The sequence below is a fragment of the Lepus europaeus genome, chromosome 8 (assembly GCF_033115175.1).
Source record: "Lepus europaeus isolate LE1 chromosome 8, mLepTim1.pri, whole genome shotgun sequence".
In the NCBI taxonomy this organism is placed as follows: domain Eukaryota; kingdom Metazoa; phylum Chordata; class Mammalia; order Lagomorpha; family Leporidae; genus Lepus; species Lepus europaeus.
In genome coordinates this window covers 25,113,360-25,184,569 of record NC_084834.1, presented here as the reverse complement: position 1 = coordinate 25,184,569, position 71,210 = coordinate 25,113,360, and the positions used below count along the sequence as shown (strand labels likewise).

Sequence of the window (71,210 nt, the reverse complement as noted above, 5' to 3'; positions counted from 1 at the left end):
GTCACCGGGAAGACCGCCTATCCACTGGCCTCCAACACGAGGACCCTTTGTATGCCCTAGCGTTTGATGCTTTTCATCTAAAACTGAAGAGTAAGAGGAGAATGCTCACTGGAGCAAAAAAAGAAAGAAAGAAACAAAAGGGGGCAACCCTCAGAGGAAGAGGCATCAGCCCTTCATCCTGGAGGTCCCTGGGACACGCCCAGTCAATTGCTATCCTGTCCTCACACACACGTTCCCAGCAGGGCCCCGAAGGACCACCCCCGGCCAGTGTCGCCACCACTAAGCGTCTGCATTTTCTCAGCCCACCCCCGCCAGGCCACCGGCTTGCCAAGGCTCCTGAATTTTATCATACATTCAGCCTTTTCCCTCGGCCATTCCCTCAGCGTACTCCACCTTCCTTGCCTGGCATTTCCTCTGCACAGCGTTCCTGGGAGAGAGGTGCAAATGAGAAAAATCGGAAAAGTTACGGTTAAGCTATTTGGGGGTCACAGGTCACCCCCGAGGGAGAGTTGATACTCCTGAAAACCAACGAGAGGGGGTGGGCTTTCAGCGTGATGGTTAAGATGCCACCTGAGATACCTGCATCCACATCAGAGTGCCTGGGTTCGAGTCCCACCTCTGCTTCCAATTCCAGCTTCTTGCTAACGCACACCCTAGGAGGCAGAAGGGGTCCCTGCCACCCACATGGGAGAACTGGATCGAGTTCCTGGCTCCTGACTTCGGCCTGGCTCAGCTCGGGCTATTGCAGGCACTTGGGGAGTGAACCAGTAGTTGGGAGATCTCTCTCTCTCTCTCTCTCTCTCTGGGTCTGTCTCTGCCTTTCAAAAGCGAAGTGGCTCTGAACTTGGGCTCCAGAGGCAAATGCCTTGCCGGGAATCCTGGCCGCCTGCTCACAAGGCGAGTGACCCTCAGCAAGCTGCTGGACTTCTTCGTGCCTCGGTTTCTGGGAAACATGTTCAACAATAGTCCCTCTCCCATAGACGTGTTGTGAAGTTTAAATGAGCGAGTGCAGGAACATGCCCTAGAACACTGCCTGGTGTGCGCATGCTCCTTTGTTCCCCTCCTCCCCACCCCGAATTCAGATGCTGAAATCTAACTGCTGCAGGCCTTTGGGATTTGATTTGGGTCATAAGGACTCTGCCCTCGTGAGTGGCTTTAGTGCCCTTCGAAAAGAGGTCCAGAGAGCCAGCTCCCATCCACCGCCCACACAGGGACATCATGAGAAGGCACCATCTGTGACCAGACACGGATTCTGCCAGCCCTTTGATCTTGGACTTCCCTGTCTCCAGATCGGTGAGAATTAAATTTGTTGTTTATAAGCTACTCAGCCTATGGCATTGTGTTCTGGCCACCCCCATGGAAGACAAGATCTGGCACAAAGTATTTTTCAGATATTACTATCATTTCAACTCCCCGTGCTAAGTAGTTCTTGAATTAAACACACACAACAAGCCCAGTTGTACCCAGTTCCCTTAACTCTGCTAGCCTTCAGATCTTGTGGAGGGAAATTAGTGTCTGCACTTCCTGCTCACAGGTCCTTTGAAGGTGGTTGCACCTGGATACAGAGGAGAGAAAGGCTGAGAGCTGAATCTCGCTGAGGCAAGACTGAAAACAGCCCCTCTCCCAGAATGCAAGTTGGCCATTGCCCTGCTTGTCCTAACATCTCATCAAGGCCTGGGGCTCACTGGGACTTTGCAGGGCTGCAAAACATGCTCAGTATGGGAAAACGTCTGCTGCCAAGAGTCCCGCTTGGAAGGAGGTAAGACATTCGTTCACAGGTGATGGTTAGATGAGACTAGCAGAAGAGGCAGCCTCGGGACGGTGTCGTGGCATGGTGGGTTAAGCCTGCCATGCCAGCATCCCATAGTGTGGTGGAATGAGAAGGCCATGCCAAGATGGCCACTGGCAAGCGAGCATCAGTTACTCAGGAATGGCTTCGGAAACCACGTGGCAACAGAGCATGCCTGGCAACAGGCTGTGATTGGATGGCTTTGGAAGCTGCCTGGCAACAGGCTGTGATTGGATGGCTTTGGAAACTGCCTGGCAACAGGCTGTGATTGGTTAGGGCATAGACCGCCCCTTGTCTGGATTGGCTGCCTTGGCTAAATAAGCTGCTGTACCAACTGAAATAAACAAGTTTGCGAGCTGCTCACCTCTGGCCTGCTTTCACTGGACTCCTGGTATCTGTGTGGTGACTCCGCACCTCTTGCCCCCACCACGCTCCTCCTCTCAGAACAAATCCACCTCAACACCATTGGAGCACTGATTGCCGTCCCGCTGCTCCACTTCCAATCCAGCTCCCTGCTAAGGCACCTGGGAAAGCAGCAGAGGGCGACCCATGTGCTTGGGCCCCTGCCTGCATGTGGGAGACCCGGATGATGCTCCAGATCCTGGCTTTGGTCTGGTCCCATCCCAGCACTGCAACCATTTGGAGAGTGAACCAGGGGATGAAAGATACCTATCTTTTCCTTCCACCCCCAGCCCTGTAACTTTGCCTTTCAAATAAAAATAAGTAAAATCTTAAAAAAAAAAAAAAGATGCAATATCAGGTCCAGCTCCCCCCAAGATGTGGTTGACATGAGCTTGATCAGGAACTCCTTGGAGAGCGAGGTCAGTGTCAACAGCTCAGCCCAGCAACCAGGAACTTGCCCTTCGGACTTGGTTCTCAGGCATTGCAGCAATTTTCCTTATTTTCTCCCCTCCCCCACTCTCTCTGTCTCCTCCTGTTTTTCTAGAATTTAATTGCCACATGTTTTAGAGAAAGACCCAGAATACTGAGGCTGGACTAGAGCTCACAGTGGCTTCCCAAGGGTGCAGCCCTTCCCACCAGGCTCGAGAATTATCTGCGATGCTCGTTAAACCTGCTGGCCCCAGAGCCAGACCTAGGGCTGCTTACTGAACGAGTCTCTGGGCTGGAGACCTGGGACTTTGGAGTGGTGACCTGGGACATTTTTAAGAAATTGCTCTGATGCTTTGTATGCACATTGGCTTGGCAATGACCTAGTACAGCGTCTTTATTTTGCAGATGGGGGCAAAGATGCCCAGAGATGTGAAGCCACCCCCCAGCTGGTTAGTGGCAACAGTGGAAGCCCGTGGTGTTCTTGCTGCAGACGGGGCTCAGGCCCTCTGGCTGTGAAACCTTCACAGACTAGCAAGCGCTGAGTTCTATTTCCTCTCCAGCTGGCACGCGGTCCTGGCTATAGCAATGTGCGACTTAGCGCCATATTTTACAACAGACATAAATTCTGCATTTCCAAATACAACCAGAATCCAGCTTAGGCCCAATGAAAATAAATTAATTTTAGTGAGGCGCGCACTTAAAGTGTTCATGGATTTCTGCAGGTTTCATTTGGTAATTTAATGATATTTTACTTCGAGTGTTGATACTGAATGGATGACATTTTTTTGACAATAAGACCACAAGGGGTGGGGCATTGGTACAACAGTTAAGCTGCTGCTTGGGAGGCCCACGTCCCATACCAGAGTGCTTGAGTACAAGTCCCTGCTCCACTGCCATTGAGGCTACCTGCTAATGTGTGTCCTGGGAGGCAGCAGGTGATGGCCAAGGGACTTGAGTTCCTGCCACTCAACTGAGAGGCCTGGATGAAGCATCTGGTTCCTGGCGCCAGCGCTGTGGCTCAGCAGGTTAGAGCCCCAGCCTGCAGCACCAGTATCCCATATGAGTGCTGGTTCAAGTCCTTGCTGCTCCACTTCTGATCCAGCTCCCTGCTTGGGCCCATGAGCTTGAGCCCCTGCACCCACGTGGGAGACCTAGAAGAAACGTGGCTCCTGGTTTCGGCCTGGCTCAGTTCTGGCTGTTGCAACTATTTGGGGAGTAAACCAGCAGATGAAAGATCTCTCAGTGTCTCCTCTTTCTCTCTCTAACTCTCCCTTTCAAATAAATGTTTAAAATATGTAGCTTGTGGGTGGGAGAGAACGCTGAGGAAGAGCAGGTGGAAGGGTGAGACAAGGCTGTGTGAGGGCAGGAAAGAGAGAATGAAATCAAGGTGGTGCTTAGCTAACCCTGGTGTGTCTAGAAGAATTGAGTGGCATGGTGTGGCAGGAAGGCCGAAGTGAGGCCTAGGAAACACAGGTGCTTGTCAGGCAAACAGGTGGGAAGCTAGAGAAATGGAATTTAGAGCTAGGGCACAAAGACGCTCTCTCTCCTCTTCCGTGTCTGCTAGCAAGCAACAGAACTATCTAAGATGGATGAGTTTCTGTTCTAATTTCATTCATTCATGTTTCATTTATCCACTGATCCAATTATTCCAAAAATACAGCTGGTCTCTGTGTCTGTGGGCTCCACAGCCAAGGATTCAACTAACCTCGGGTCAAAAACAATCCAAGAAAGAAAGAATTGCATCTGAACTGAATGTGTACGGCTGCTCTTCCTGACAGCATGCCCTGAACAATGCCACAGAGCAGCCAATCGCACAACATTTACATTGTATTAGGGATTATAAGTCATCTAGAGGTGATTTTTTTTTAAATTATTTATTTGAGAGGTAGAGTTACAGACACACAGAGAAAGGTCTTCCATCTTCTGGTTCACTCCCCAAATGGCTGCAATGGCCAGGGCTGGGCCGATCTGAAGCCAGGATCCCAGCACTTCCTCCAGGTCTCTCATGTGGGGAGAAGGGGCCCAAGCACTTGGGCCATCCTCTGCTGCTTTCCCAGGCCATAAGCAGAGAGCTGGATTGGAAGAGGAGCAGCCGGGAGACAAACCCACACCCATATGGGATGCCGGTGCTGCAAGTGGATACTGAATCTACTATGCCTCAGCACCAGCCCTGAGATGATTTAAAGTCCATGTGAGGATGTGCCTTGGTTATAGGTAGATATTACATTTTACATTTTCGATATTTAGTTATTATTTGAAAGTCAGAGAGACCAACACACACATAGAGTGTTCCCATTTGCTAGTTCACTCCCCAAATGCCTGCAAGGGCTGGGGCTGAACTGGGGCCAAATCCAGGAGCCAAGAACTCAATCCAGGTTTCCCCCAGGGGTGGGAGGGGTCCAACTCCTTGAGCTGCCTCCCAGGATCTGCAGACTCAGGAAGCTGGAGTAAGGAGCCGGAGCCAGGAATGGAAATCAGAGACTCCCAGCCTGGGAGCACGGGGTCTTAACTGGAATCCAAACAGCTAGGCTAAATGCCTGCCCCCTAGAACATTGCCTACAAAGGACCCGAGACTCGTAAGATTTGGGTTTCCAGGGAAGGTGCTGGAAACAATCCACTGAGGACAGAGAGGGACGACTGTGTTGGTAGCTTTCTGAAAATAACGACTGTGATGACCACAATTTGTAGAGTGCCTACTCCATGCCATCACCCTGTCACACAGATGAGGAGCCGGGTCATGCACCCGCACCTGGGATTCAAATCCAGGCCTGCTCCACCTGACAGTGCCCTTTAAGTCCCAGTAATGCCGCTGAAAGGCACTCCCTCTGCAGGCGTGTTTGGGAGGGACTGCTACTAACTCTCCCTGCAGCCTTTTTCCATCACCAGGCTGTGCGAGGTTGTCTGAGTCTCGTCACGTCTGCTGGGCTGGATGGTTCCTGAGACTCACCACTGCTCCGTGTCTGGGCTGCTGGCGTGGTGCTTTTCAGCGGGGGGATAGCTGTGCTCATGTAGCTTCACATTTCTCTCATCTACAGGGTTACCCCTTGTGGTTGAACAAACCATTGGCCCTGGATACCCACTGTCATTCAGGAAGAGAAGACTATTCAACAAAGCCTTGTGTCTGCCCAGTAGGATGGCCACAATGGCAGGTGTTGGGCCAGCCTGGAATCAGGAGCCTGAAACTCCCTCCAAGTCTCCCATGTGGATGGCAAGGACATAAGCACTTGCACCATCTTCCATTGCTTTCTCAGGCACATTAGCAGGGAGCTGGATCAGAAGCAGAGCAGCCAGGACTTGAACCGGTGCTCATATGGGATGCTAGCGATGCAGGCAGCAGCTTAACCTGATGCCCCACAATGCTGGCCTCTACTAATCCTTCTTGATTCACCTTCAGTCTCTTCACTTGCTTTTTCTCTAACAGTAATATTTTCCTTAAATTGTGGTGTGAAATTTGCTATAACCTGCTGGTTAAATTGATAACCCGCTGGCACCTCCAAATCAATGTGCACCAGGCTGGATCCATGATCATCTCTGGACACTGTTTCTCCCGAGTCTCCATCACTGTGATCAAAAGCCTGCACAGTCTTTCATGCCTCTATTTAATCAGTTCCCAAATCCTACACACTCTCTGTTCATTGATCTAATACATGAGAGCATATTATCTCAAGAGGGATTGGTGCTGCAGGTGCGAGGGGAAGCCAAACAGATATTTATCTGTTCTCATGAAGCGTACAATCAAGGCTCCTGATTGATTGTCAAGCAATCACACAGACAAACGTAAAATTGCAACTGTCAAGTGCTACAAAGAAAAGGAACCTGGAGCATCCGATGGGGATCCAGGAGGGCTTTGGCTGGGCTGGAACTTGAGGATGAACGGGACCTGATGGGGCCAGGTGCATGGGCAGGGTGGGCATTGGAGGGGGGTGTGGGGTGGGCAGCAGTGTTGCTTTCCAGGCAGAGGAAGCCTCAGGTGAGCGGAAGAGGCAAAGAGCATTCCGCAGGCAAAAAGGCTGCTGGCTGAAGCACTAAGCAGCTTTGCAGGGTCCCAGAGGCAAAGGCAGTGTTCCAACCATGGTAATGAACTTGAGCTCCCTTTTAAATTTGTGAAAAGCCGTTTGAAGGATTTTCAGGGGGCACAGGGAGGGTGGGGAGTCACCTGATCATATTGGCAGACCCCTTCCTATTTCTCCTCTTTTTTTAAAAGATTTATTTATTTATTTGAAAGGCAGAGCTGCAGAGAGAGAGAGAAAGAGAGAGAGAAGTCTTCCACCTGCTGGTTCACGCCGCAGATGGTTGCAATGGCCAGAGTTGCCCTGATCTGAAGCCAGGAGCTTTTTCTGGGTCTCCCACGCGGGTGCAGGGGTTCAAGGACTTGGGCCATCTTCTACTGCTTTTCCAGGTCATAGCAGGGAGCTGGATCGGAACAGGAGCAGCCGGGACTAGAACTGGTGCCAGTATGGGATGCCGGCACTGCAGGCGGTGACTTTACAGTGCCGGCCCCTCTCTTCTTTTCTTGATGCCCCTGCTGCTGCACCTGCTCCCAGTCGCCTGCCTTCTCTTCCTGAAGCTCATCCTCCACCTGCTGAGAACCATTCTGCTGGATCCCAGTGCTGATGTCCGTGCCCTTTCTCGAGTCTCCAAGAGCGCCCCATTTCCTGTTAAATGAAATCTACCTTCCCAGCCAGCGAGTGCGGCTGCTCCAGCCAACTGTGCGTGCTTGCTGTCCCACACCTTCCCTGGAAAGCCCTTTTTTGTGAACCATGTGTCCCTTAAGACCCAGCTCCAGCTCAACCGCCGTCCGCAGCTCCTTCCTCCTCAGGATCTCTGCTCCTCACGGGACACCTGCTGTACTCTGCATTCAGGCCCGAGCCTCAGTTCTCCAAACAGCATCTTGACAAGGCCATCCCGGCTTCTTTCTGCATCCAGAAAGGCCCACTATGCCCCGCTTAGAGCCAAGGGCTTAGTAAGTGTCATCTCAAGGAATGGATGAATGATCCCAATTCTACCACATACCTGCCTGTGTGAGCACGAACAAGTTACCTTATCTCCCTGGGCCTCGGTTTATTCACCTGCAGAATGGGGGTAAAATGTGACTGTAACCCGGGGGGTTCAATGAGTTGAGTCACATGACGCACTCAGAAAAATGCCCATCACAGGGTAATCATTCAGCAAAGGTCCTCACCGTCACCTGGCCATCCCCACATAGAACACTTGTCACAGGGTGAGCACGCCTTCTGTGACCCAGGGGCCTGCACATTGGGGCCTGGGGCCAGAGTTCTGGGTGAGAGGTCTTCAAGAAACCATTCAACGGGAGACGCCCCAACAACTCATTATCTTACCCAAATGCACCCAGAGGTCCTTCACCTTCCTGGACTTTGGGCTGTTAGCAGTGCCTGGACCGGACGTCCTTAAGTGCAGAGACGGGAAGAGTGACAACCAGCACTACATAGCCCTCAACTCCGCCCAAGGCACTCACTGCTCAGAGCCTCCGTAAAGACTAACTCATGCCAGGTTTTCCAAAGTCTTGTAAGGAACCAGGGCACAGAGAAGTTGGGTGACCTGTGCAGAGGATGTTAGCAGCACTTAAGCCCCAGTGGTCTGGCTCCAGGGGTTGTGGGCTTTTCTACACGATCTCACATCTCCTCTGTGTCTTTACCACCTGATACGTGGTGGGCACTCAATACACTTGGGCTGAGTGGGTCCTAGAGGCATCTTTCCATTCCTTCTAGAATCTTCTCCAGGATTCTCAGAGGGCATCCTCTTCCACAGACCCTTGCCACCCTCCCACCCCACCTCATCTGTAGCAGCAGGGACCTACCTGTTCCTGATCTTTTCAGGAAAGCGGGCAAGCTGCCCATAACAGTAGCTCCCCATGGTGGTGCCCTCCCAGTCCTCTTCTCACTCCCTCTTCCTTAGGAACAGGTAGGCAGACACTCCAAGTGCTCCTAAAATAGCAATCGCTTTGCTGGGTTGGTGGAATTAGAAATGATTTTTTTAACATTTTGACTGGTGGGGACTCGTGTTGTGGTGCAGTGGGTTAAGCCACCACCTGTAATACTGGCATCCCATATCAGAGGGCAGGTTCAAGTCCTGGGGGCTCTACTTCCATTCCAGCTCCCTGCTAATGTGCCTGGGAAAGCAGTAGAGGATAGCCCAGGCACTTGAGTCCCTGCACCTCGTGTGGGAGATCCAGAAGAAGCTCTTGGTTCCTGGCTTCAGATCAGTCCAGCTCTGGTCATTGCAGCCATCTGGGGAGTGAACCAACAGATGGAAGACCTCTCTCTCTGTCTCTCCTTTTCTCTGTAACCCTGCCTTTCAAATGAACAAAATAAATCTTTGAAGAAAATTTTAACTAGGCTTTATTTTCGATAATTACTTTCCTCGATGAAAGACACATGTGTTGATTGTAGAAATTTTGGCTACTACAGAAGAACACAAGGAAGAGAATTTAAAATGAAGCATATTTTTGTTCCTGATTTAAAAGATCCATGCTAAATGAGCCTTACAGTAAGAATGTGGGGAAAAAAATCCAAATGATTGCAGATCTGCATCACGAGAGAGAGATCATCTTTCCAGTTCTGCTTTGTTCCCACTTAGCTCCTTGGCTATTGTCAGATGGTCCTCCTCCCCTGTCCTCAGTGGCGCACTGAGCCGCGAGGGCGGAGCAGAGGCTCAGAAACTTCCACCATCTCCCCGTACTGCCCAAGGGGAAATGGGCAAAGGGGGCCCAGCCCCAGTCTGGGTGACTGAGAAACGCATCTAGAAAACGCCACACTCGGCCGGCGCCGCAGCTCACTAGGCTAATCCTCCGCCTAGCGGCGCCGGCACACCGGGTTCTAGTCCCGGTCGGGGCACCGGATTCTGTCCTGGTTGCCCCTCTTCCAGGCCAGCTCTCTGCTGTGGCCCGGGAGTGCAGGGGTGCTTGGGCCCTGCACCCCATGAGAGACCAGGAGAAGCACCTGCCGCGGCGGCCATTGGAGGGTGAACCAATGGCAAAGGAAGACCTGTCTCTCTCTCTCTCTCACTGTCCACTCTGCCTGTCAAAAAATAAATAAATAAATAAATAATTTAAAAAAGAAAAAGCCACACTCCACACCAAGAGGTGTGCCTGGGAGGGCTTCCCCACTCCCTTTTCAGGATCTTTCCTCCTTGCTTCAAAACAACAAACACAACAACAACAAAGCATGGTCCTGATCACACACACCCAAATGCATTCATTTGGTTTTGCAAACAAGTTTCAAAAGATATGTATGCCCCGAGAATATTAGATTTAAATTTAGGATTTTTCTGCTTTGCTTCTTAATATTTCTGACTTGGTTAATGAAAATGTGTCCATCCTATTTATCTATTTACTTAGTTAATAAGTTTAAGAAGCAGAGAGAGAGCAAGAAAGACCATCCACTGGTTCACACCCTAAATGTCCCCAATAGACATGGCTAGGCTGGGGCCAAAGCTGGAAGCCAGAAACCAAGTCTAGGTCTCTCACATGGGTGGCAGGAACCCAATTACTTGAGCCATCACCTGCTGCTTGCTGGGGTCTTCAGTAGCAGGAAGCCAGAATGGAGAGCTGGAGCCATGACTCAAACAAGGATACTGATATGGGCTGTGGGCATCTTAACCGGTGTCTTGGCTACGAGGCCAAACTCCTGCTCTCTGTTTTTTATTTTTTAAATGTCATATAGCATAAATAATATATAATATTATAACACATGTTTACTATAGAATATTTGGACAGTATTAGCAATGCACAAAGAAGGAAATGCAAATCACAAGTAAACCCAGCTTCAGAGAGCCTGGCCCATCCTCAAATTCTAACCGCCTGATTATGGATGTGGAAGTGGAGAGGGCAGAAAGATATCTCGGAGCCTGGCTGATCCCTGGCGCCGGCTGTCTCATCACAACACCCCGACTCCCTTTAGGAACGACATCCTCCTGCTTCCTCTCTTCCACAACCGACTACCCAACTCTCTGCTCACCACCCAACTACCCAACTGTGCAGGCACCCACCCACAAGGGCAGAGAGAAGCGCCGATGTCAATACTCATTTTCCCAGGCTTAGGCATTGCCCCGGGTCCATTCTCTGTGGCTGTAGGAGGAGGACACCTGAGGCCTGGTCAGCCTGGGAAGTGCAAGAACTTGCCATGAGCACTCACTTGGTTTCCGGTGAGGGCCCTGTGCTGCCTCCAGCATGGCGGAAAAGTGGAAGGTCAAGTGGGTGCGTGTGAAAGCAGCAGAACAGGAGGGTGACTTGCACGAATCCAGTCCCACGGGAGCATTCTTCCGTTCGCAGGGGGGTTCCAGCCCCATGCCTTAAGTGCCTCCCACTGGGCCACACCTCCCAACACTGCCCCCTGCAGGAACTAAGCCTCACGTGACTTGGTGGAGACAAACCACACTCAGCAAGCATACAACCTACTTAGTCTAGTCTAAAGCCTCTGCATAGACTTTGACTCCCTTTGGCTTTGGCCGTGAACACGGAAAGCTCCCAGGAGCCACAGCGGCAGTAGTGACAGGACTGCAGATCAAGTTGGTCTCAGAGAATGAAGGAAAGACAAGTAACCTGGAGACCCTTCATTGTGCCGGAGTCCCTGGCGGTTCCTCCCAGCCGCTCCTGATTCTGGCTGTCTTGGAATCAGCAACATCCCGGCCTTCCTCAATTTGGTTACGTGAGCCACATGGACCAGTGTAAGTTGGATGCTTCCTCACTGGAACTAGGAGTATTGTTTAAGCAAACATACCAACATCGTGCTTAAGGATAGAAAATTAGGGGAAGTGTATTATTAGGAATATATATATATATATATATATAATTTTTTTCAAAGGAAAGTTTTGGGCTTACAGTCACCTGCTCTGGATATGGCCAAAGGTGTAGGGGTGTAGGTGGCACCACCCCTCTCCCAGGTGACAGCTCTGGTGAGAGAATGTGTGACCCGAAGCAGGTGCCCAAGTCCTATAGTATATGGTCTGCTAGCCTCGCTGTCTCTCTGCAGCTGGGTCTCCCAACTTAATAGGGGGGCTGGGTGACTCTGGCGGGGACAGGTGTCAGTGAGAGCGAGTTTTTTCCATCCTTCCACCCTTGGCCAGGCTGACCCATGGTCCATGTGCATTGAATGGCCAGGGGAAGCAGACTTGGGCAAGCCCAGCTCCACAGGAGAGAAGCCACCCCTCCTTACCTCGCTCCCAACCTTTGCAGTATGTTCCTGCCTAACTCCTGCCTCCATTTCTGTCTCAGATTTTGACCCCCTTCTCTTACCTTTTGGTTGAAAGCTCTTGGCTTTGCCTGTTCAGAGAACCCTGTAAGGACTCCTTCTCACACGCTTCTGCCCGCCTCTCCCTGCTTATACTGCAGTTCCACTTAGAACACACATTGTTCTGTGCGTGCATTTGGCTGCCCCCGACACTCACCCACCCCAGCAGTCTGCTGGCAGAGGATCGGACAACACAAGTGCAGAGCAAGGACTGGGCCCGTGTGCAATGGAACAGGAGTGGGTCATGGACAGAAAGGCATGGTAACACGTAGGCAACTGCCACTTGTCACAGACAGAGGCATCTCTGTGTGGGTTCCATGGAGCTAAGACTAACGAGGGTTTCTCGTCCCATTAACTGACGTGGTTGTTCTCATCAGATGCAGCGACAGCTGGGAACATGGCGAGAAGAATTTGCAATAGCTTTTTTTTTTAACCTCTCTTCCTGCCCAGAGAAGAAGCAGTCCTTATCTTAAGCTTCTATTTCTTTTTTTTTTAAAGATTTTATTTATTTGAAAGACAGTTACAGGTAGAGAGGGAAAGAGAGAAAAAAGTCTTCACTCTGCTGGTTCACTCCCCACACTGCCGCAATGGTCGGAGCTGTGCTGATTCGAAGCCAGGAGCCAGGAGCTTCTTCCAGGTCTCCCACATGGGTGCAGGGGCCCTTAGATTTGGGTCATTCTCCGCTGCTTTCCCAGGCACATTAGGAGGGAGCTGGATCGGAAACGGAGCAGCTGGGACTCGAACCGGCGCCCATATGGGATCCTGGCACTGCAGGTGGGGGCTTTAACCCACTGTGCCACAGTTTTGGCTCCTTACGCTTGTATTTCTCTTCTCTGAGCACCCTCCAGAGTGCAAGGAGGAGCAGCGAGAGCGCAGCAGGGAAGAGCTGTTCTCTGAGGGTCTGAGGGATCTGCTGGGCTCTTTCCCCAATGTTCCTTCACCTTCCAAAGTGGAGCCACTTTAACTCCACGTCCACTTGCGTCTTAGATCCATTATGATTGTTCTCGGCTTCCGCCCCGTATTGGACTTAGGGTAGCTAAAAATAAAACACACACACAATAGGACAATTTAAAATATAAATAGGGATGGGTGTTGGGTGCAGCAGTCAAAATGCCCTGTGGGACACCTGCACAGCCCCTCTTGGAGAGCCTGGGTTCAAGTCCCAGGTCTGGGTTCAATTCTAGCTGCTTGCTAATGCAGACGCTGGGGGGCAGCAGGCGATGGCTGAAGTTCTTGGGTCCCTGCCTCCCACGTGGAAGACACGGATTGAATCCTCCGCTCCTGGCTTCAGCGTGGCCCAGCTTCAGCTCTTGGAGTCTTTGGGGGAGTGAATCAGTGGAAGGAAGATCTTTCTCCATCTGCCCTCCAAATAAATAAAACACTTTTAGAAAATAAAAGATAATGGATGATAGCAGAATCCATTAGCTGGAAAGGTGAGGAAAATGTAATTAAAGCAGGAAACCCGGGAGAACATTGTGATGAGAAATGAATGATACCATAATCAGGCTCTAGAATCATTGAAGACAAAGGCTGATTCTACACGGAAGTCAAGTACTTTTCAAGACACAGAGATGAGTACCGCTTGGACCTTACTCTCAGGGTGCTCACCATGTGACTGCTCCTGCTCTAGCCTTATGTTCTGACAGAAGTCAGAACTTCCTGTGTGTCTGACCCACCTCCTATCCACCTGTGCCTTGGCTCAGGCCTCATGTAGTCGGGACGCCTACCACAGAGTAGACACAGAGCATCCGACCTGGAATTCTATGTCCAAGCCAAAGAGCTGCACAGGCACTGGGCTCCAGGGAGGCCACCTGACATGAGATTACATGATGCATTTTCTCCATATTGCATGGAGACTCAAAAATGTTATCAGATCAGAACCAGCACTGTAATGCAGTGGGTTAACGCCCTGGCCTGCAGTGCCAGCATCCCATATGGGCGCCAGTTCTAGTCCCAGCTGCTCCACTTCCAATCTAGCTCTCTGCTCTGGCCTGGGAAAGCAGTAGAAGATGCACCAACGTGGGAGACCCGGAAGAAGCTCCCAGCTCCTGGCTTCGGATAGGCACAGCTCCAGCCATTGCGACCAATTGGGGAGTGAACCATCGGATGGATGACCTCTCTCTCTCTCTGCCTCTCCTCTCTCTGTGTAACTCTGACTTTCAATTAAATAAAGAAATCTTTTAAAAAATGTTCGCAGATCATATTTTCCAAGATCTGCAACGAGTCTCCATCCCGCTTGCTCTTCTTACAATGGAACCTTGACACTGCTCTCATTGGCTGATGGATTTATGTTCTCTCCCCCTTGAACTCCAGGCAGGACTTTGTAACTGCCCCCAAAGGACAAAGGGTGACAGAAGTGATGGTAGGTGGACTTCTGAGTCTAGGTTACAAAAACGCCACACACTTCTGCTTTGTTCTCTTGGGACCCAGCTAGCATGCTCTGAAAAATTCCAGCAAGTCCACAGAGGGATAGGAACCAAGGCTTCTCTGGCCCACACACCTGACTGGGTCCACAAACTCGCCAGCCACGTGAGCAAGCCGTCTGGAAGCAACACACCTGCCCAGCGGGTGGCACGCGGAAGAGACAGGAGCTGGCCTCGCTAACAGCCTGCAGATTCCCGGGCCCAGGAAATGATGCTGGTGCGTTGCACGCACACTGCCAAGTCCTGAGGTGTTTGTTAGGCAGCAAGCGATAGCTGGAGCACCCACCTTGTCAGATGTCCCCTCTGAGGGAAGTGTGAATGCCGCATGCCCCCAGAGCCGGGGACTTCAGCCCGGGTGGACTCCCACACTTTCCCCATTTCCCCAAGCCCCGCGCACACGCTAGGCTTGGGAATCCTGAAAGCCAGAATGCCTGGCTGTGAGAGAGGTGATGTTCCAGGGTCCTGTGCATTCCTTCACGGCCTAGCACGCACGGAGCAGCTGCTCCCGGGAAGGTCTTGGCACGCTTCTCCCCCGGGGCCTTAAAGAGGCCAGCTCGCATCCTGTTACATCAGGGCTAGTAAGTGGGGATTTCAGTGTTTCTCTCGGTCACCAAACCTTAGCAGCACGTATGTCCAGAAACCAGGGTGTCTGCCAATCTCTCTGCTCCCCAGGCCTGCTCGGTTCTCAACATGATGCACCATTTCTTCTGGGCCAGAGTCCTGCTTTCACTACCATCGGTAGCCCCTGGCACGTCCTATCTCAGTGTGCCCATCTTAAGGCCGAGGACTGACACCTTCTTCAACATTTTCCCATCGCTCATCATGGAGGAGGCAGTGTGGTACAGTGGTTCAGAGCCTGTGCTTTCAAATGCTTTTTTTTTTTAATTTACTTATTTTCATTTGAGTTGAAAGGTGGAAAGAAAGAACAAGAGGGAAGAGAGAGAGAGAGAGAGAGAGAGAGAGAGAGAGAGAGAGAGAGAGAGATGGAAAACTATGTCCCCGTAACAATTAAAATTTCATTCCTTCATTTAAAAATGTTTTGGTGGTGGGCGTTTGGCCTGGTGCTTCAGGAGCTTGTGTTGGAGTGCCTGGGTTCAATGCCAGGCTCCAGCTCCTGACTCCAGCTTCCTGCTCATGGAGGCCTTTGGAAGCAGTGGTGATGGTTCGAGTAATTGGTTCTCTGCCACTCACCTGGGGTACCTGGACCCGGTCCCTGGTTTCTGTCTTGAGCCCAGCCCAGCCGCAGCTGTGTGGGCATTTGGGGGATGAACCAGTTGATGAGAGAAGTCTCTTTTTGCTTCTCAAATAAGAAAATTAATTTAGGGGCCGGTGCTGTGGCACAGTGGGATAAAGCCCTGGCCTGAAGCACTGGCATCCCATATGGGCACCGGTTCAAGTCCTGGCTGCTCCTCTTCCGATCCAGCTCTCTGCTTATGGCCTAGGAAAGCAGTAGAAGATGGCCCAAGTCCTTGGGCCCCTGCACACGCATGGGAGACCTGGAAGAAGCTCCTGGCTCCTGGCTTCAGATTGGCGCAGTTCTGGCCATTGCAGCCATTTGGGGAATGAAGCAGCAGATGGAAGACCTTTCTCTCTGTCTCTACCTCTCTCTGAACTCTGTCTTTCAAATAAATAAAATAACTCTTTAAGAAAAAAAAAAGAAAAGAAATTTAAAAATCAAATGTTGGGGCCGGCACTGTGGCTTAGTAGGTTAAGCTGCTGCCTGCAGTGCTGGCATCCTATATGGCTGCTCCTCTTCCGATCCAGCTCTCTGCTGTGGCCTGGGAAAGCAGTAGAAGATAGCTTGGGCCCCTGCACCTGCGTGGGAGACCCAGAAGAAGCTCCTGGCTCCTGGCCTCGGATCGACACAGCTCTGGCCATTGCATCCATCGGGGGATGGAAGACCTCTCTCTCTGCCTCTCTGTAACTCTGCCTTTCAAATAAATAAATAAATCTTTTTAAAAAGGTAAATGTTTTGTAAAGAACAATAAATACAAGAATCTGTAATAATATATTTTAGATAAGCAGGCAAATAGCTTAATTTTTAGGATACATAGTTTTGTATAAAATAAGTTCTATTATATAAGAATTTTTTGAACTTACGTTGCTTCATTATTTAAAGAGGTATTTGGATTGAAAGAGTGCAATTGTAACAGTAAGAGTTCTTTTTTATAGTCACAGAAAATAAGCTAAGAGTTTTCCTTTAGAAAGATGCATAATTTGACCGGCGCCGTGGCTCAATAGGCTAATCCTCCACCTGCGGCGCCGGCACACCAGGTTCTAGTCCTGGTCGGGGCACCGATCCTGTCCCGGTTGCCCCTCTTCCAGGCCAGCTCTCTGCTATGGCCAGGGAGTGCAGTGGAGGATGGCCCAGGTGCTTGGGCCCTGCACCCCATGGGAGACCAGGAGAAGCACCTGGCTCCTGCCATCGGATCAGTGCGGTGTGCCGGCAGCAGCGCGCCTACCACAGCGGCCATTGGAGGGTGAACCAATGGCAAAAAGGAAGACCTTTCTCTCTATCTCTCTCTCTCACTGTCCACTCTGCCTGTCAAAAAATAAAAATAAATAAAAAATAAAAATAAAAAATAATTAAAAAATAAAAAATAATAAGATGCATAATTCATCCATTTACTGTTAGTAAATAACATTCTAGTAAACAAATATCTTACCTTCAAACAAACGTTGATTCTAAACCTGCATATTCATTAATTACATAGAAATTGCATAGGAGATATTCTTTCTATCATATAGTGCTTTATTTTTCAATTAAATTTAGAAATGCTTTTCAATCTGTCAGTGAAAAATGCGCAACTTAGTGTGCAAACATGTGTGTATTCACAAAAATACGCAACTGAGAAAAGAATAATTCAAACATATCTAGCATATATCCCTGACATTTATAAAGCTATAAATCATAAGGAAAAAATGTTACACCCATGATTTTTAGCATGCAAGGTGGGAGAAATAAACCTAAGACCTTCAGTCAATTTGAAACTGACACATTTGCAGAGAAGTTCTAATCAGTACCAATGGGGCCATTTCTTATAGGAAGCTTACAAGGAGGAATGTACACATAGTTAGGACAGAAGCCAAGGGACAAATATGATGTCTGATGACCTAAATGACTTCCTGAGGTAATACTTTACAGGACTGGTAAAATGAGAGAGCCAAGGACTATATTTTTCCTTACTCTTAACTTTTTTTTTAAAAAAAGATTTATTTATTTATTTATTTGAAAGACACAGTTAAGAGAGACAGAGACAGAGAGGGAGAAACAAATATCTTCTATCTGCTGGTTCACTCCCCAAGTGGCCACAACAGCCAGAGCTGGGCCAAGCCAAAGCCAGGAGCCAGGAGCTTCTTCTGGGTCTCCCACATGGGTGGCAGGAGCAAAAGCCCTTTGGCCATCCTCTTCTGCTTTCCCAGGGGCATTAGCAGAGAGCTGGATCGGAAGTGGAGCAGCTGGGACTCAAACTAGTGCCCGTATGGGATGCCAGCAGTTCAGGCCACAGCTTAACCCACTACCCCACAATGTGAGCCCCGCTTATTTAACTAAGACAAGATATATGCTTATTAAATTATTATTACTCTACCAGACTTCTTTTTAGCTTGTGACTACCAGTATGCATTGAACAGGATTTGGCTCAATATTTGGTTCAATATTTAAATGCCAAAATTTTACATTAATGGTTAATAATTCATGGTTGATCAATTAAGGGTGGAAACTTGAACCAACTGTGGTGTCTAAACCTGGGATCTTTGGGAAGAGATAGGATTGGAGTAGCTTGCTGGGGTAGAGCCCCATCATGGGATCATGATGACTTTATGAAGACAGACACCCAACACAGAGGAAGAGGGTGCTTCCTGTGCTACTCCACTTCCTGACCCACCATGGGCCCCTCTCAACACGTGTGATTTGCCATTCATGTGCCCTCAGCAGACACTGGATCTTAGACTGCGAACCTCCAAAACTGCAAACTGAAATCAACTTTCTTCCTTCCTAAGAAGCCCTGCTCAGGTGTTTTATTAAAGGAACAAAAGCTTGACTAATGTAATACCTAGGATCCTTGCTTTTTCCGAAGGCACGCAGTTTTCACATGTTTCTGTGAATGATTTATAATTTCAGAGGTTTCACCTAAGTCAAGGAACACAATGGTTACACTCAACTGACTTTTACACTGGGAAAAGAAAGTTACTGTTTGTAGCAGCTATGTACCACTTATTTATTCCTTTACAGGCAGATTAAAGAGGAAAATTGTGAATATATATATATATATATATATATACTTAAAGGTTTTATTTATTTATTTGAGAGGCAGAATTACAGAGAGAGGGAGAGACAGAGAGAGAGGTCTTCCATCTGTTGGTTACTCCCCAAATGGCTACAACGGCTGGAACTGCACCAATCCAAAGCCAGGAGCCAGGAACTTCTTCCAGGTCTCCCACGTGGGTGCAGGGGCCCAAGGACTTGGGCCATCTTCTACTGGTTTCCCAGACCATAGCAGAGAGCTGGATCAGAAGTCGAGTAGCCAGGTCTTGAACCAGTGCCCATATGGGATGCCAGCACCACAGGTAGAGGATTAATCTACTGCACCACAGTGTCAGCTCTGAAGAATATATTTTTTATTGAAGTCTGATTTTTTTATTAACAAAGTGCCTGTATTAGGCAGCTCTCATCACTGTAACTGAACGTCTGAGACAAGCAATGTATGAAGGAAAGGTGTTATTTTGGCTCGCGGTTTTGGAGGTTCACAGTCCACGGTCAGGTGGGCAGCCCTGGTTCAGCATGTGGTGATGATGCTGGCACTGGCCGAGTCCCGAGGAGGAGCAGACCATCACATTGCAAGAGTGAGTGCACATGAAGCAAGGAGCGCACAGTGCACCAGGCAGTAGAGGGAGCGGCTAGTGCCCACTCAGCTTTTACACCCACCTCTCAAGAACCGCCTTCCCGGCCGGCGCCGCAGCTCAATAGGCTAATCCTCCACCTTGCGGCGCCAGCACACCGGGTTCTAGTCCCAGTCGGGGCACTGGATTCTGTCCCGGTTGCCCCTCTTCCAGGCCAGCTCTCTGCTGTGGCCAGGGAGTGCAGTGGAGGATGGCCCAAGTGCTTGGGCCCTGCACCTCATGGGAGACCAGGAGAAGCACCTGGCTCCTGCCTTCGGATCAGCGTGGTGCGCTGACCACAGTGCGCCTTCTGCAGCGGCCATTGGAGGGTGAACCAACGGCAAAAGAAGACCTTTCTCTCTGTCTCTCTCTCATTGTCCACTCTGCCTGTAAAAAAAAAAAAAAAAAGAATCGCCTTCCCAGGGCACACCCCCAGTGGCCTAAGGACCTCCCGCTGGGCCCACCTGGATTCAGTTTCCACCCTCTGAGGACCATCAAAGCAGGCACGAGTTCAGGGGTCATATCCTATTCAAGCCATAGCAGCAGCAAAAGCCAACAAAGATGGGATTTGCACCACAGGGTGTGATCACCTGAGCCCTCTGCATCTGAGCTTTAATTATTAAAAAAATTTTTTTCATTCACCTCTGTTTGTCTTTATTTATTTATTATTTATTTGACAGGTAGAGATATAGACAGTGAGAGAGAGCGACAGAGAGAAAGGTCTTCCTTCTGTTGGTTCACCCCCGAAATGGCTGCCATGGCCAGCGCCGTGCCAATCCGAAGCCAGGAGCCAGGTACTTCTTCCTGGTGTCCCACACGGGTACAGGGCCCAAGCACTTGGGCCATCCTCCACTGCCTTCCCGGGCCACAGCAGAGAGCTGGACTAGGACTAGAACCCGGCACCCATTTGGGATGCCGGCACCGCAGGCAGAGGATTAACTAAGTGAGCCACGGCGCCAGCCCCGACCTCTGTTTGTCTTAAACACTTTGACATTGTGCTTCTAATTTTACATGGTGCTGAAATTAAAGTCTTCCTGTTATCTAAGGTACTCAGGCTTAGGGGTTTAACCTATTAAATTAGCTTTTCAAAAAGAGCTCAGAGCATGGGCAGAATCCACGACAAGTTCTGTTTTACATAATTGTGTGGATTGCTATCTCATGAGCATGACATGTTACTTAGAAAAGGCAAGAGGGCACAAAAAAAAAAAAAACCCAAAAAACAAAAAACAAACAAACAAACAAAAACAAAACCCACCAGGCACCTACAAAGAATAACCTCCAAGAGACAGCAAAGAGGTAAATAAAATTGTGCCAGATAAGGCAGTATCGAGACAATGCCAAAGAACTGCTCAAAACAATAAATATTTCAGGCCCTGGGATGTTTGGGTGATGTGGCTCTTAATGACCAACCTGGCTGGCTCCACTCTGCACTAATAAACAGGGACTCATCCGGTCATTGTCACATCGCAGAAATGATTCTATACTCGAAGCTGCTCTGAGCTGAGTGGTGTAGCTATCACAAGGAAAGCCCAGAATTCACCCCGAGTGTCTTCTGGATATGAAAAAGTCACACGTGTTCATTTACTTTGGGATAAAACGTCAGTGTTTCTCCCACAATGAGAATTTCAGCAGTGCCTTCCCAGTGTGAAGCCACGTGTTATCACGGCATAGATTCTGAACGTGTACGGATTCTGACGGAAGCACCACTAAAGCCTATGTTTTATGTTTACGCGACATGACGCCTGTTTCCAGAGATGGTGTGAACGGATGGTTTAGCTGATGACTAGAGTGAAAGAAACACGGAAGCTTGCTTTGTAACACCCATTACATGACGCCGTTTACCGCATAGAGCCCCTGATCTCCTCCCACCCTGCAGGCAGGCGTCAAGGCGGACCCAGCCCTGTGCTCACGTTTGCATAACAAGGCTTTTACCAAAGAGAGGGATGACAGAGTGGGTGAAAAATTTCCAGGTGGGTCTTTTTATGTATTTATTGAGAAAAGTTTCCTGAGGAGTGGGACTAGGAATGAGACACTGTTAATTTAGGATGTTCAAAATATACAAAAATGCAACAAAGCTTATACAACCTTAACATCGCCAAGGTCAGATTTTTGCTTTGAATGGCTAATACAATCAAGATAAATTAGCAATTTATTTTTACGAATGATAATCTAAAGCACAAAATGAAATCTAGGTTTAAAAGCAGTTCTTGGAATTGTCATAAATATTTGATGCCTATTGGCTGAATAGTAATACAAAGATCCAGGCTGCTGGAGTTGATGCTTACCTGTTTTGATTCATACTAACTTCTTACATCTTGCCAAGATAAACTATCTTTTTAAAAAGTACCCTGTACACTGGGCAGTTATAAACTCAAGACATGTTTGCTTCTCCTGGAATTTGATGTTATTTAAAATACCAAATGAGAATATTTTTATCATATCATAAAACATGGCTGTCTCAAAGTGAGATTCCAGGGCCCCTTACACTTCTCTGAGCTTTTCAAGTTCACCATTTGATAGGGATAGGTCGAGTGTAAAGGTTTGAGCCTTTGGCAAAGATCTTAGCTGTCTGGAGAGAGAAAGAAGCAAACTGAAACTCTCCTGGGAAGCAAATAATGATGAGTAACAAACTAAATCCAATAGCCATAAGCAGAAAAAATAGAAAAATTATGATTGTTCAGAAAACGGCAATTTTGGCATAAATATCTGTAGAGCCGTAAGTGTGTTGTGGGTATGCAGAAGTGCAATGCAAATGCAGAGTTTTATCAGGATGTGCTCCAGAGAAGATGAAGGTGAATCTGCTGAAGCCAAGCACACGAAACCGTCTTTGCCAAAGTTCCGGGCAGTCCCAGGAGAGCGCGAGAGCAGTGGTTAAGCTCACCAAGACAGTTGTATCTTTCATCTCCAATCTGCAACTCTGCTTTTAAAATTAACGGGCAGAATTTAGAAGGCAAATGTTTGTTAAAGGCAGGAGAGGGGTAGTTTTCCTTTTGCATTAAGGCAGCCTTTCAAATGTAACACCCAAAGTGTAGCAGCAAATGTCTAGTTCACCTCATCTCCCCTCAGCTGTCATGTGGGTAGAAACACAAACCAGGTTTTTCATTCTCTGTGTCTTTCCTGGAATAAAATCCTCTAGTGTCCTGAGAGAACAGAGGACTCCCAATCTGCTAGATCCCTTGAAAAGCCAGAATTAGGATGGGGATTAAATGGAGACTGGTTTTCCATGAGTGGGAGTGGTCACTCATTGCTTTTAGCACCAGGGGGGTCAATAGATATTGTAAAGGATGCTGTCTCTGATGGGCAGGCCCCGGGCTCTTGGAGTTGCTGTGTTGAGGACGTGAGACTGCTCCCAGTCCCTTGTGATGCGTGATCCCTGCTGCCGGCAGGTGTTTCTTGTTCTCTTCTGTTTGTTACAAATAACCTTAAAGCCAGGTGAGACATAGATGTGTAACAGATGACCCCCTCCCCGCCCACACACACACCTGCACATACTCCCTATGTATAACAGATGACCCCCTCTTCCACCCACACACACACACCTGCACATACTCCCTATGTATAACAGATGACCCCCTCTTCCACCCACACACACACCTGCACATACTCCCTATGTATAACAGATGACCCCCTCTTCCACCCACACACACACCTGCACATACTCCCTATGTATAACAGATGACCCCCTCTTCCACCCACACACACACACCTGCACATACTCCCTATGTATAACAGATGACCCCCTCTTCCACCCACACACACACCTGCACATACTCCCTATGTATAACAGATGACCCCCTCTTCCACCCACACACACACACTTGCACATACTCCCTATGTGTAACAGGTGACCCCCCTCCACCCACACACACACCTGCACATACTCCCTATGTGTAACAGGTGACCCCCCTCCACCCACACACACACCTGCACATACTCCCTATGTATAACAGATGACCCCCTCTTCCATCCACACACACACCTGCACATACTCCCTATGTGTAACAGGTGACCCCCCTCCACCCACACACACACCTGCACATACTCCCTATGTGTAACAGGTGACCCCCCTCCACCCACACACACACCTGCACATACTCCCTATGTATAACAGATGACCCCCTCTTCCATCCACACACACACCTGCACATACTCCCTATGTGTAACAGGTGACCCCCCTCCATCCACACACACACCTGCACATACTCCCTATGTATAACAGATGACCCCCTCTTCCATCCACACACACACCTGCACATACTCCCTATGTATAACAGATGACCCCCCTCCTCCACCCACACACACACCTGCACATACTCCCTATGTATAACAGATGACCCCCCTCCTCCACCCACACACACACCTGCACATACTCCCTATGTGTAACAGGTGACCCCCCTCCATCCACACACACACCTGCACATACTCCCTATGTATAACAGATGACCCCCTCTTCCACCCACACACACACCTGCACATACTCCCTATGTGTAACAGGTGACCCCCCTCCATCCACACACACACCTGCACATACTCCCTATGTATAACAGATGACCCCCTCTTCCATCCACACACACACCTGCACATACTCCCTATGTATAACAGATGACCCCCCTCCTCCACCCACACACACACCTGCACATATTCCCTTTCTACCTATCATATGCAAGGAAAGGGTGGCGAAACCAGAATGAGCTTTGGGGAAGCAATACAATGGAGGTGATCCTAGCTGAGAAGGAAAACGCTTGTTCTTTCACTGAAGACATCTAATGCCTCCGAGAAGTTGGAAGGGTAGCAGGACCCGGCACAGTCAGGGTCTCTAAGTCACCTTGGCACACTTCCTCACCACTGGGACTGCTCTCCTGTATCTTCATGGCAGATAGGGACGAGCTGACCCACCCCAGGGATGGTGTGCACATTGAAACGCTTGCTTTGCTTGCCATCTTTCCCATGATAGAACTCTCTAGAGAAAAGTCCCTGCTCCGTGTCGTTGATCTGCCAGAGAAGCTGATCATCGGAAGAAATGACCCAGAGCAAGGCAGGTAGGAAGGTGAGCCAGAAGGAAACCATAGATGAACCCAGCCTCCTGATCTAAACCCGAAGGGATGGAGCAGACAGGCACTGAGGACGTGGGGAGTGTGGCCAGGGCAAGCACAGTCAGCTAGGAGTTGGCTCTGGGCAGGGAACGCCCGTTGACCACAAGTGAGCGCATCACGCGGCTCCTCCAGCCTCGGAGGCAGCAGTGGACGGCAGCCAGGTCTTTTCCCGGAGCTCTTCAGCAGCACGTTCTCCCAAGTACAGGCCAGGCCATCCCTGGGAAGAGTGGGTGTCGGAAGAACACAGCGAAAGGCTCTCGTCGTGTCTACGCCGATTTGCAATTAATTCGATCCGTAGCCTCCTCATCCTCCATCGGCAGGCCTGGCGGGTTCCCTCAGGGCTGCTTCTCTCGGAAAACGGAGCCCCCTTCCGTTTCAGGGTTCACTGTCGCTGTAGAAGAAACAGAACAACAGCCTACTTCCAAGAACCCACCGGGAGGGGGGGAGGTGGTCGCTCCACGGTCAAGGTGACTCAGGAGAGAATCAGCAGGCCCCCACCTGCAACTTCTGACCCAAAGGTCAGTTAGAGTTTTGCATTTGATCCCCAAGGAGGAAATCCATGGGAGCCCAGGTGTAACCCCCCGACCCGGCGCACTGAGGCTCATCTCCCCCTCCACCCCCAGTGCTGATGTGGCGAGAAGCAGGTGGAGTGGAGAGCTCCCCCTTTAATTAAATCTAATCCCACTCTCTCTGAATAGACGCCAAGCAGCCTTTGCATTGTTTTCCCTTGTGTTATTTTCCCCCAAGAGTGTGTGGTGCTGGCAGGTTTTAAATCCCCTGTTTTCTTCATACCCACATAGGACCTGGGGGTGCCTTCCTAGTGTCATTTAGAATTCAATCCTCAGGTGTCTTGGGGTGTGAGCAGACATAAATTACGGACATGGTGTTTGCACATGATGGTGTTTGCACATGACCGGGCTGTTGGCTAATTCGTGCTTTTGTTTCTAACTTGGCTATCTTAGCGAAATATCTGGCTGCGCAGGTTCCCGCCCCCACCCCCACCCCGGCCGTGGGCCCATAGCTCCGCCCTTTTTTCCTGTCTCCTGGAAAGCAGGCTGCACTTGCCTTCCTCCCACTTCTGACTTCTGTGCCCCCCTGATGCAAACTCCAGCATGTCTCTCTCTGAAGTGGCCTCTTGGCCCAGGCTGGGGCTTGCACAGTGATCAGCCACAGAGGTGGGGCGCCCTCCACTCGTGCGTGGGGGCACCATGCAGCGCGTAAGTGTTCCTTCCAGCCCCCTCCATGCCTTCCCAGTCGGTGAAGGGCTGTGCACCGGTACAGAGGACTTTGAAGCAACCCAGACAGACAGACGTGGAGACAGACAGATGGACTGATCTGCAGACAGATGTGTTCACACAAGGGGAATGGAGATGAGTGTAGCCGTGGGTCTGTGGGAAGAAGCTCAGATCAGGAGGGGTGAACAATAGGAAAGGAAGGGGAGGGAAGAACCTGACTTGAGACGGGGAAGGGAGGGAAAGCCAATCCCTAGAGCAAACGGAAACCGGGGGCAGGTGTCTGAGGCAATGCTTAAGATGCAGCTTGGGATGCCTGCAACCCTATGAGAGGGTCTGGGTTCGAGTCCCAGCTGCGTTCCCAAATCCAGCTTCCCGCTAATGTGCACCTTGCTTGCGAGTCAGTGTGATGGTCAAGTACTTGGGCCCCTGCTACTCTTGTGGGAGACCTGGGTGGAATTTCTGGCTCCTGGCTTCAGCCTAGCTGGGCTCCACCTGCCTTGGGCATGTGAGGAGTGAACCAGCAGATGGGAGCGTGCGCTCTCTCTCTCTCTTTCAAAATAAATAAAATAAGAAAATAAAAGTTCTTTTTGAAGTGGAAATTAAGCAATGTTTGTACCTGCAGAGTGGACGGTCACCATTCCCTTCCCTTCCGTAGCCCTGGCCGACTCGGCCACGGGGCCAGGAGATGGCCTTCGTCGGGAACAGTGCCCTAAACAGCTGGGCATTCTAAGACCTAGGAGTGCAGCGCGCAGGCCACAGGTCTGCTGCGCGTCCCCCTTCTGCGGCCTTCCCTTGAAACCCCAGCCGCTTCTGCAGAGGCCCGTGAAGCTGCACAGCAGTGGGCAGAGCTCCCTTCTCTCCTCCGCACAGATGAGTGTCCGGCTGTTGTAACCAGAGTGATTTTTAAGACGAACGATTATAACACCAGCCCATAGTCATCGCTGAAAAACTAGAAAATCCAAACAGGCAGGGCAAAACTTCCGGGAATCTCACTGCAGCTAACGCTCTGGGATTTAATTTCCCTAAAGGCAGATGGTCCTGTAATCTGCTGCTCTGGGGGTCATCCACATGTCAGTATCTCTGTCTCCGAATAAACGTGCAATATTGGGGCTGGCGTTGTGGTGTAGCGGGTAGAGCCGCCCACTGTGCCGGCATCTCATACGGGCACCGGTTTGAGTCCTGGCTGCTCCACTTCCGATTCAGCTCTCTGCTATGGCCTGGGAAAGCAGTGGAAGATGGCCCAAGTGCTTGGGCCCCAGCACCCACGTGGGAGACCCGGAAGAAGCTCCTGACTCCTGGCTTCGGATCAGTGCAGCTCCATTCATGGCAGCCAATTGGGGAGTGAACCAGCGGATGGAAGACCTCTCTCTCTCTCTCTCTCTCTCTCTCTCTCTCTCTGCCTCTCCTCTCTGTGTGTAACTCTTTCAAATAAATAAATTTTTAAAAAATAAGTGTACAATATGTATTAGTTGCTACATAGCACCCCATTGTCTCATTAGATTAAAAAAACTTGGGGCCTGGTGTTGTGGCACAGGAGGTTAACCCACTGCCTGCGATGCTGGCAGCCTCGTGACTGCCAGTCCAAGCCCCAGCTGCTCCTTTCCTGATCCCGCTTGCTGCTAATGCTCCTGGAAAAGCAGCGGGAGATGATGCAAGTGCCTGGGCCCCTGCACCCATGCCAAGTCCTTGGGGCGTCTTCTGCTGCCTTCCCAGCATGCACATCAGAGGAAACTGCATAGGAAGTGGAGCAGCCAGGACTCAAAGCAGGTTCTCCAGTATGGAGTGCAGGCATCCCGACAGGTCTGCAGCACTGAGCCAAAGGCCTGCCCCTTCCTGGGCTTTTGCTTTTCTTATTTACTTTTTTTTTTTTTAGATTTCTTCATTTTATTTGAAAGGCACAGTTACAGAGAGAGGCAGAAACAGAGAGAGATCTTTTACCTGCCGGTTCACCCCCTGGATGGCCACAGCCACCAGGGCCAGGCCAGGAGCTTCATCCGGGTCTGCCATGTGGGTGGCAGGGGCCCAGGCACTGGGGCCATCCTCTGCTGCTTTACCCAGGCCATTAGCAGGGAGCTGGATCGGAGCGGCTGGGACACGAACCCGTGGCCATATTGAGTGCAGGTGTTGCAGGCGGCAGCTTGACCTGCTATGCCACACTGCTGGCCCATTTTATTTCCTTTTTGAGTACTAAGAAGAATAAATATTTTGAAGGTTTAGTTGATAGTGTCAATGTCTTCTCTTGCTGAATTGCATCCTGACCATGGCTGCTCATATTTAAAATGAGGCCATGATCTTTGTCTTGGATACTATGAATAATCATTCTTTGTTCATCATACGGAGTGAAAAAAGCTTCCCACTGGTGTGTCATTTTCCCTCTACTATTATTCATTATGCTTTCTGAAGTACACAAGTGCTGAGTTTTTTATGTAATTGAATATGGCATCCCATATGGGCACCAGTTCAAGTCCTGGCTGCTCCACTTCCCATCCAGCTCTTTGTTATGGCTGGGAAAGCAGTGGAAGATGGCCCAAGTCCTTGGACCCCTGCACCCACGCGGGAGACCCACAAGAAACTCCTGGCTCCTGGCTTCAGATCAGCACAGCTCTGGCCATTGTGGCCAAATGGGGAGTGAACCAGCCGATGGAAGACCTCTTTCTCTCCATGTAACTCTTTCAAGTAAATAAATAAATCTAAAAAAAAAACCAAACAAACAAAAAAAACAACAAACCGAAAAAGAAAATGATGACTTTTACACTGGGGAGTCTTTCCTGCAGGAGCACACCATGCCTCTCCCTTTGTTCAAATGTTTATGTCCCTCAATAAGAATCTGAACATTTTCATCTGATAGGGTCCTGTGCATTTGTAGGGTTAAGCTGATCTCAGCTTAGCTCCCATTCTGCACTGCTTTTAATGATAGATTCGTGTTGGTACGTGCTGACAAGCAGCCTTTTTAGCATAATAGATAAGAGCAGGGGTCAGACGGCCAGATTCTGAATCAGAGCTCAGGCACTTCCTGGCTGTGGGGTGTTAGGAAAGCTAGCCATTCATTCAAGCCTCGGTTTCCTCGCCGTAGGAGAGACAGCAGACCCCCGTGGGGGAGTCCAACTTTCCCTGGTGGCCTGGTCAGCCTGCAGACTTCCCTGTCCCCTGTGTCCCCTGCTGTTTTCGAAGCTGTTGATCATCTCTGCGAAATGATCAGATAAGCCCAGAAGCTTTAACTTTGGCAAATCCTGGAATTCCCTGTTAAAAATACCTTGGCAAACGGCCACAGAACTGCAGCGAGCGAACAAGAAGTGGTTCCGCTGTCAAGCTTCGTGGTGGCTGGCCTCCGCGTTAACGCCCGCGGTTTTCACCACTTCTCTCTGAGCCACCGACAGGAATCAGTAATTTCCCCAGGAATGTTCTACAGCTATGTTAAGCACGTGGAACACCTTTCCCCAAGGCCTGCATGCTAACAGGCTGACAAACTGAAAACGAGTGGAATTGATGAAACAAGCATCACCCTGCTACTATCTTTAAGGAGGCATCTAATTGGTGAGCTGTGCGCTTAGTGAGGACAGAGGCGACCCCAACTTCTGTCGTGGCATGACCAGCCACTCCTCCTGTCTGTCTCGTATGACCTCAGCCACTACGCCTTCTCTCCAGGGGATGACAATAAATCTGCCCAGAGCCTTGCTCCTGTGAGGACGCTCTCTTAACTCGGTTTTGGGTGAGTGCAGAGGTTCAGCTCAGAACAAACTCATGGAACAATTAGAATGGAACAATTAGGCTGCCTTTCTTACTATCCACACGAGGGAGGTCGGAGGTCCCTTCCTCCCGCAACAGGGCTGGCCTTGGGGGTTGGGGGGACAGGAATGCAGAGGCCACGCGTTGAGCAAATGAGACAGCCCAGCCTAGGACTAATTCAAGACACACAGATCACGCTCATGGCACAGATGTCATCCAGGCCACTGTTCAAACAACACGCTGGGTTTTTAGGTTTTGTACATCTTTCCTTACCACGTGCACATCCACACACAGTCACAACTACGCACACACAAACCATGCGCACACCTGCATTTTAGCAATGTTACTTGAGGCTAAGGGGGAGAAGGCGTTGGCCCTTTTGGGAAATGTTTTCATAAGTTGTTATCTGACAGTTAGAACTGCTTGCCAAGTTTTCATTTGGTATTAAGTTATTGACAGTAAGTGATCTGGGAAGCCTGACGTGTTTCCTTGTTTCTCTGTTCTCTTCAAGATGCGAAACTGGCTCTATTCTGGAGACTGTCCAGGATGTTCAGTTTGATCTTTAGAGCTTATGAAAGGGATGGCTGGGGTCGGCGCTGTGGTGTAGCAGGTAAAGCTGCAGCCTACAGTGCCAGCATCCCATATGGGTGCCGGTTCGAGTCCTGGCTGCTCCACTCCCAATCCAGCTCTCTGCTGTGGCCTGGGAAAGCAGTGGAAGATGGCTGATTTGAAGTACATTGGAAGTGACTTTTAAGAGGCTAGAAAGGGTGCTCGCTTCGGCAGCACATACATATACTAAGGGACTACAAAGGAAGAGAGCAAAGAGACTCATGAGGATTGACTGCAAGTAGTCGTGGAGACGGGCTTGACAGACCCCTCCAAAAAAGCCCACCAAGAAAATCACTGTTGTCTGAGGACTGATAGTTGGGTCTCGGCTCTGAGTGCTCTGACAAGGGACACAGCACGCGCCAGGTTCCTCCACACGTCAGCTGGTGCCGGCTGCCCTTCCTGCGGCTGTATGTCTTTCATTTATATTAAAATGTCTCTCTTATGTTAACTAACTAATGAAAGACAATGAAACTGCAGTATTAATGGCCGGTGCCTCGGCTCATTAGGCTAATCTTCCGCCTTGCGGCGCCGGCACACCAGGTTCTAGTACTGGTCAGGGTGCCGGATTCTGTCCCAGTTGCCCCTCTTCCAGGCCAGCTCTCTGCTGTGGCCCGGGAGTGCAGTGGAGGATGGCCCAAGTGCTTGGGCCCTGCACCCGCATGGGAGACCAGGAGAAGCACCTGGCTCCTGCCTTCGGATCAGCGCAGTACGCCGGCCGCAGCGCACTGGCCGCGGCAGCCATTGGAGAGTGAACCAACGGCAAAAGGAAGACCTTTCTCTCTGTCTCTCTGTCTCACTGTCCACTCTGCCTGTCAAAAAAAAAAAAAAAAAAAAGGAAAGAAAAGAAACTGCAGTACTAAAAGAAACTCTTTTCTATGTGGCATAGCGGGTAAAGCTGCTGCCTGCAGTGCTGGCATCCCATACAGGCACTGGTTCAAGACCCGGCTACTCCACTTCAGATCCAGCTCTCTGCTAATGGCCTGGGAAAGCAGTAGAAAGTCCTTGGGTTCCTGCACCCATGTGGGAGACCTGGAAGAAGCTCCTGGCTCCTGGCTTCAGATCAGCTCAGCTCCGGCCGTTGCAGCCATCTGGGGAGTGAACCAGCAGATAGAAGACTTTCTCTCTCTCTCTCTCTCTCTCTCTCTGTCTCTGTCTCTGCCTCTCTGTAACTCTGCCTTCCAAATAAATAAATTAATTTTTAAAAAAAGAAACTCTTTTCTAGATGGTGCTTTCTCAGAAACCCGCTCTGCAAACCTGATCATCACTTAGCCCCTCCGAACCCCAGACCTAGAGGCATTAGTAGTTCTTAAGTAGCTTCGTGACACCGTGCAGACGGCACTTAGACATGTGAGGTGCTCAATCTATAGCTTCTGAAAAATGCCATTGACAATTGTACTTTCTCAGAAGAAAAACAAAAGGAAGAGAAGATGCAGGAAGAAATTCCCAAAATTCCCTATTAAATGGACACATTTAATATTCCTGAGAAATATTAAAGTGGCCCATTTTCATAATGTCATTGAGCTCAGAAACATAGAACTAACCATCAGAATTACTGTAAGAATAGATACACAGTTACCCCCTCAGACTTAATTTCTTTTTCTTTTTGTTGTTGCTTTAAGACTTATTTATTTATTTGAAAGGCAGATTGATGGAAAGTGAGAGAGAGAGAGAGAGAGAGAGAGGGTCTTCCACCTGCTGGGTCCCTCCTCAAATGATTTCAGTAGGCCACGGTTGGGCCAGGTTGAAGCCAGGAGCCTGGAACTCCATCCGGGTCTCCTGCATGAGTGACAGGAGCCCCAGCACTTGAGCCATCACCTCTTCCCTCCCAGGTGTGCACTCACAGGGAGCTGGATGGCAAATGGAATAGCCAGGACGCAAACCAGCACTCTGATGTGGGATGCGAGCACCCTAAGTGGCAGCTTAACTGGCTGCACCACAACCTGTCCCCTTATTTCATTTCTTAGGTAAGGGTTCCCAGGCACCTGGGATATCGAGAATGCCATGTGAGTATCTTATTACTGTCACCACTGTGCTGTCAACCTTGGAAGTCCACTGGGATACACTCGAGCTCTTTCCCTACTCCTTCCTAGTGTGGTTCTTCAACATAAAGTCAGCTCACTGGTCAACAGGGACAAAGAGAAAGAACTTTGTTATTGGAATTTTTCCAGTGTCTCTGGTTCTCTCTCCAAGTATGCAGGAGGCTTTCTGAGAACTATAAATGCCTCCGGAAGGGGGAGAGTCTGGCTGGGCCCTTTCTCTCTCTCTCTCTCTCTTTTAAAGATTCATTTATTTATTTGAAAGGCAGAGAGGGAGAGAGAGACAGAGAGAGAGAGAGAGAGAGAGAAAGGTCTTCCATCCGCTGGTTCACTCCCCAGATGGCCACAATGGCCACAGCTGGGTTGATCCAAAGCCAGGAGCTAGGAGCAGCTTCCTGGTCTCCCACGTGGGTGCAGGGGTCCAAGGACTTGGGCCATCTTTTACTGCTTTCCCAGGCCATAGCAGAGAGCTGGATCGGAAGTGGAGCAGCTGGGACTCAAACCGGCACCCATATGGAATGCCGGCACTGCATGCAGCAGCTTTGCCCTTTATGCCACAGTGCCGGCCCCACCTTTCTCCTTTTGCCACTATACAATGGCTCTGTGGAGGGCCCGTGAGGGTGAGGTGCATGGTGGTAGTGCATTTTCCATAGGGAAATGTAACTACAATAAAGCCACCCAGATGGAGCAGGCTAGGGGCTGTCACCACGGGCCAGCAGCGCTCACCCATGTGGGCCTCAGACTTCTCCTCCCGTGCAGGTGGACCCCATCCCCTCGTGCAATGCCACACACAGCAGGTATGAAGTTCAGAAAACAAGAACAGACAACTCTCCCTTCCCCAACAACTCCTGTGTTGTCTTTTCCTATTGATTTTTTTTAAAGCATGAGAATCATACTGTAAATTTCCCATGGCATTTGTATTGTCCTTCGTAAATTCCTGGAGCAAAGTTTAGATTCCACAGCTCAAGAATGAGGAGGGGACAAGCGCTGGCCAATGGGGAAGATGGGGGAAGGGCAGGTGGGGAGGGGGCGGCGGGCGTGGCACGCAGTGTGGCGCACGGTAAGCACTGGGATGGCGCCTTTTGCCCAGAAGCACCGCACACGTAAGAGATGACTGAGCGCCCACCCCACTCAGGAATGGCGTTGCAGGCACAGGGGAAGCGGGACGTGGGTGGAGTCCAGATGCCTTAGGGGTCTCCCTGTAAGCCCTATCCTCAGGACTCTTTATTTTCTGCGATGTTCAGCGCACCTGTCATTGCTGACAGCACAGAGGAAGGGTGACTCAGAGGCAAATGTCACCAGGGGAGCTTGGGGCCACATGACGTGCTCAGTGTAGGCTTACTGATCGCAGCCAGTGAACCACGCTGGTGGGGGCTGCTGATAGTGACGGAGGGGGCGGGCTGCGCCTGTGTGAGGGCAGATGCTGTGCCGGATCTCTGGACTTTCTGCTCTGAAATCATCACCTTCACAAACACGGCCAGTGTGGAGAGGGCGCAGAGCTCCTGCCACAGCCTGGTTCATCTGCATGGTGCTTGGGAAGTGCTGCAGGGGCTGCGCTCTCCCCGTGCTCTGGCGACACTAGAAGGGCTCGGGTCCTTATTTCCATTTCTCAAGAAGAAGAAACAGAAGCCCGGAGCTAAAGCGAACTTGGCTCAGTCTAAACAGTGTGCAAGCCAGGTCTTAGGACGGTGATCTGATTCCCAGTGACCAACCCATTTTTCACCTGCATCTCTCTTCTTCTAATTTTTTTTAAAATTTCTTTTCATTTGTATTTTTTGAAAAGCAGACACACAAAGAGAAGACAGACAGATCTCTCATCCATTGGTTCAGTCCCCAAACGCTTCAACAGCCAGGGCAGGGGCAGACAGAAGCCAGGAGCTTGGAACTCCATCTGGGTCTCCCAGGTTGGTGGTAAGGATCCAAGTATTTGAGCCACCACCTGCTGTCTCCCAGGGTGTGCATTAGCAGGAAGTGGGAATCAGAAGCAGAGCCAGGACTTGACCCAGGTGCTCTGATGTGGGATGCAGGCGTCCCAAGCAGCATCTTAGCTGCTACACCCAGGGTCCACCCTTCCACCTGTCTCTCTAATGAGCCACGGGCTTTTAGGGAAAAAAAAACCTATTTCTGTCCTGGATGAGAAATTCAAAGTAAATGTTTTACCGATTATCGATGTAATGAAGCCATGAGGAGAAACAAATAGAAATGAAATGATGACAGGCAAGGACTATGCACTCGAATGTCCCTTCAAAGATGGCAGATGGATGGAGACCTGGCTGACATCACCGGCCCAAATGGACCTGCCGGCCACAAAGGACAGCTCAGAGTCTTAAAGGAGACCACGCAAATTGCCAATTTCACACGATTGGTAGGTCCAAAAAGAAATCACCATGGAAACCAGTGGCACAAGTACTCCCCTCACCCTACCTCATCCCTGAGCCTGGGCCTTCCTGGCCCCAAAGACGGTGAGCCTCTGTTCAACCGTTTTAATTCATTAATAATTACAATAATGCTAACCAATATTTATTGAGAGCTTCATTTGCACTTTTCGTGGTTTTTCGTGAACTTCGGGGGTGGGCGTGTAGCCCAGCAGTGAAGATGTCTACGCCCCGTATCGGAGTGCCTCAGTCCAGTTCCTGGCTCCGGCCCCCGACGCCAGCTTCCTACTGACGCCAATCCAGGGAGGCAGCAGGTGACGGTTTCCTGGCACCCACCTGGGAAATTCTGCACTGAGTTCTTGGCTCTGACCATTGAGGGCATTTCTGGGGTCAAGCAGCAGATGGGAGATGGCTCCTTGTCTGACTCTCTCCATCTCTCTGCCTCTTAAATCACTTTTTTTTTTTAATGTTTAAATTAGTTTTGCCTTGCAATAGCATAATGCTTGCTGAAGAAGTCAGAAGGTGACTGCGGCACATAGACCTGGGCTTGCCCTCTTGGTTCCAGAGGCCGGTGTGGCTTCACAGAGCGGGATCAGGGTGAAGTCCTGCCTGACAGCCTGTGAGTTCAGACAGCTGCAGGCCCACAGGTACTCCCTGTAGAAGCAGTAGTTTAGCATCACACAGCTCTCCAAACAGGTTTAGGTTTTCTGCCTTACAGACAGAAATGACTGTCAACTTCTTTCAAAGACCACCTTCTCATTGTCCCCCAAATCTGACGTTTAATGTTTTACCACCATACTTTTCTAGAATGTTTTTTAAAAATATTAACTAATTAGCTTTCATCTAGTTTAAAGGCTGGGGAGGAGGGGGAAGAATCTTCCATCCATCTGCTGGTTCACTCCCCAGATGCCCACAACAACCAAGACTGGGCCAGGCTGAAGCCAGCATCCAAGAACTCCACCTGGGTCACCCCCATAGGTAGCAGGGACCCAACTATTGGTTCACCACCTGCTGCCCTCCAGTGCGCATCAGCAGGAAGCTAGATTGGAAACGGAGCAATCAGGCCTTGAACCAGGCACTCCAGTATGGGATACAGGCGTTCTAAGCAACAGCTTAAGCTCCTGCACCACAACACTGGCCCCTCTGTAAAGTTAAGTTTCTTCCAGGTTGCCAATGAATGTAAAGAGAGAGCAAGGGCAGGTATTTAAAAACCCCTGACCTTCACATGAGATGGGTGTCCATCAGTGACACAGTAACAAGATGCGGTAGAAGAAGCTGAGCCCTACCTTGGACAGTGTGAATGGCTCATCAGGAAACACAGTGATGGGGAAAACACTCCCCTTCAGTGTCGTCTGTCACATTGCCTCTGGCATCTTCGCTCCACATGCTGGTTAATGTTGGGAACCGCATTTAAGTGGAATGCAACATTTTCTGAACAAGGGATGAATCTTAAGGCACACACACCCAGCGAAGTGGCATTGACTCAAGTCTACAGAAAGAGGTAGCTCTGGCCTCAGTGCTGGGGTCTGCCTGGGGAGGACCACGGTGCTCGGATGCGGAGAGAGACACAGGATGTGAATTCTTGGAACAGAACAGGGGGGTGATGCAGAAAGGGTTTGCCTTTGCTGATTGCTCGATGAGGTAGCAATCATCTTCCCACGTGACACTCTGGCCCCGGGGGACTGCCCCATGGCGTGGGACTCACTCTGGAAGCTAAAGATGACGGACACGAGACCTCAGTAACTTGGTGTCCCCAAGATCACAGTCCCAGTATGCCCAGCAAGGTCTCAGAGCTGCCCAGTCTCACATCCTGGCCAGGCCCTTCTCTTAGAGAAAGCACACCCAGACATGCTAGCTTCTGTCCTCACAAAAGCCCCAGCGCGCTAAAATGTTCTGTCTAGCAGAGCCACCTAGTGGTAGCAGGGAGCATTTATTTTCGAATTTGCATTTAATTTCTCTCCTATAAGAATCCAATCCCGATGAGCTGGGGTTTTGTTTCTTTTTCAAATTTTCCATACTTCACTCTTCCTTTTCTCCACACCACACACACTTACAGCCTATGAACTGTCACACAGAACCGCACAGAGAAGGCAAGAGAGATGCCTCCACTCTGGTTTCCAATACCCCGCCCAATGCACACGTGCTGGGATCCATGGTCGAAAGGAGAAATACCTTGGGCTGTGGTTTGATTCCTTTTCTTCCTTCAGAGTGGGTAAACATTCATGGTCGGCTAGGACAGAAGGAAAGCAAACTCATTGTTAGTCATTGGAATTCTCTCTCCTAGCCGCAAAACTGGCACAGGTGAGACTCGCATTTCCCCGATCCCTGCAAAAAACGGCCTCCCTGAGGGAGGTCCAGGGTTTCACACTGAATGCTGGCAAGGCCCTGGAGCCGGGAAAAGCAGCATAACACAGGGGTGCGCTCCTGCCCTGCCCCGGAAAGCGTGCCCTTGGCGTTGCTCTAAAAGGTAGATCCGTCATCTTTCGGAATATATGCTGCAACCAAACGGCTCCACCCGAGGTCCTGATGTGTGCGGATAGTGACTGCAGTCAGACCACACAACAGGAAGGGAGCAGGGGCAGGGGGAATGGGGGGCGGGTGGCGGGAGCAGCCCACCTTCCCAAAGTCAGCAGACACCTCAGTCTGCGACACCTCCAGCGACTTTCAAGGAACTAGGAAATCCACCCGATCTATCACCTGCGTGTCAAAGTAACTGCTTCAGCTGTCAAGTGGGAGTGGCTGTCTGCACATTATTTATTTGTTTATTTGAGAGACAGAAGGAGAGCTGGTTCGGCTCCCCAAATGCCCAGGGCTAGGGCTGGGCTGGGAACTCCATCCAGGTCCCCCATGGGGTTAGGTGGCAAGAACCTATTTACTTGAGCCATTACCATTGGCAGCCATGGTCTAGATTAGCAGGAAGCTGGAGTCAGGCACCAGAGCCGAGACTCAAACCCTGGTGCCCCCCTGTGGAGCAGACTGACCCCTAGGCTAAACACCCAGTGCTTACACATGGCTTTTGCCCCCTTTCTAGGTTTAGTGAGAGTGACAGGATCCCGACTTCTGATACAGAGAATCTCAGCACAAAGAGAAATACAGCAAAATAGATGAAGAGATTGTGTTTGGGCGGTGGATTCTTTTCTTCTTTCTACTATTTTTTTTTTTTTGCATTTTCCAAATTCTACTACCTACATGTTATAGCTAAAAACAATAAATGGAAACTACTTGAAGATCTTTCTCAGAGATCTACCCCATCCTCCTTCTTCCCAAGATATGAAAAACTGTTGGAAATTGTGTTAGTTGAGTGACTCTCATCTTTCGGAAAGTTCATCCTGATAAGCCTCTGGTACAGTAATTCTAGTAACAGACTTTAGCATTTAAGAACTCCATTGCAGGCCTGGCACTGTGGCACAGCAGGGAAAGCCGCTGCCGTTGATGCCAGCATCCCATAGCAGAGCTCCAGTTTCTGTCTTTGGCTGCTCCGCTTCCAATCCAGCTCCCTGCTAATGGCCTAGGAAGATGGCCTAAGTGCTTGGCCCCCAACTAGGAGACCCGGATGAAGCTCCTGGATCCTGGCTTCTTATGGCCATTTGGGGAGTGAACCAGAGGATGGAAGGCCTCTCTCTCTCTCTCTCTCTCTCTCTCTCTCCCCTCTCTCCCTCTTTCTCAACTCTGCCTCTCAAATAAATAAATAAATCTTTAAAAAAATAAAATTAAATGCAAGTGATATTATATAAATAGATTTTAACAATTTAAGCTGAGCATTAAAATAATTTATTGACTTTTAAAGGAATAAAAAAGAAAAAAAAAGTAGTCATTGAAAACACAAATCGCTGATATATCTACAATGACTGCCAGATACCAATTGGAAATCGTTTTAATACCAACTTATGTTATCCCTGTCCAGTAGAACTTTCTCTGTCCAGTAGAACTTTCTATAGGATGAAAATATACTAATCTTAAATTCGTATTTATTTTCATTTTATGTGAAAGGCAGAGGGACAGACAGACAGCTTCCATGTGCTAGTTCACTTTCCAACTGTCTACAAAGGCCAGGGATGAGCCAGTTCAGAGCCAGGAACCTGGAACTCAATCTGGTTCTCCCACATGGGCAGCAAGACCCCAAGAATTTGAGCCATCACCTGCTACTTCCCAGGGCGAGCCTTAGAAAGCTGGGATCACAGGCAGAGCCAAGACTCAAACCCAGACACTCTGACACGGGATATGGGCATCGCAAGGGGCATAGGCCTGTCCCAGTGATGGAAATGTAGACTCCCACTATCCCCACTGCAGCCATGGCTACTGTGTCCTCCACCTGTGGCTACTACAACTCAATATTAATTAATTTCAATAGTCACATGGGGCTGGTATCTGTTACACTGGGCAGCACAGATCTGCATAAACTATATTTGATAAGGTTTTATAAACATGCACAGAAATTCAAACAAGGGGCGTCAGCTGATGCCATGATTGCAGTGAGGATCTAAGGGTGGTCTGAGCCTAGTTTACTATCTGCACGCACAAGATCTAATGTGGGGACAGGCTCCGCTCCGCCGGGGGCATTAAGTACACAGTGTTGCAGCCTTCTATGACAACAGAGGAAAGAAAAACACCCACAGCTCACCACCTACCATTTCTATTCATGCTGATCATCCACTTATCAAGCTCTTCCATTTCTATTTCCATCACAGAGGGTGTGTCCTCTTCAAAAATGGGGCTGGGGAGAGACAGCAAAGGGCTCGCTGAAAGAACTGGGCGGGGGAGGGTGTTGGGTTTCCTGTGGGGACAGCAGTGACCGTGGACTCTGGGGAAGACGCACTTGGCTCAGAGCCTGACACTCCAGGGCAGCCTGTGTGTGTGTGTGTGTGTTTGTGCTTGAGCTCTATGGGATACAAAGCAAACACTAAAACAAACCCACCTCTGACAGTGACCCCAAAACGGGGGGCCCCATAGGCCCTGTGAGTGGGCCTGGAAGGGGTCCCAGGGGACCGCTGCCTCCCAAGAGCAAAGTCAACTCCGTGAGGCTTGCACCTGGGCTCCTGTGGGCGTTGCTACATTTAGCCTTTGAGCTTGCTGAATTTCACTTCTCCTTCCTGGGGGGTGGGGATGGGGGCAGGATGGGGCGGGGTGGGAGGTGGGGTCAGTGGCCCAGGTCCAAGCCACAGTCAAAGGGCTGCTCTGCTCCTGTCGCCCGGTTCCCAGGCTTTGCCTACGCAGAGAAGTGGGGCTGTCCCCTTCAGAAATCCACGTGCGCGCTTGCCAGGGCTCAGAGCATACTTGCAAACAGAAGCCCCGGTGAGGGGAGGAAGGACCACTTTCTCCAAATGTCAGGTGGTGTGGCTGTCACATGGCATCACACTGGTGGAGGAAGCGAGCCATGATTCTAAATGGGGGGAGGGGTGCAGTGGTGTGGGGGGGAGGATGAGTCACTGAACCAGAAAGCTCTTGGCTCCTGGGTAGTCTCTCTCTCTCTCTCTCTCCCCCCGCCCCACCTCTACCTCTCCCTCCATCTCCCCCTCCCCTTCTCTCCCAGCCCCCCCCCCCCTTTTCCTGCCCTCCACCCATTCCTCCGTGTCCCCTCCTTTCTCTCTCCACTCGGAGGTTCTGGAAGTACGGCTCTTCCCTGGCGGTCACCTTTCCCATCCGAATAACTGAGCCGGCGCCCTGGACTGGCAGCCGGGGTCGGGGCGTAACTACCTGGGGTCTGGGAGTTGGTAGCAGCCAGAAAAGACTGTTGGGAACAGGACAACGAAATGAAGCAGCTGGGCCCCCTCTCCTCTGCTCCATGCTTCCCCAGGGACAGGACCTGGGACCTGGGGCACATCTGCCCTTAGGCCGCGGGGGCAGGAGGGCCCTCGCGAGGTGTCCACAAGATCAGCTCCCCAGAGTCTTGTCCACAGCGGGCTGGGCATGGAAGCAGAGGGGTAGCACTCACACTTTCATGTTTTCACCTCCCAGTCCACCTAGAAGGGAACAAGACAGAGGCCCTGTTAGCTTTGTTCACCTGTCACGACTTTTCATTTCAACCATAACTCAACACCGAACATGAGATCTCCAAGTAAATTGCATTTAAAATTTGATTTGTATCTGTCTACCTGTTGATTGCTTTGGGAGGCAGCCAGCCAGCTCCCATGCACTTCTTCACTCCCCAGTGCCCATGGCTACCCCGCAACTTGAGCCATCGCTGCTGCTCCCCAGGGCCAGCATGAGCGGGAAGCTGGAGTCGGGAGCCAGAGCCGGGCATTGGATGCAGCTACTCTGATACGGGACACGGGCGTCCGGCCGGGACTTCATGGCCGCACCTCTGCCCGCCAGTGTTTCCCGTCCCTCGGGGCTGGTGGTCTGAGGGCGCTCAGGTCAGCTCACAGCTCATCCCCCTGAGCTTCTGACAGCCCCGTAGAGCGCAAAGCAGCGGTGAGGGAAAGCAGGCGAGAGTTAAACAAAGGGGCCTTGCTCCGGGGCCTCCGTTCAGCATGACGCTGCTTCAGCTCCTGCTGATGCCACACCTGAACACCACCACCCCATCCCGCCATCCTGGAGTCGGATGTGGGCTGCTCCGTCCAGGGCTCCCCCTGGGGCTCTCCTTCCCCCTGCTCTGGGCAATGGCTGCTCCCTCCCAGCCTCCAGGTCTGAGCTTAGCCACTCTTTGCTCAGGAGGCCCCTCCCTGCCTCCTGCTAGAGCCAGCCCACCCTAGCTAAGGTTCCCAGCCCCGCCTCTCGCCTGCATCTGTCAGAGTGGTGCCACAATGACCCATCAATCAGGCTGTCTGCATTATTCCTTTTCCATAAAAAAAAAAAAAGATTCATTTATTTGAAAGAGCTACTGGGAGAAAAGGAGAAAGAGAGAGTGAGAGAGAAAGAGATCTTCCACCCGCTGGTTCACTCTACAAATGGCTGGGCTGGGCCAGACCAAAGCCAGGAGCCAGGAACGACATCAGGGTCTCTCACGTGGGTGCAGGGGTCCAAGGACGCGGGCCATCTTTTGCTGTTTTCCGAGGCGCATTGCTGGACCGGAAGTGGGGCCGCTGGGTCTCAAGCCGGCACCCATAAGGGGTGCTGGCATTGCAAGCAGCGGCTTTATCTGCCTCACCATGCCGCCGGCCCTTGCATTATTTTATCTCTCTCTCTCACTAGAACGGAACCCCCAAAGGGCACAGATCATGTCTATTATACCCAGGGTGGCAGCACCCTAGATCCAATCCCAGTGGCAAAGTACTTTGGCAAACACCTCGTAAATACAAGGGTACTTCAGAAAGTTCACAGGAAAATAGGACGGAAAGACAAATTTATTTTGGTGCTAAAAATTAAAATCCATGCATAGTTTTTTTTTCTTCATAGGATGCATTTTTCATGAGCTTTTAAAAGACCCCCTGTATTTCCTGAATAACTGAACAGGTCGTCGTGTCGATTACTGGAGTTAACTCATACTGATGTTTTGGTCTCAACATCACCATCAACATTATCATTACAGTGACTCTCCCAACAAGCCCAGTGAGGGACCACCGCCTGCAGGCCCCTCCACTGAGCTCCCCGCAGCCCAGAGCCCCTTGCAATTTCCTGTGGTTGGCCAGCTTGACTGGCACCACCGACCCAGGAGCACCGGGCAGAGGCAAGCTTCATGCCATCATTGCTTGCCTTGGAGGACTCTGGGTATGTCTGTGCCCCGCCCCCGGCTCCAAGCAGAAAGCTTCCTGCAGGGGCCCGATGCCTCAGAAAATTAGAATGGGGGAAGGGAGAGGACCTTACAGCTCTTGTATGTGTATTTCTAATCGAAAAAGTACAGGCTCTCTCCTTAAGGGAGCAGACTATAAATACAGCGCCCACACAGTCCATCCTCCCGAGGGTGAAGAGCCCTGGTGCCTCGCTGCCTCCTCCTTCCTCTCCCTTGTGCCCTGCGTAATGACCCCCTTGTGAGCAAGTAGCTCACAGCCCCGCTGCTATGGGCACAGATTTATCTTTATAATCTGGGTTGCCCGCAGGCTTCGCAGCGAGCAGAAGGCAGCCCTCACGCAGATGATGGGAAGGTTTAAAACCCACGACAAAAGCACACAAAGCGAAGCGCCTGTAATCAGTGCTAAGACAGCAAAAAGCCTTCCACGGCCTCATCTCCCCTGCTCCACGGCCATTACCCGCGGCCCAGCCGCCATGGCAACAGAAACACACTGGGGAGAGCACAGAGCTGAGGATTAGAGAGGAGGGAGACCAATTACAGGTCGGCTGTCAGGCCCTGCCCGCCCTACTCGGCCTGGCCTCTCTATGAATAGCCAACTGCTCCATGGGCCCCATGCACACTTCCCCGGCATCCTTTCCTTCCACGGCCCCCACCCACTTGGTCCTCCGCCCGCAGTTTCTGCGTGGCAGCCGCTGAGCTTGACCGGACCCCACTGCGTGGCCTCTCTGTGCACCTGCCGGTGGGAATGCTGGGGTGGGGAGGGGCTCTGGGTTCCCGAGGCCCTGACTTCCTCTGCACTGAGCGAGGGAGATCTCCCAGGAAGAGCCACAGAGAGGTTAAAGCAGTGGCTCCCTGCCAGCCCTTTTGCCTGCAGCTTTCCCGCAGAGACCCTGTGCAGGAGGCACTTAACACATGTTAAATAGCGACAACCGCAAATGTAGTGCCTGGAGGCCCACGAAGAAGGATCTGCAACATTAATTGATTACCCTGCTGCTTCCCTTCCCCTGGTCAGCTTGTGGTGCAGTGGTTAGGATGCTGTTTGGGGTACCCACCTTCTACAGTGGAGTTCCTGGGCTCCACACCTCAGACTCAGCTCCCTGCTAATGTGCACCCTGGGAGGCAACAGGTGATGGCTCAAGTTTTGGGGGCCCTGCCACCTACATGGGAGACGTGGATGGGGTTCTTGGCCCCTGGTTTTGGCCTGGTCCAGCTCTGACTGTTGTGGGCATTTGGGGAGTGAACCAGCAGATGGAAGATGGCTCTCTCTTTCTCTCTCTCCATTTTTCAAATAAAATGAAAATAAATAGTTTAAGGTTGGCTTTAAATTACAATGAGAAGATAAAAAAAAAAAACAACAAACAACTGAAAAAAAAAAAAAAAGAGTAAGTAAACCAAATGCCCCTGTGTTGGGGGTCGGGGAAGGCAATTTCTATCAGCCACAGGTCTGTCGGAAGTTTTGGCCAGTCCTCCCCAGTTGTCAAGTTCAGACCTATTTCCTGTTGTAGAACAGAGAGGGCTCTCTTCACGGGGAAGTGAAACCACGTCTCTTTCTAACTCTCCAAGGGGCACTGTGTGTGCAGGTACCCATACCCTCCCACAAAGCTCCCACATGCCCTCCCTTCCAGAACCTTCCAAGTAAAATGCTGCGGTGGCTTTATGTTTGCCCAAAAAGGAAATTACATTTCAATCTAATTCTTGTTAATTCCAATACTCTGCTCTTATTGTCTCGCGCTATCCTGTCAAAGCTGAATGGATGGGCTTGGGTGGACACTGGCTCAGAACCTTTCAGCACCCAGTCTGTCTGAACAGATATTTCAAACAGTGACTAGTAAAAAAAAATTCAGAAGAAGATTTCCTTAGCAAAAAAAAAAAAATATATATTTTTTTGGACAGGCAGAGTGGACAGTGAGAGAGAGAGACAGAGAGAGAGGTCTTCCTTTTCCATTGGTTCACCCCGCAATGGCCGCTGCAGCCGGTGCACTGCGTTGATCCGAAGCCAGGAGCCAGGTGCTTCTCCTGGTCTCCCATGCGGGTGCAGGGCCCAAGCACTTGGGCCATCCTCCACTGCACTCCCAGGCGCTGGGGTAGAACCGGGACTAGAACCTGGGGTGCCAGTGCCGCAGGTGAAGGATTAGCCTATTGAGCCGCGGCGCCGGCCTAGCAAAAACTTTTGTAACAGTTATTTTGAAATTCTTTTCCTATGTAGTGTTTTCTCCAAATGAGGCATATTTTAACTAAGAACCGCGCATCTATTTGTAGTAGGGATAATATGCAGACTTGGTTTTTACCAAGAGTAGGTTTTCTTTAACACACATCCTACAGGAGATGTGGACTTCAAGGCTAAGACATCTGCATCTCGTATCGAAGAACCTGGGTTTGAGTCTGGCTCCTGCCAACGCAGATCCTGGGAGGCGGCAGTGATGACTCAAGAGATTGGGTTCCTGCCGGCGCCGTGGCTTAACAGGCTAATCCTCCGCCTTGCGGCGCCGGCACACCGGGTTCTAGTCCCAGTCGGGGTGCCAAATTCTATCCCGGTTGCCCTTCTTCCAGGCCAGCTCTCTGCTGTGGCCCAGGAGTGCAGCGGAGGATGGCCCAAGTGCTTGGGCCCTGCACCCGCATGGGAGACCAGGAGAAGCACCTGTCTCCTGGCTTCGGATCAGCGCCATGAGCCAGCCGCAGCGGCCATTGGAGGGTGAATGAACGGCAAAAAGGAAGACGCTTCTCTCTGTCTCTCTCTCTCACTATCCACTCTGCCTGCCCAAAAAAAAAAAAAAAAAAAAAAGAAAGAAAGAAAGAAAGAAAGAAAGAAAGAAATTGGGTTCCTGCCACCACATGGAATACCTGAATTGCATGTCTGGCTTCTGGCTTCGGCCCTAGCCGTTGTGGGCATCTGGAGAGTGAACCAGTGGATGTTGCTTTCTCTCTCTGTACATCTCCCTCTCTCTCTGATTCTCTGCTTCTCAAATGCACATTTTAAAAATCCTAGTCTTCTTCATTAACTCATTCATGCTACAAACATGTACGGAGCAGCTCATGCAGGTTGGGTTGAAAGTCACTTAGCACTTATAATGTGCCAGGCAATCCATTTAATTCTTACAACTCTGGGGGAAGATATTGAATTTACTGATCTACAGATGGAACTGGGTGAAGGTCACAGACAAGCAAGTGTCAAAGCCAACCACAGTTTGAACTGTCAGCCCCAATACCACGCTGTCAAACCAGACAAATGAGACCAGTTCTTGTTTCTTAGACTCCCTAACACAGCAGGAAAGAAAGATAGAAAAAGAAAAGAAAAACAAGGGGCTGATGCTGTGTGGTGCAGTGGGTTCAGGCGCTGCTTGCAACCCTGGCATCCCATACCTGGGTGCCAATTCGAGTCCCGGCTGTTCCACTTCTGATCCAGCTCCCTACTAATGCGCTTGGGAAGGCAGTGGAAGATGGCCCAAGTGCTTGTGCCCCTGTTGCCCATGTGGGAGACCTGGGTGGTGTTCCCGGCTCCTGGTTTCAGCCTGATCCAGCCTCGGCTGTTGTGGCCATTTGGGGAATGAACCAGCAGGTGGAAGATCTCTCTGTATCTGTCTTCCCTCCCTCTCTCTGCAACTCTGCCTTTCAAATGAACAAATTAAAAGAAAAGACAAACCATCAACTTGGGAAAATGTGAAGACTGAACAGCAGGTGTCAGAATTTGCTTTGGGGGCACGGAAGTGATGACTAGTTTTGCCTGGAGAGGGGTTCCAAGGCTTCCTACAAACTTTAGAGCTGGACACTGCAGAACAGGGTGGAAGTTTGCCATGCTGACAAAAAGAGAATTCCAGGCAGAAACATGAGTACCAGCCAGCCACAGAGGCATTCTGAGAGTGACACCATGCTCTGGGAGCCTCTGGCATGGCGCCAGTGTAGGGTGCAGGTGCACAGCTCAGGCTTAGACTGCTTCTCTCTTGTGAATGATCTTGAACCCAGAGACTTCCACACGGAGCTCACTGAAAACTTGACTTTTGGATGTGAAGTCTAAGAGGGTCACCATCCAACTGGGCACCTCCAAACATCCCCATCCCTTGCTCCCTTAGGTAAGGCAAGTTGGGGCTGGGGTAGGGGGAGCTATGGTTTGGAGCAGGGAATTCTTATTTTCCCAGAAATTAAAAAAAATGGTAGGGGGGCAGCGCTGTAGCATAGTGGGTAAAGCTGCCACCTGCAGTGCTGACATCCTATATGGGTGCCAATTTGAGTCCCGGCATCCTATATGGGCGCCAATTCGAGTCTTGGTTGCTCCAGCTCTCTGCTGTGGGCTGGGAAAGCAGTGGAAGATGGCCCAAGTACTTGGGCCCCTACATCCACATGGGAGACCCAGAAGAAGCTCCTGGCTCCTGGCTTCCGATCAGTGCAACTCTGGCCATTGGAGCTAACTAGGGAATGAACCAGCAGATGGAAGACCTCTCTCTCTCTCTCTCTCTCTCTCTCTCTGCCTCCTCTTTGTAATTCTGCCTTTCAATAAATAAATAAATCTTTTTTTTTTTTTTAAATGGGGATTACTTGCTAAGGAGCTGCCACATGACCGCTGTGACTAGGTGACCTGGAATCTCAGGTGTGGACAATCCTGCATTTCCTAGTCCCTTGGTATCTATTCTATCAGCTCAGTCAGGAAAGGAAATACTCTAGTGCTTCTCCCCTGGATCACATAGGTCTCATGTGCTGGTACAAGGATAGTGAGCCAGGTACTCAGGCCAAGGGCATGATCTCAAAACCATGGTGCCTTTAGTGAGCTTTGCATACTAGGACAAATATGTATCTTATCAGAGGCGTCCTTATGTCCTGAGTAAGTTTTGGGATGAATGACTATAAAAGCTTCCACGTGCAAATTAATCAGAGGTAATCTGCCCAGCCCCGTCTGCTGGAGACCTAGAATTGTGCTGAAAGCTAGCGTTGGATGCTTCTGGAATAACTGAAGATGGTCTCAGAGAGTGTCCCTGACCTTGGGGACCTCCTGTCAGATGGGCTTCAGGCTGACTGATGTCTGCAATCTGCAGCAAGTTAGGAATTTCATCACAAAAGGATAGCTTCACCGAGAACAATGCTTTATCTGACTCAGATTATCCAAAATCAAATAGGGATGCGAGGTGGGGGACAAAACAATATCTGTGATGGACGTGTAGCTGGAAGGACCCGCACCTGTGTGAGGACCTCTGGGGCCCCTGACTTTCCATCCCTAACCCCAGTATGACCCACAGCTTCATCAGCTTGGCCCTGCCAGTGATGGGAAACATCACACCGGCCAAGAGGCCATGATCATATAGGACACGCAGCTGGACCAGGTACAAAGATGGTAGCAGTATGTTGTAAATCACAGTTTAGGCTGAAAACATCTCTCTTTTTTTAACTTTAAAGAAAGGAATAGGGGATTATTAACCTCTGGAAAACCTCATTGAAACAACTCATTCATTGCTTACTATTTTATGTAGTCCTTGTTGTTTAACTCTTTTTAAAAATTTTTATGGTTTTCATTTTATTTGAAATGCAGAAAGTGAGAGGGAGAGAGTCAGACAGACAGAGATCTTCCAGCTACTGGTTGACTCCTAAAATGCCAACAAGAGCCAGGGCTGGGGCACGCCAAGGCCAGGAGCTGGGAATTCACGGACTCTCCCACATGGCTGGCAGGGACCCAACCACTTAATCCATCACCTGCCGCCTCTCAGGGTTTGCATTAGCCGGAAGCTGGAACCAGCAGTGGAACTGGGGCTCAAACTAAAACACTTTGACAAGGGAGGTGGGTGTCCCAAGCCGAGTCTTCACCACTGTGCCAAACATTTGCCTTGTTGTGTAACTCAGTTCCTTCTCCCACCCCATCCCCAACTCTAAGCAGGTGCTACGGTGATACTCACACGTCTGTAAAACATCCTGAGATCCTTGGCTAGAAGGCTCTGGGTGGAAGAATAAAGTTTTGTGTTACTGCTTGTTCATTAACACATGAGCAAGTGTCTGGAAATGGGTAGACGACAAATATTTACCTTGTTTAGCTCTTTTTCTTTTATAGGCTACCACAAGGGATACCACTAACAAAAGTAGGAGGGCCAACAAAACCAGTGGGATCAAGACCATGAAAATAAGATCTAACTGATTTTCATCCTCAGCCACGTGGGTCAGATTCCTATCTGTGGTTAGGGATTCCGTGGTCGCCGCGTCAAAGGTGGTAGGAACAGCCTCTTCCGTTGTTCCTCTGTCTTCCCAGGCCATGTCTCCCGACTGCTCGGATTCCTCACGATCAGCTGTGGGAAGACACACAAAACTGAGATGGCCATGGAGATGAAGCCGGGGTGGTTATGTCTTCAGTAGTTTTCACAATAGTCCTAGGTACACTCAGTCATCAACTCGATCCACTGTACCTGGCGTTCAGCTCCCTGGGACAGGGAGTATTGATTTACCATGAATGGGGCTCAAGCTGGGAGTATATTGAACATGGACTCAGAGCCCGGGGTTCAACTCCCACAAATGCAGCCAATTCAGCCTTGACCGGACGCTGTAGGAGTGCCGAGGCAAAGGGCATGAAGGCACTGTCTACGTCAAGGGCAACTTCCCAAGCTGAGCTCTGTGATAGTCTAGGGCTTCTCCTGCACGGTGTCATTATCATAATAAAATTCCTCAACACATTGACATTCACATGACTAAAGTCGGGTGGTATAAAGGAAGTCACCCTGTGCCCTACTCTTAAACAGAAGGTTGGCCATCGATGGAAAATAACTCTGAAAGTGGAGTGACTGCTCAGAGGTCAGGGTCAGGTCAGTGTCCTGCACAGAACCAGTCTGCTTCTGAGATCCGCTGGCGAATCTTCCTGGATTCTGAATGTAAAGGGAAACCCGCAAGGGGCAGCTCCCTTGGCCACCAGGAAAACTCTACCCATATGTAAACGTATTTAATAAGATGGATCCAGGAAGGTTCCCCATGATCGAGCAATAAGCAAATGCACTTTGTCTGAACCTCTGTATTGAGATACCATCCCACTCCTCCTCACAGGCTGGGGAGAACGTGTTGGCTGGATGACTGGGAGAAGCCTTTGCTTGCCTGGCTAGGCGGCGGTCATGGTCAGGTGAGTTAGGGTCTTTGTCCCAGCATGATGTTGTGCTGCCTGCCCTGCAGATGGGGCCCACTCAGCAGTGCCCCCTGTACGTTTAGGCTACAGAACTCACAAGAAATTATTTCCAAGGGGCAAGGCGCCGTGCACATGGAGAAGATAGGTCAGACAAGCTCAGTTCAATATTTTTCTATAGATTTTTATTTATTTATTTGACAGGTAGATTTACAGACACTGAGAGAGAGAGAGACAGAAAGGTCTTTCTTCCGTTGGTTCATCCCCCAAATGGCTGCTTCGGCCGGCGCTGCGCCGATCCGAAGCCAGGAGCCAGGTGCTTCCTCCTGGTCTCCCATGCGGGTGCAGGGGGCCAAGCACTTGGGCCATCCTCCACTGCACTCCCGGGCCACAGCAGAGAGCTGGACTGGAAGAGGAGCAGCCGGGACTAGAACGGGGATGCTGGCACCGCAGGCGGAGAATTAACCTGGTGTGCCACCGCACCGGCCCCACTCAGTTCAATATTTTACCTATCTTTTGACTGCACGACCATGGACTCCTCTGATTCAGATTAAAACCATACAAATATCAAGCACTGTTAAGGGCTGAATGTTTGTGCATGCGTGTGCACACACACATGCTTCATGGGTTGAAGCCCTAACCCCAATGTGATGGTATTTAGGAGGAGAGCCTTTGGGTAGTACTGCAGTGTGGAGGACCCCGTGATAGGGCTACTGTCCTGACAAGAAGGGACATGGTGGCACAGCAGGGCGGCAGGGGAAGGCAGGGATCCCTGGGAACCCCTCCTCGTCAAAGCCACCCACTTCCAGAACCACTGGCACTGCTGGCTGGTAACCCTGGCAACAGGGGGCTGGGGCGGCTGAGGAGGAAGTGCTGCAAAGTGCAGCTGGTGGTCATGACCTTTACTCCCTGCGATCAGTTCTTCCAGACCTTCCTCCAATATCCAGGGCACCCCCACACCACACACTCTCACACTCACAACACACTCTTACACACACACACACTCTCACAGTTACACACATCCACACACACTAACATACTCACACATCCATACACGTTCACACACTCATACACTCACAACACTCTTACACACACACTCACAATCACACACAACACACAGTCACACACACATCCACACACACTAACATACTCACATCCACACACATCCACACACACTAACATTCACATCCACACACATGTTCACACACTCATACACTCATAACACACTCTTACACACACACACTCAGTGTCACACACAACACAGTCACACACACACATCCACACACACTAACATACTCACACATCCACACACATGTTCACACACTCAAACGCTCATAACACACTCTTACACACACACACTCACAATCACACACACAATACAGCCACACACATATACTCACACACACCCACACTCACACCCACACCTTCAACCACATACAGACACATGCACCCACTCATATCCACACACAGCCACACTACACATCCACACACATCCACACACACACCCTCTCTCACACACACACACTGACACACAGCCACACATAGCCATATACACACTTACACATATACACCCTCACCCCCACACCCTCACATTCACACACACTCACATACCCCCACACACCTACACACTCATACACTCACACACACATCTACATACACTAACATGCACATTCACACATACACACCCACTAGCCCACTCTCACATACACTCCTCACACGCATACACACATTATCACACACTCACACCCCCCACACACCCCTACACATTCATACATTCACACATCCACAAATCCACACACACTCACATGCACACTCACACATACATACTCACACTCTCACACCCCACACACTCACACATACACACTCATGCCCACACACCCAACCACACACATGCATCCACTCATACACAGCCACACAACATACACATACACACACCTTCTCACACACCTACACACTCATACTCACGCACACCTACACACACTAACATGTACACTCACAGTCTCACACACCCCAAAACTCACAGACACCCACTCACACACACACACCCCAACCACACACACATATACCCCCCCACAGCCATGCACACTCACACCACACACACACATACCACACACGCAGACACACACTTCATTGGTATTCCCTCCCTCTCTCTCTGCTGGAGTTTCTATTTCAGGCTGAATTTATTGACAATTTACTAAGGACGAACCTCTGTGCTGGACAGATTATCTCATTTGTCCTCACTGCTTTTTCTAGATCAACCCTGGGGCAAAGACACGTATCCAAGGTCCCAGCAGTAACAGGAGGAGGAAGGATTTACAGGCTGGACACTTGGCTGTCCCAGCCTCCAGAAGCAGCAGCTAGGTACACCTCCATTCTCTGTGAATTACCAGGCTGTGGGATTTCCGTCCTCGCTACAGAAAATGGACTTGGAGCAGCAGCAGCAGCACAGCGTTTAACCTCACACCGTACTCTGCCTCCAGCCGGGCAGGAAAGTCATACATGCAGAACACGGGGTTTGGCCGTAAAGGGGAGAGCAATCAAGGGACCCTCACGTGCTTGCCCTCAGCTACACAGAGGAAGGGAGGTAGCGGGTCCCAGGCACCTCCCATCGAGGCTCTCGCTGGGGTTCCAGTGGCTCTCCATGGAAAGGGAGCGAAGTTTCCAGAACGCTCAGCTCTCTGAGTCACCGCTTGACCCGTGCCCCAGGAGAAGAGAAAATAGGAAAGGAAACAAGCTAGGCGGAATGGTGAGGGTGTTCAGACCACTGGGGACGAACAGAAAGAAGGGCACCAGGTGGCCGGGGCTGTGGACATTTATTTCTCAGCTGGAGACAACGCTGGCCACAGGTGGCCCTTGGTGGCGCCGAGGAGTTAAAGGGGACAATCTCTCCACAATACCCCTCACACACACCCTCACGTATGGTTTCTACATTAAGCCTCGTGCTCTCTCAGATTCTCCAGGGGCCTATTTAAATAAAAGAGAATCAAGGTGCTCAATCTCTCTGTGTGTGTGTTTTATTTACTCTGCAAACCTTCATCTCCAGAGAATCCTATCACAATCTCCCGCCAAGCCTGCTCCCTGCCCCACCATCTCCAACTCCACAATAACCCGGAAATAGTAAATCATAGTAACTGGCATCTACCAGGTGCTTAGCTGACACCAGGTACTGGGATAAACACGCGAGGTCTAACTAGATCTTCACAGTAACTTTCCTGTCTACATTCTCCAGCTGCAGAACCTGGCTCTAGGGTGTTGTTCCTAAGGGAAATACTGGCCTTTGTGTTAAGTCTCACCGACACGTGGGGCTCCCAGCTGCATGCCCCTGAAGCGTGGTCGCCCAGTGAAGACTCTGACCCCGGGTCTGTCGCGGAGGATTTGGACAAACCACCCATCCTCCAATGGCTTAATGCGCTCACAGGCGCCACTGAGGAGGGATCACCAAGGTTCTGTTTATTTCCACATCTCTCTGTGGGTTCTGCAGTGTCGCCCTTGCTTTTAAAGAACTTCCTGGCGAGGTGATACGCCCAGGGCACAGGCTCAGAAAGGAAGTTTCATTGCTAGCCTCGGCCCAGACCACTCTCTCTGCTGCCTTCCAGAGAACTCGATGCACAAATGAGGCTCCCTATTGCTTCCTGTTTGCCTTTTTTAATAACACAAACAATAACACAAACGCTAGCTAAACTCCTATAGGGGTCCAGCCCTTCCTTTTGTCACTATTCACCTCGAGCACCTTCCACGGCTGTGCACAGACAGCTGTCCCCGCTCCGCCACGCCACTGTTAGCTCCATCCCTGTTGAGGGAGGTTCAGCTTGTCTCTTGTACTTCCAGCAGCCGGCAGCAAGCATCCCTGCTCACCCTTCGGGTTTCCATGGGCACACGGTCCGGAGGGCAGGGCCGCCCTGACAGCTCTTGGTCAGAAGCGCAGGAGAGACGGCCGGGACACCGTGCTGGGTCTGGCCAGGTAACGCCCTCTGCCGTATCATAACCCCGCCCCAGGCCCCTGGACTTCCGGGCCCGCGGACTTTGAGCTAAGTAAACCCCCATTTTCTATGAATCAGCCGCTCTGAGGGATTCAGTTATGGCTCCAGAAACCGGATGAAGCCAGGGAAGTAGCAAGCACTGGGAATCAGCCCCAAGAGTTTTTGCGAAGATCATCAAAAGCGGTGCTGGAAAACCAGGGTGGACCACTGCATCCGACCAGTACCCAGGAGTGGATCAGCCGGGCACAGGGGCGTGCCAGGAGTGGACAGACCAAGGTGGAACCAGAGAAGCCACAGGTCACAAAAGCAGAGACGTGGGTGGAGCCAGCAGAGGCCGCGGAGGGGGCCTTCGGGAAGCTCAGTAGCTGCTCCTCCCCAGGCCTGGGCGCCAACAGCAACACCGTCCCCACCCCGTGGACACAGGGCCCCTTACACCTGCACAGCCTCACGCAGCCCTTGTGGGCGCCAGCGTGGCTAAGACACCTCTGCTAGCGCGCATCAGAGCCCAGGATGAGCTTCGGTGGGAGGCGTCCCACGCAACCCTGGTGTGGGCTGGGGTGTTAGCACCGCATGCGAGGAAAGCAGAACTCGTCTTTCAGGAAGTGCCGATGGACAGGAACCCTGCAGACCACACAGGGGCGGGGCCTGTGCTCTGCTCCCGGACCCCAAGGACAGGTGCACGGCAGCGTGAGAGGAAGATTGGATTTGAACTCAGAAGAGCTGGACCGGAGGCTTGTGACTGCCTCTCTAGCCAAGGGGCGGAAAAGAGTTCTTTCCCTTGTCTAACTAACCCTCTCTTCCCTAAAGCCAGAGAGAAGCCCTACTACCCTACCCGGCCCCCAGTGTCTGCGAAAGAGCAAATGAAACCATAACCATGAAGGTGCTGTCTAAGCCAGGAAGTGCCGTGACAGCGCCAGCCGCTGGGACATTTATTCTCCTTCTCTCTCACCCACTCTCTTTCTGCATCTCCATGCTTATGTGTTCTTCTGCTGTGCCTCAGGAGTTCCGTCTGCCTGAAACAGCCTCCCCCTTCTATGGCTCCAGCTCCTTCTCTGCATTTGGCCGGATTTCAGGGTTAAAGGGTGGGATGCAGCTCTGGAAGATAGCAGGTGCAGAAGCTACAGAGTGCCAGAGAGGGAGAGAGAGGCATACGCAAGCAAAAGTGCAGGAGAGATGAGGAAATACTGAAAACAGCAGGCAGAGAGCGGACGGGCAGCCCCGTGCCTCTGCCCTCTGGGTGTGACCCACCTGCCAAGGCCCCGGGCGTGAGCTCGCAAGGCTGGTGCGCTCCTGGGCTGCGGGTCAGGCGGACGCTCTCTATTCTGGGTGCCTAAGTCCTCACCTTAGTTCCACTGACCCCAACAGACTCTCCCAGAACTTCTCCATCTCATCATTTCTCAATCTCCACTTGGGTAATACAGCATTTAAAAAAAGATTTATGTATTTAAAAACATGGAGCAACAGAGTTGGGGACGGAGTGGTGGAGAGAGATCTTCCATCCATTGCTTCACTCCCCTAATGGCCACAATGACCAGGGCTGGTAGAAGGCAAAGCCAGGAGCCTAGAATCCCATCCAGCTCTCCCAAGTGGGTGCAGGGGCCCAAGCATTTGGGACATCTTGCGCTTCTTTACCAGGCGCATTAGCAGGGAGCTGGGTCAGACACAGAGCAGCCAGAACTTGAACCTGCGCTCCAGTATGGGATGCCTGTGCCACAAGTGGTGCCTTAACTCTATGTGCCACAATGCTGTGGCATTATCAAGAGAGGACAGAGGGCAGGCATTTGGCATAGTGGTTAAGGTGCCATTTGGATGCCTACATCCCATCCCGGAGTGCCCGGATTTGAGTCTCTCTGCTGCGCACTCAGCATCGTGTTAATGCACACCCCAGGAGACAGCAGATGACAGCTCAAGTACTCACATGGGAGATCCAGGTGGAATTCCTGGCTCTTGGCTTCAGCTTGGCCCACCCCTGGCAGTTGCAGGCATCTGAGAAGCGAACCAGCAGATGGAAGATCGCTCTTTGTCTCTGTCTTTCTGCCTTTCAAATAATTAAATCTTTTTTTTTTTTTAAAGAGAGAGATACTGGAAGTGTTCATAGGAATGATGAAACTGACCTGCAGTACCTCACTTGGCTGTGCTTGCGGAAATGCAAAGATTGCCAGATAACGAACTGCACGGTCACTTGCAACTACTAGGCAATATTCCTGCAAACACATCTGGGACCCGTGGTGCACACACCTGGCGAGGACCCTGGGGGAAATCCTTGTAAGGGGGTGCAGAATGGGCCTGGAAGCCCCAGTAGCACGCTGGACCTTCATCACTGCTCCGGACAGTGGCACAGAGTGGAAACTGCCCCTGCCTCTCGGTGTCGCAAACTTGGCCACTTCTGGTTTTTTTTGGACGTGGAACAAATGTGCAACCAAGCTGTAGTTTTTAAAACCAGAAAACACAGCATGACACACAGGCCTGCCACCCTGATAATGCAGCGTGACACAACGCAATGACGAGAGGATGTTGCCACACTCACTGATGTGGGGAAGCAGGGTGGACGTCACCCTTGGACACCGCGCCCTGTCATGTCTAATTACGCAGATTCCATGCCGCCATTACAGAAACAATCTTGTAACTCGGAGAGTGAGGTGAAGCAGAACACAGCAGGTGGCGAGACTTCTCTCCTGCGTTGCATGGGGGTGGGGAGGGGACTACCCATAAATGAACCTCAGGATGCTCAGGAAGCCAAACCCAGGGGTGGACGTTGGGCACAGCCCTAAAGATGCTGCTTGGGACACCTGCATCCCATTTTGGAGGCAGTCCTGGGTTGGAGTCCTGACTTTGCTTCCAAGTCTTGCTTCCTGCTTATGCACACCATGGGAGGCAGCAGGTAATAGCTCAAGGACTTGAGTCCCTGCCATTCACAAATCAAGTCCTGTGCTCTGGCACTGGCCTGGTCCAGCCCTGGCTATAGCAGGCATCTGAGAAGTGGACTAGTAGATAGAAGATTCTCTCTCTTTCTCAATCTCTCTCTGTGCGTCTCTCTCTCTTTGCCTTTCAAATAAATGAAAATTAAATATCGTTTTTTAAAATATAATCTTCAAGTATATTTTTTAAACCCCACCTTTCACTCTCCTCTACCCCTCCCTATACAACAAAGAGCCTAATTAAAACAAGGAGATTAAGGCCGGCGCCGCGGCTCACTAGGCTAATCCTCCGCCTTGCGGCGCTGGCACACCGGGTTCTAGTCCCGGTCGGGGCACCGATCCTGTCCCGGATGCCCCTCTTCCAGGCCAGCTCTCTGCTGTGGCCCGGGAGTGCAGTGGAGGATGGCCCAAGTCCTTGGGCCCTGCACCCCATGGGAGACCAGGAGAAGCACCTGGCTCCTGCCATCGGATCAGCGTGGTGCGCCGGCCGCAGCACGCTACCGTGGCGGCCATTGGAGGGTGAACCAACGGCAAAGGAAGACCTTTCTCTCTGTCTCTCTCTCACTGTCCACTCTGCCTGTCAAAAAAAAAAAAAAAAAAAAACAAGGAGATTAAAATATAAACTTAGGAGTCCTCCCAGGCGCATTAGCAGGAAGCTGGATCAGAAGCAGAGCAGCCAGAACTTGAACCTGCGCTCTGATATGGGATGCCAGAGTCACGGGCACACGTTTTAACACTCCTGATGCCCAGCTCACACCCTAAACCAAAGATGCCAGCATTATCTGGAGGTACAGCCCAGACCTCAGCCTATGGATGATTCTCCCAGGGACACCAAGGTGCAGGCATGGTTGAAACCCATGCTTGTAGGCTCTACCCACTGCTGAGTGTCCCCTGGGCCACCCCAAACCATCCTCTCCTTTTGTTCTCTAGGCTCCTTCTTGGTGAATCTGGGAAGAATCAAAGACGGGGAATTGCATGCCAAAGGCTTGCCTAGCAGCTGCCAGCTCCCTCACCAGCATGCAAGAGCTTAAGATTCATCCTGGAGCCTGGGCCCCTGGGTGGGGGTTGGAGGGACACTGGCCAGGTACAAGGAGGGAAGACCACGGCAGGCATTGCCTCTCTGAGAAACAGACGTGCCTGCCAGGAAGCCAACCTGCATCTCCAGGAAGGGCGCTGCTGATGGGACAGCCTGGAGTTTTGAGGTTTGAGTCGCCGGTCCCCAAACCCTACTGCACATGGCTGTCATCCAGAGCGTTCCTGAGAACACGGCTGTGGGGTGCTGCTGTGCAGCTCTGGGGTGCAGCCTGCGAATGTGCATTTCTAACAAGTGACCAGGTTACGCAGCCGCCGCCGGGGGTCTCACTTCCTCCCGATTCATCATTAGCCCCACCTATCATGTATCAGACTCTCTGGGGGGTTTTAGGGCTCAACCAAATTAGTTATTCCAGGATTTCTGGGGATGTGGCCTAGGTGACAGTATTTTCTAAAACCTCCCCCAAAACTTCTAGTATGTGTGCTGGGTTGAGAATTACTGGGTTACATCACATCTGAGTGGATTTTAATTTGCCATGATCCATGCTGGGAGTCTTCATTTATTTTCTGTGTGATTGGAGAACCGTACGCAGGACGAAACCTCTGGGAACAAAATGAACAATTGCAGCCACCTTTAACGGTCCATCTCTTCAGCGGATCTCTTTAAAATTAATCGCTCAGCATGTGTGGAATCTGACTGAGATGTAGCCAGGGACAAAACTGGAACAAACAGAAACGAATGACTTCCCAGACTTATCCAGCACCAGCGTGGTTGTGGAAGGATGGCCGTGTCTGATACACAGAGATGCTGCTCACGAAGCACAGCTGGTACCACAAGGACACCATTGCTGCACAGACCACAGAGGGTGCCACGGGGACACAAACTGTGGCACAGACCACATAGGTGCCATGGGGACACGATTGTGACATAAACCACAGAGGGTGCTATGGGGACACAACTGTGGCACAGACCACAGAGGATACCATGGGGACACAAACTGTGGCATAGACCACAGAGGTGCCATGGGGACACGATTGTGACATAGACCACAGAGGGTGCCATAGGAACACAACTGTGGCACAGACCACAGAGGATACCACGGGGACACAATTGTAGCATAGACTACAGATGTTACCACTGCTTATGGACCAGAGACAGAGCTCTGAAGTGCTCTGCCCTTTCTTTAGGTCATTTGATTTCAAAGCAGTAGCAATTTATTATTCCATACCTGAAGTTATTTCCACAGCACACTTTCCTAGTGTGTCTCCTTTGCTGCTTTGTATTTTTAAGATTTATTTGACTTATTTGAAAGGCAGAGTGACAGAGACAGAGGGAGAAACAGAGAGAGATCTTCCATCCACTGGTTCACTCCCCAGATGGTCACAACAACCAGGATGGGCCAGGCCAAAGCCAGGAGCCAGGAGCTTCTTCCAGGTCTCCCAAGAGGGTGCAGGGACCCAAGGACTTGGGCTGTCTCCGGTGCCTTTCCAGGTACATTAGCAGGGAGCCAGATCAGAAGCAAAGCAGCTGGGACTTGAGTCCTGCCCTTCCTCCACACCACCTGCTACCCTCGGCATCCCGTCTGCTGTGCATGGAAGGAATGACAGAAGGATATGCAACCTGGGCCAGGTTGGGTGAGGTCCAATGTGAGCACACTCAACTTCCCTATCCGGTCTGATCTCTTCCTCCCCAGCGGGGCCTGGCCAGGAATACACACTCACAGACCGGAGTCACAAAGCCATGGGGATCTAAGCAGGCTTTCCCTCACAAGCTATCAGAATGAAAAACAAAACTGCGGAATGAGAGGCACTGCCGAATGCCAAGTGATGGATCCCTAACAGTGAAATCTGCTTGTAGGCTTTTGGACCGGGGAAGTGGTGGAGTTCCCACGTCTGCCCCCATCCGTGGGTCAGGGGCTCCATGCCCGCCCACCCCGGGGAGCAGGGCTGGGGAAGCCAGGGGTGGCTGCTGTCATTAGAAGCTCTGTTGTTCCACGGTGGTGATCATTTGCATTCCCACTGAGCACGTTTTTCTTGCTGTGTGCATCTGGGGAAGATGTGGCGGGAAGGAGAGCTGGCGGAAGAGATGCAAGACCCAGGCTCTGCAGGCTGATGGGAGGTTTTGCACACTGACAGGCGGCAGAGGGAAAGCAATGCACACTGTCCCTTGGGCTGAGCTGTGGGGGTGACAATGCCGTGGGGTGGGGGGGAGGTTAAGCAGGGCTCTGGGGGTCCGCTCACAGAGCTCTCTCGTACGAGTGTCAGCTTGCTAAGAGGCACGTTGCAATGAGAACACCAGCTGAGATGACAACTCGTCCTGCAGGAGGGGCGCCCACATCGCCTGGGCGACTTTTTCATTTTAGACTCTGTATTTTGGTGTTGAGAGAGAGAGAGAGAGAGAGGGAGAGAGAGAGAGAGAGAGAGAGAGAGAGAGAGAGAGAGAGACTGATTCTCCTATTTAACCAGGTTTCTGCAGACGCCAAGGCTGTCTCTGGTTTGGTCACTCCCTTGGGAAAGCAGAGTTTCTGACCATCACACACTATCTGTTCACGCACTGGAATCCTAGTCTAGCCTGTGGTGCCTGGCAGTTTAAAGAAATAAATGTATTTTTACAGGACAGAATATTTATAGATTTAAAAATCTTACAAAGGTCTCGCTGCTGGGACGGGCACAGTGGTTTAAAGACACTACTTGGGACGACTGCATTCCGCATCAGAGTTCCAGCCCCAGCTCCACCCTCAGTTCCAGCCGCCTGCTAATGCATACCCTGGGAGGCAGCAGGTGGCGGATCAAGCAGTTGGGTCCCTGCCACTCACACAGCAGACCTGGATGGAGTTCCAAGTTTCAGGCTTCTCCTTGGCCCAGCCCTGAGTGTCATGGGCATTTGTAGGAGTGAACCAGGAGATAGAAGATCTCTCTCTCTCTCTCTCTCTCTCTCTCTCCCTTCCAAATAAGTAAAACACACACACACACACACACACCTCTGACAGGGTAATCTGAGTGCCGGGCCCGGCTCAGTAGCCACACGGCAGCAGGCTGTGTGATGAACGCATAGTGAGAAACCGAACATGCGCACAGCAGGTTCCAAAGAGACCAGGGAAAGATGGCAGGGAACAGTGGGGCTCGGGGAATGGGGGAAGCCCACAGCGCCCTGGCCACTTCCCAGAGAGCAATGCCACAAGTCGCGGGTCCCACCGCCCAACTCAATTGCAAAACGTCCACGTTCACTAAAGCAGGGCGGGCAGATTTTTCCTTGAAGAGCCAGAGACTGAACACAGGTTTTGTGTGCCAAGAGGCAAGTATGCACATATGTGCATCGCCAATAAACGTCCAAATATTTGTGTGGAAGACATTCCTAACTCAGGGATCAGAAGAAACAGCTGGACGCTCAGTTGGCTGTGGGTCTCGGGTTCTTGGGCCCTGCAATGCCATCTTTTCCTCTGAAACAGCCAGCATTCTAGATAGAGCTGACGTCTCCCTCCACCCACACTCCCGCTCCTCATTCCTCTCCCTCATTTCCCAACAGCACCTGCCATCCTCAAGTTCATGGGCATCACAACCAGCAGAAAGACTGGGTCCACAGACTTCAGATAATCAGCAGTTCAATACTAACAAGATTTAAGCAAAACATAAAAGAAGGGAAATGGACCAGCATTGTGGTGTAGTCGGTTAAGCCTCTGCCCGCGACGCCAGCATCCCTTATGGGCACTGGTTCGAGTCCCAGCTGCTCCACTTCCAATCCAGCTCTGTGCAACTGCAGCTGGTAAAGCAGTGGAAGATGGCCCAAGTGCTTGGGCCCTGGCCCAGTCCTGGCCCTTGTGGGAGTGAACCAGCAGGTAGAAGATGTATCTCTCTCATCTCTGTCTCTCCCTGTCTTTCTGTAACTCTTTCAAATAAACACATCTTTAAAAGGTGGTGGAGGGTGATACATAACACATGGGTAGGGAGGAAGCCCAAGACACTATGCATGCTTTCAATAGGATAGATTGTGGGGCCAGTGCTGTGGGCACTAGTTCGAGTCCTGGCTGCTCCTCTTCTGATCCAGCTCTCTGCTATGGCCTGGGATAGCAGTAGAAGATAGCCCAAGTCCTTGGGCCCCTGCACCCGTGTGGGAGACCCAGAAGAAGCTCCTGGCTCCTGGCTTTGGATTGGTGCAGCTCCGGCAGCTGTGGCCATTTGAGGAGTGAACCAGTAGAAGGAAGACCTCTCTCTCTGTCTCCTTTCCCTGTCACTGTCTGTAACTTTACCTCTCAAATAAATTTATAAAATCTTAAAAAAAAATAGGATAGACTTTCTAGGAATGCAAAACCTGTTAACTAAAATTGAAAGCCCAGTGGCTGGGTTAGGCAGCAGGACAGGGAGACACTCGCACCAGGCCCCCTCCCCCAGCGGTGGTGCTGGGTTCCTCTTTCTCCACCACGTGCCCACATGTGGGGGTGGTGCCATTACCTACATGCACGCAGGTAGACAGGCCCACTGCAGGTTGCATTGTTTCCCTGCAGAAGCGGGCCCATCCCAGCCACTGCCATGGCTCTTCAGGTTCTCTGGAATTTGGAATTTTTAAAAATCTCATCTCCCCTCTGCCCGGTTTTGTTGCTTGCCCTGAGGCTGTCTGGTGCCTGGGGTGACTTCTCAGCAGAATTATCCCACAGCAGCCGGCTGGACACCTGGCTGTGCGGCTCTGCCTGGCTCCCACACCCCGCAGCCTCTCCCCCAGTGGCTTCCAAATGCTGCTTTTCCTGCTGCTGGGCTTAACTATGCTAATCCCCAGATCGCCTTGCTGCTCACTGGGCACCTGTGGCAGCTCCTCCCTTCCCGCTGTGGCTGAGCCTTCAACCAGCTCTCCCTGCCTGTCCCTGCCAGCCAGCCAGCATCTGTCCCATTGCAAGCAGACGCAGCACTGCTGTTCACACACAGGAACCTTAAAGCCCAGCTCAGAAACTCTGGATAGTGCCGAACTCTCTCTACATATACAATATTTTTCCTATATATACATACCCATAATGCAATCTAATTTATTAACTAGGCACAGTGAGCACTTAACAATAACTGATAACAGAATAGAACAATTGTAAGAATACACTGGAATAGGAGTTAGGTGAATGTGATATCTCTCAACATATCTCATCCTTTCACTTTTTCCATATAAAGAAAGCACCTCTCACAGCTTCGCTTCGGCTGATAGAAATTGCCAGCATCACCACTCTCCTGCTTCAGGGTCACTGAGTAAAAGAAAGGTTCTAGGCCGGCGCCGCGGCTCACTAGGCTAATCCTCCGCCTGTGGCGCCGGCACCCCGGGTTCTAGTCCCAGTCGGGGCGCCGGATCCTGTCCCAGTTGCTCCTCTTCCAGTCCAGCTCTCTGCTGTGGCCAGGGAGTACAGTGGAGGATGGCCCAAGTGCTTGGGCCTTGCACCCGTATGGGAGACCAGGAGGAAGCACCTGGCTCCTGGCTTCGGATCAGCGCGGAGTGCCGGCCGCAGAGGCCATTGAGGGGTGAACCAACAGAAAAAGGGAGACCTTTCTCTCTGTCTCTCTCTCACTGTCCACTCTGCCTGTCAAAAAAAAAAAAAAAAGAAAAGAAAGGTTCTTGTGCAATAGCACAAGAGTCCATGTGATAACTAAGTGGCTACTAAGTGACGAATGAGCACAGCCGATACCATGGGGATACACCGGGCCAAGGAATGACTTGCGTCCCAGGTGAGACGGAGCAGGACCAAGCAAGAGGTCATCAACCCACTCAGAACACTGTGCAATTGAAAACTTACAAACTGCTCGCTTCTGGAACGTCCCATTTCTATTTGCAGACAGCAATCAGTTGTATCTAAATGAAACTATGGAAAACAAAACTGTAGATAAGAAGATCCCATTGTATCTGAAATTGGCAGTCTCTCGGGACATAGCATACGGCAATCATTCATTAAAATGAGATATTAGATGCCTACAATCAGAAAGTGCTACTTCAATTAGGCAACTAGTGTTTTCTGCTGTTCTTTTCCTCCTTCTCAAGGTTCACCCAGTAATTATATGGGTTTTATTCTTCTGGAACACCCCTGAAAACCTCCCTGTTCTTTCTGCCACACCCAGTGTTTGATTCTAGCCAACCCTTTGCCAGCCCAGGGGCGGGGAGCCTCCTGGTTTCTGCTTTGTGCATGCTGGTTCTGTCTTCTACAAACCTTCCTGTTGGTAGCAGCTAACGAAGCCCGTGCTCTGGGGATCTGGGAAGTTGCTTTTCGTTTTCTGATCGTGTGAAGCTGACATTGGCAGGGATTGGGGCAGAGAACGTGCGTGGGAACACCTCCGTCCATTCCAGGTTACCTCGAGTTTGAACTTTCTTAGCATCCTGCACTGGCCAAGACACCTAAGCCCAAAGCTTTTCTTAAGTATGCTGAGAACCACAAGAAGTTGTTCTTTCTGATTTCTTTTCTGCTGTCTTTTTTTTTTTTTTCACACCAAAATAAACTTACCTTTTAATTCCATAAGGAACTCGCAAGAAAGCAAGGCTTCAAAAAGTTCATGGACAATGGAGTTAAAAGATCACAGGAGAGCAGGCATTTCGCACGACAGTTAAGACACTAGTTAGGCATCAGGGTGGTTGGTTTGAATCCTGGCTACTCTGTGTCCTATCCAGCCTCTGGCTAATGCTCGCCCTGGGGGACAGCAGGTGATGGCCCAAGTCTTGGGGTTCCTGCCACCCACGTGAGGGACCAAGATGGAGGCACAGGCTCCTGGCTTTGACCTGGTCTAGCTCGGGCTGCCGCAGGCACTTGGGGAGTGAACCTGCAGATGGAAGATCTTGTCTATGTTCCTCTGCCTTTCCAATAAAATTGAAATACATAAAATAAATAAAGAATTTTTAAAAGATAATGGGAATTTTCCATAGGCTTTTTTTTTTTTTTTTGTATAGGCAAAGAGACAGAGGGACAGACAGATGAGATCTCCTGTCCTCTAGTTCACTCCCTAAATGCCCTCTATAGCCTGGGCTGGGCTGGGCTGGGCTGGGCTTAAGCCAGGAGCCAGAGGGCAATTCAGGTGTCACTGGTGGGTGGCAGGGACCTAACCCTTGGAGCCATCACCTGCTGCTTCCCAGGCAGGAAGCCGGAGTCAGGATTCTTTCTTTTATTCAGAAACCTCCGTGGTACACGCAGCGGGCATCTGGGACACCTGTGGCATCATAAGTGAGACGTGGTCATCAGAGGCCGGAGCGTGGGCTTTGCTTCCCCGCCATGGGGCTATCACTAGATTGAGGCTGTGGAGCCCTGGGCAGAGAGCGCGGCCCTGGAAGGGAGTGAGAAGGACCTGCGGTGGGAGTCAGAAGAGCCAACAAGGAGGAAACGTCCCCAACTCCCCTTCCTCCACTTAGGACCTTTGCTAATCCCCCATCCCCGCGGGACTTGAGCTTCCTTCCAGCCCCCCCCCCCCACTCACCGTGAGCCCCAGCCTCAGTGCACCTGCAAGGATTTGCCTTTGCTTTCCCTTTTGCACCTGGCATGCATGGGCGCACCACATCAAGTGCACCCAGGGAAAGAGATATAGGTGGGGTAGGTGGGGTGTGGGCTGCAGAGCGCTCACTTCCTGGAAGTTGCCACCATCAAGCCCTCCTCCCCGCCCCATCCTCCTTAAAGACCTGTTGCCAGAGTGTTCCTTTGGCTGTACTAGCAGCAGGCTGTCTCCATCCACAGAAGCGGTGGGCAGCGAGTTTATTTACACAATGGCAAGTCAACACAATCTTAGAGGCAGCTGAGGGTGACTGTTTGTGGTAGCAACTGTCAAGGTCATAAATTAATTGCTGCTGTTAGCCTACAACAGTGAGATTGAATATTTCGTCGCTCCCAATACCTTCGGTTGGCTACAATCATATTGATTTTTCAAGCAAAACTTCCTCAGTAACACTCAATGCAAAGAAAACATCCCAAGCAAGATCAAAGAAAAGCAGATGAAACGCATTTCTTGATGTTTTCGAATGGATTCCCGGTAACCCCTTAGATAATTTCCTGTTCACATTTTAAAAAAAAACCCAAAAACCTACGATGTGTGCATAGCATGCTTCTCACTAGGAAACTTGCATCCCCCAGTCTTTCCAAACACTCTTGGACACGGCAGACTCAGCCCACACAATTAAAAGCAAATTTATGACTTCTCTGTTTGGGCTGGCTGAAGCCGTCTTAGACACGAACTGCCAAAAAGTTTATGGTTTTCCTAATATGCCCATTAAAGTCTGCAAATTACAGGGACCCAGACATCCTGGAAGGCAGACAGGAGTTCACGCGCAGCGAGAGCGCAGGGCGCACGGCAGGCAGCTGCGGCGGCGTGGCCAGGGGCACCCCCGGCACCCCGGACAGCTGGGCTTCCTCAGCTGCGTCCCCAGCCGGGACTGGGTGGCCCGGGTGTTCCCCTCTCGGCGGCGGCGGCGGCGGCGCCCCCGTGCCGCCCGCACCTTGCGAGCCCATGGGCGGGGAGCTTACCCCGGGCGGCGGGAGCCAGCGCGGTCAGCAGGGCGAGAACCAGGGCGGCGCGGGGAGCCCTCATGGCAGCCGGGGCGCGGGGCCTCCCCGAAACGCGCGTTTCCTGTTTCCTGCTGGTTTGGGTCGGTGCTGACTTGAAGGAGAGGTGTTTGCCTGTTTTTTAGGAAGTGATGTAACTCCCAGGAGCCTGTCAGACCAGCAAGGATTGCAAAAGACGAGCGAGGCGCTCTCAGCCCCGAAGTAGCCTCGGAGGCCGGCCTTGGGGAGCCCTCGGACAGCCCTGGCCCGGAGAGCATCCAGCGGGGAGGGACCCTGGACCACCCGCTTCCGCCTCCTCTCGGTGGGAGTCGGCTCAGCCGCAGCTGAGTCCCGGGGGCTGCGCGCTGGCCAGTGGAACTCCCTTCCCTAAATGGCAGGGCTGTCCCCATGCGGGAGCCAGAAGCCACCGACCTCCCAGACCTTGCAATGTGGCTGCTAACAACTGAATTTTTAATTTTAAATTCTTTCTTTCTTTTTAATTTATTTGAAAGGCAGAGTTGCAGAGGCAGAGGCAAAGAGAGAGATGTTCTATCCACTAGTTCACTCCCCAAATGGCTGCAACGGCCAGGGTAGAGCCAGACAGGAGCCAGGAGCTTCATCTGGGTCTCCCACGTGGGTGCAGGGGCCAAGGGACTTGGGCCATCTTCTACTGCTTTCTCAAGAGCATTAGCAGGGAGCTGGATGGGAAGTAGAACAGCCGGGACTCGAACTGACACCCATATAGGATGCTGACACTGCAAGCCCTGGCTTTACCCGCTACACCACAGCCCAGGACCCCTTTCTCTCCTATTTAAATAACTCCACGCACAGCTCAGACCCAGCCAGCAGGGACCACCTCTCTCCAGCTATATCCCTCCTGCTGGACCCTTGAATGCCACCTTCCCTCCACGGCGGGTTTGGAGGTAAAGGACCCTGACACAGCCCTGCCCAAGGTGGTGCTCCACCTCCCCAGAGAGGATGAGCTTTTCATGGGCCTGGGCCCAAGGAGAAGACTGCCTGTCACCCTTCTTCCCCTCACATGGCTGGGTAGTCCTCAGAGGTTGTGCACAGCACACAAAACAGGCTGTGGGGCCGGCGCTGAGGCATAGCGGGTAAAGCACTGCCTATAGTGCCGGCATCCCATACAGCCGCTGGTTCGAGTCCCAGCTGCTCCACTTCTAATCCAGCTCTCTGCTATGGCCTGGGAAAGCAGTAGAAAATGGTCCAAATCCTTGGGCCCCTGCACCCACGTGGGAGACCCAGAAGAAGCTCCTGGCTCCTGGCTCCGGATCGGCATAACTCCGGCCATTGCGGCCACTTGGGGAATGAACCAGTGGATGAAAGACCTCTCTCTCTCTCTGCCTCTACCTCTCTGTAACTCTTTCAAATAAATAAATAAATCTTAAAAAAAAAAAAAAAACAGGCTGCACCGAATCAGATGCGCATGGAGGTCCTACCCCATGCAGACAAGGTTGGCACAAGGGGGTTAGCGTTTGAGTTCTGTTTGAAGACCCTTCCTTGTTTCAATTTTAAGACCTAAACACCACCCTGTGAGGTTTCCTTTTAAGGTTTATTTATTTGAAAGAGTTACAAAGAGAGAGAGAGAGAGAGAGAGAGAGATAAAGAGAGATCTTCCAACTACTGGTTCACTCCTCTCTTTCAATAGTCGCAACGGCTGGGCCTGAGCCAGGCCGAAGCCAGGAGCTTCATCTGAGTCTCCTATGTGGGTGCAGGAGCCCAAGCTCTTGGGCCATCTTCCACTGCTTTCCCAGGCCATAGCAAAGAGCTGGATTGGAAGTGGAGCAGCTGGGAATTGAACCAGCACCCATATGGGATGCCTGCACTGCAGGTAGAGGTTTAACCTGCTGCACCACAGCGCCAGCTCTGAGTGCAGTTCCCTATTCACGTTTGTGCCAAGAAACGGAGAGAGGGGCGCAGGGTGGAGGCGTCAGTCACGACCCCCACTAAACTCTTCCCTGCAGATTGCCGAATCACCACTTCCTGTCAGCACTACCTCTGCCATCTGCCTGGGCGCCTGGAATTCTTCAACCCTTGACCTAACTGTTAATTCTTCTTTGGCGCGCTGCTGCTTTTCAGCGTCATTAGTCACTGTTTATCTCTGTTCTTATCCACAGGAAATGGGCTGATGATTTATGTAATCACACGTTTGCTAATGGGCTTATTTATTTAAGCTTTGTTTATGTATTTATTTGAAAGCCAGAGAGAGAAAGAGAGACAGAAGAGAGATCTTCCCTCTGCTGGTTCACTCTCCGAATGCCTGCCACAGAGCCGGGCCAAAGCCAGGAGCCAGGAACTCCATCTGGGTTTCTCACATGGGTGGCAAGAACCCAGGTACCTGCGCCAGCACCTGCTGCTTCCCTAGGTGCTTTAACAGGAAACCGGCACTCTGGTATGGAAGGCAGGTGTCCCAACAGTGCAACGATGCCTGCCCCTGCTAATGGAATCACAGTTTGTATTTTAAGATTTTAAGCTGGCAATGATGCCAACTCTTTGTCAAACTCTTGATGCTTTTTGCCCTTTAGGTGACAATACGGAACAGCAAAAGAAAACACGTGTGTTCGACACTGGATGATTGATTTGAGAACAACAGAGAAAGAGCTGGTAACCATGCCCTTGCTGTGACTATGAATAGAGTGCCGGCTCTAAGGCTCTGGTGCTGACTTTTGTGGCAATTATTCCCGTGGGAGCACACAGCTCGCCAGCTGTGACACACATGTGCAAGTGAGAAGGCCGGGGCCTTGGGCGTTCCCTTCATTTTCCTGTTTACTCCCTATTCAAACCATGGCTGCCTCGCAGGCTGGAGGCACCAGCTGGCCACCTTGGTTTCTTTTTCTTTTCTTTTTTTTTTCTTGTGTTTTTTTATTTGACAGATGAGTTAGACAGTGAGAGAGAGAGAGACAGAGAGAAAGGCCTTCCTTCTGTTGGTTCACTCCCCAAATGACCGCTACGGCCTGTGCTGCACCGATCCGAAGCCAGGAGCCAGGTGTTTCCTCCTGATCTCCCATGCAGGTGCAGGGCCCAAGCACTTGGGCCATCCTCCACTGCCTTCCCAGGCCACAGCAGAGAGCTGGACTGGAAGAGGAGCAACCAGGTCTAGAATTCAGCGCCCACATGGGATGCTGGCCCTGTAGGCAGAGGATTAACCAAGTGAGCCACAGCACCGGCCCCCCCGCCTTGGTTTCTTTACTTTCCTAATTGCACTAGCGATGGTTTGGAGACCTTTTAAAAAGTTTTTATTTATTTGCAGCTGGCTTTGGGGTGCTGCGGGTTAAGCTGCTACCTGAGAAGCCAGCATCCCATAGGAGCGCCGATTTGAGTCCCGGCTGCTCCACTTCTGATCCAGCTCCCTGCTAATGTACCTAGGAAGGTAGCAGAAGATGGCCCAAGTACTTGGACCCTATGCCACCCTGGGGGAGATGCTGATGAAGTTCCAGACTCCTGGCTTCAGCCATAGCTGTTGGAGCCATTTGAAGAATGAACCAGAGGATGGAAGAGCTCTCTCTCTTATATATAAATAAATAAGTAAATAATAATACATTTTCAAAAATTTTTATTTATTTTATAGATGGATAGATTTCCAAATCAGCTGGTTCACTCCCCTAATTGCCCACAACAGCCAGACTTGGGCCTAGCCAAAGCCGGAGTCCAGAGCTCCAACATGGGTCTCCTATATAGGTAGGGACTGAAGCGCTTGAGCCATCCCTGCTGCCTACTACGGTGCACACGAGCAGGAATCGGACGTGGAGCTGGGATGCAAAGCCAGGATGTAGGCATCCTAAGCAGTGTCTTTTTTTTTTTTTTTTAAGATTTATTTATTTATTTGAAAGTCAGAGTTACAGAGAGGCAGAGAGAGAAAGAAAGGTCTTCCATCCACTGATTCACTCCCCAGATGGTTGCAATGGCTGGAGCTGAGCCGATCCAAAGCTAAGAGCCAAGAACTTCTTCATGGTCTCCCAAGCAGGTGCAGGGGCCCAAGGACTTGGACCAACTTCTACTGCTTTCCCAGGCCATAGCAGAGAGCTGGATTGGAAGTGGAGCAGCCAGGACCTGAATCGGCGCCCATATAGGATGCCAGGACCACAGGCGACGGCCTTACCAGCTATGCCACAGCACCGGCCCCCTAAGCAGTGTCTTAACCGCCGTGCCAGTGGCCCACAGCCCCTGTCCCGGGAGGCCTGCCTCATGGTGCTGTCCTCAGCTGAGCTCCGTGGCAAATCACCTCCTTACACCACCCCCAGGGGTGCTCTGCCTTGTTTCGGAGCTGCCAGGTTAGTGTGCAAAATACACAGAGTCCGCACAGACCTCCCATGCAGCCCCGGGAGTTTCTTTTGACCTCTGCATTCGCCAAGACCCTCAGCATGATTAAGCTGATCTTAGGGGGAAGAAAATCACCATCACTGACCAGAAAATGGTAGTGCCTCCATGAGCTCTCTGCTGCAGCTGAAATCACCGGGAGACTGTGTGGCAATCAGAGGGCTGTTTGCTTCTGTTTGCTCTAATTTTAACAGCCATTAATTTTGGCAAGTGGCCACCAGGCCTCAGCTTCATCCTGATACGCTCTTAGCAGGAAGTCAGGGCCTCAGCCGCCACTGTGAGGGCCCCTGGGGACGTCCACGTGAATGGCAGGCTGCACGATAAGCCATAGGCACAGGCTCCCTGCTCCACACTCCCCGCTCTGCTCCTAGGCTGCCAGGCAGAGTGGGGTTGACATTGGTGCCTGCCATTGCCATAGGTCTCATAGGGTTGTGGCGGGCAGAAAAGAGACCCGTGCAAGACATGCAAAGTCCTGGACCCCACTCCAGGTCCACTGAGAATCAGACTCTTCAGAGCCGCAGTCCAGAGCTCTGCACTTGTAATGATACGAGAAGGGATTTGTATGCACGAACAAATTCAGGAACTGCTGTTTGTTCATTTTTAGCTCCTGGGAGGGTATGTCCCTTTTCTCCAAAAGTAAGCCACAAACAGCACATCATCGTTTTCCTTTTTCTAAAAAAAAAAAAGATTTATTTATTATTTATTTGAAAGAGAGAAAGAGAGAGAGAGAGAGAATCTTCCATCCGCTGCTTAACCCCAGAGATGGCGGCAATGGCCAGAGCTGGGCCAGGCCAAAGCCAGGAGCCAGGAGCTTCCTCTGGGTCTCCCACATGGGTGCAGGAACCTGAGGTCCTGGGCCATCTTCTACTGCTTTCCCAGGCCATTAGCAGGGAGCTGGATCGGAAGTGGAGCAGCTGGGATTTGAACTGGTGCCCATATGGGATGCCGGCACTGCAGATGGCAGCTATGCTATGCCATAGCGCTGGCCCCGTAGTTTCCCTTTTCGCTTTGTCTACCAGGCAGCCTGGTGCTAATTATAAAGCCAGGTGGCAGCTCTGATTCACCCTCCCAGGTGTCTCCAGCGCTTCTAGGAATATTTGAAAGCTCTCCCCCCTCCCCTTAGGAGGGGCCAGCACCCTTCCTCCGTAGCCGCCTCCACCCTCAGACTGTGTAGAGAAGATCTGCTTGCTTTTATTCTCAGTACCCACCTCCCCCCGCCCCCCCGCCCCAGGCTTACTCATCTGTGGCCTCCCACGCCTGTTAAAAGGGAGCTGCACTTCCTTCCACTGCTGTTTCATTTTTGATCAAATGATATCTTAATGCCTTTGTGTGCCCCTCTCTTCGCCTCTGTGTGCAAGCGAGACATGCATCATTAAAGAAGCGCACAGCAGCTGTCCACAAGTCCACTCCAGAACAAGAAACGCACAGAGTGGTCTTGTGCTTTTTCTTTTTGTTTCTCTGTTTCATTTGAT

At 51.0% G+C, this 71,210-nt stretch overlaps 1 protein-coding gene across 2 annotated transcripts; it reads right to left on the bottom strand.

The window, feature by feature from the left end:
* Window positions 1-21,145: 21,145 nt before the first annotated feature.
* On the bottom strand, window positions 21,146-65,490 carry TMEM154 (transmembrane protein 154). 2 transcript variants are annotated; one of them, XM_062199487.1, is made up of 9 exons: window positions 65,386-65,490; window positions 47,918-48,175; window positions 47,792-47,830; window positions 40,179-40,206; window positions 38,875-38,960; window positions 36,419-36,476; window positions 23,531-24,656; window positions 23,258-23,420; window positions 21,146-23,151 (listed from the first exon to the last, which is right to left on the bottom strand). In XM_062199487.1, exons 1-7 carry the CDS (start codon window positions 65,447-65,449, stop codon window positions 24,641-24,643), a joined length of 549 nt encoding a protein of 182 aa, XP_062055471.1. In that variant the 5' UTR covers window positions 65,450-65,490; the 3' UTR covers window positions 21,146-23,151; window positions 23,258-23,420; window positions 23,531-24,640. The 2 variants fall into 2 exon arrangements, with proteins under 2 accessions (XP_062055471.1, XP_062055470.1); XM_062199486.1 differs by having other exon boundaries at window positions 21,146-23,420.
* Window positions 65,491-71,210: the final 5,720 nt, after the last annotated feature.

Coding starts and splice junctions, on each gene's coding strand:
- TMEM154 (XM_062199486.1), bottom strand. CDS start 65,449: ATGAGGGCTCCCCGCGCCGCCCTGGTTCTCGCCCTGCTGACCGCGCTG. Junction 47,831..47,917: donor AAGAAAAAGAGCTAAACAAG/GTAAATATTTGT, acceptor TCTTCCACCCAG/AGCCTTCTAGCCAAGGATCT. Junction 38,961..40,178: donor GGAGGTGAAAACATGAAAGT/GTGAGTGCTACC, acceptor GTCTCTCCCCAG/CCCCATTTTTGAAGAGGACA.